The sequence below is a fragment of the Condylostylus longicornis genome, unplaced genomic scaffold, assembly GCF_029603195.1.
Source record: "Condylostylus longicornis isolate FDR11 unplaced genomic scaffold, ASM2960319v2 ptg000013l, whole genome shotgun sequence".
NCBI classification, from domain to species: Eukaryota; Metazoa; Arthropoda; class Insecta; order Diptera; family Dolichopodidae; genus Condylostylus; species Condylostylus longicornis.
Window position 1 is genome coordinate 12939356 of NW_026577982.1, and position 65212 is coordinate 13004567.

Sequence of the window (65212 nt, forward strand, 5' to 3'; positions counted from 1 at the left end):
ATGGGATATAAACTTAAAACCTTTAGTGTTGGAGCAAATTTAAATTTATGTAAAGAAAATATTAAATTGAATAAATATTTTTGTTGGTCCGTCCTACAGTATTTGTCATAACTCCTTTATATTCAAATTAGCATTCCATAAATTGTACGAAATTCAATTACTCTGCACCTCATTTAAGCTTGTAACCATTGAAATATCATAAGTGCTTGCTAATTGAGTGCTACCAAGACAATTTTCAATTTTTATTCACAAAACTTCCCCAATATTACCCAATATCTACAAAACGAAAGGCCATTCACTGCAACTCATTTCTAAATCTGTAAGCTTTTATACTACCGTATTGTAGATTGATAGAATTCAATATTCTTCGGTTGAAGAGCTCGAAATTTTATAGTATTTTCAATTTAACAATAAATTTGTTACCATTCAGTACCACTTAAATTATTTACACCTACAACAACATACAACAATTTTTTAATGTAATATTTTTCTGCATAAATTTGTTTTTTTCTCTGGTTTTTTTTTAAAATAACTTGTACTTAATAATTTAAGAATTTAAAGTCAATAATATGCAAAATAAATTCACTTAAAGTCTTAACTTACAAATTTATACATACATATACTCGTACATATAAATAATGTAAAAGAAGATTTTGTCCCTGTTTAACAATAAAACTTTTCTTCTTTAACATCTAAACACAACATAAAATATCCTTTTTTTCTTTCCTTTATCTAGAAACAAATTAAAAGATGAAAATTCCAATCTTTATCTCTCAATATTGCTATAAGAAACGAAATAATGAAAAACTAATAATATGTATTAAACTGTCAAACATATACAATGTAAAAACCAAAAAAAAAAACATTATACTTTATAGGAAAAAGAAAAAAGGATACTCGGATTTGGTAATGGTTAAAATAAAATAAAGAATGAAATAAAATAAAAATTCGCATTAAATCCTTTTATTTCTGTGATTTCTTTTAATATTCACCATAAACTTCAATTCAAAAAAAAAAAGAAAAAAATACAAATTTAAAATCCTTTTTAGATATAAAAGAAAAACAAATTCGAAAAAGGAATATGTGGTAAAATAAACCAAAAAAAAAAAGGGAAACCAAGGAAGAAAGTTAATACGTATTTTGTCTATATCCGTGGCATTTACTCCCATTATATTTAAACCTAATAGTATTGAAAAAAATTTTAAAAGATGGAATAAACCAAACCATTGATTGAAAATTTCAAAGGATATATGCGGTTTTGGATTAAAATAAAAAACACTCAATATAAAGCCCGAATTAATATTGTAAAATTGTGCTTATGTGTGATTAAAGCCTATTATTGTTATACAATTAAATATTTATGTATGAATAAATCTGTTTTTTTAATACAAAAATTGGTGTACAGTAGGAAAATTGTGTTTCAATTAAAAATTCAAATCCCTACAGAATACAGCAAGCCAGTGGGTTATAATGAAACCAAAAAAATCAATACATGTTTCTATACTTAGTGATTCAGCAACAGATTAGGATTCATACACCATCGGGTAAAGAGTTCAAAATGAATAAAAATTTTTTTCGGAACTTGTCATATCACAAATCACAAACGGTTCAGAGGTACAGGGATTTTAAGCGAATTTGGCGAAATTTTAACATTCCTAACCTTATGTTGCTTATAAATTCCGCTCCAAAAAAAGATAGAACCTTCAAATAAACAATTTTTTAAAGGGCTATTAGATAAAATACAGGATTTAAAAAGAGAATAGTGCACAATTTGATTTTACATGTTTTTTTTAGAAATACAAGCATTCGACCTTTTGGAAAATTTTAGTTTTCCTTATGTTTTAGTTTTTTGCTTTTTTCCGTCCCGAAAATTTCTCATAAAACATTTTGAAATTTCTAAAATTCTCAATTTAGAACAATAAAATAGAATCATGATACAGGAGATATAGCAAAATTACTTAAAATCCCTGTAGCCCCGAAACGTACTTGATTTGATTCTATTTGTTCCGAACAAAAATTTTACTCACTTTTGCCTGTCTACCCAATGGTGTATGAATCCTAAGTTGTTACTTAATCACTCTGTATATTTTGACATTTCGACATATGACATTCTGGTCAAAATATTTTAAAATTTAATTACATTGTAAGAAAAATCAAGTTTTTCTTTTATATTTACTGAGAAATAAGGATGATAAATAATGTTAAAAAATCTTTAAAAATAACGGTAAATGTCTTATTTCCAAAAATTATATTTTAACTAAGCTGACCAGTCGAATAATTCGGTTTATTTACTTTCATTTTAAGTTAAACTTAAAAATAATAATAAATTATCAACACAATAACTACACAATGTAATCACGGCACCTTAAAGCACGGCATTTAACATTTTGATATTCGGGAATCTAAAATTTTACAACAAGAATTCCAAAAAGAGAAAAATACCTACATTATAAGAGAAACAAAGATCAAACACATATTTTATAAAAGACTAGGACAACACAATTCTAAAATTCCAGAAGAATGAAAACAAAACAAGAAAAAAGGAAGAGAAGAAGAAAAAGAAAATAAAAACCAGTTCAAAGGATAATACAAAACTTACAAAACTTTTGATTTATCCTCTCTTGTAATGCATACTTTTCACCAAAAAATTTTCCATTTAAGGATATTATATAAATAGTATAATAAATACAAGGATAATGTTGAAGAAAAGATAAAATATTAAAATACAAAAGCACAAAAAAATTTTTGTATATTTACGACGAACATTTAAGACGCTTAAGAAAACTGCCCTTAAGAAAACGCTTACATTAATCCAAAAATAAAAAGAAAATATCTAACACTATGAGAATATAGAGAACATAACCTAAAAGAATTTATAAGGGGAGTATAGTGTAACTTAGTGTAAATGAGAAGAACAAAACGTGATACAACAATAATAAAAATATTCAAGGTTAGAATACCGTTATACCTATGAGGTTAACATCATATTCTTTTTTATATACCAGTAAGAATCTAGGTTTATGCTTCGACTAGTGTGTGAAATTTAATTTTCCATCTATAGTGTAGAAAATCACACCTCAAAGTGTTCGTCTGCAATGTAATACTGAAAAATTAAATTAATTTTGAAAAATTTTATAATATGCTTAGATCATACCCAATATCCTCCCAAATTCGGATGTCTGTATAGCAAAATATTTGATTTCTGAAACCGTAATGTCCAAGAAGTCGATAATCTTGAAATATTAATTAATCCTATACAGTTGGCTCTTTTAATTATAAATTTTTCCATCTTTTGCTTCAAAATTTTCAATGAAAGTCATTGAAAAAAAAAAAACAAAATGAGTTTAGTCTTAATTGAAAAATAAGAAAAAAAAAATTCTGGGTAAAATTTTTTAGGTTTCACTTTTGATCTGATTTTTGAGTTCTAGACAAAGAAAATAGAATTTCTATTTTTTTATTCTGGTTCAGAAAATTAAACAAAAAGATTGAAATTCTTAAAATTTCTCAAAATGAGTTGATAGTTTTCTAAAGAATTTCTTATATATGTGATTAAAGAAATTAAAAACAGAAAAAAAAAATTTTTATGTAAGTATTTTGTATAACAATGCCCATGAACTCAATTCTTCTAATAAAATATCCTTTTAATCTCAGAATACCAACTGAGTAAATTAAAGATTAGGGAATTTTTTGCTTTCCTTTTTGTTGAATGTCAACACCTTGAGATATTTTTACAAGATGAGAAATTTAGATTAAAAACCATTCATTTTTTAAAAATAAAAGTCAAAAAATTTTAATATAAATTAAAAAAATAATTTTAAGGGGCTCTATAGCACTATGGTACTAGAAAATGAAGTAAGAGAGAAAGCGTGTGCAAAACACATCTATGAAATGCAAAATCTTAAATGAAAAATAATTACAAAAAATTTAATTAACGCAACTTGTAGAGAGAAAGGAGCTCAATCATTAAAATAAAATGAATTATCAAAATCTCAAGGATTACTATGTAAATTAAAAATAAATTCGTAAAATTCAAAAATCCCGAAAATCAATTATTAATCTTTGTAAATTAAAAGTCACCTCCAGCCGAAATATTAAAAAAAACCTATATTAAAAAACTTATAATTAGTCAAAAGGACCAAAAAAATTTTATAATTGAAAGCTTATTTCATTCACCCGCTGTGTTATTCAATTAATTTTTAAAAAAAACCTTTCCGAATGCCAAATTTATTCACAATTAAATCAAATATTTTGTTCACAACTCCCGGTATTCACAATTAAATCAAAGATTTCTTTTCTATACAAATGAAAATTAGAGAAAAACTTAAGATGTAATTAACTTTAAACTTCGTTATTATACTTATAAGATTAATAACAAACGAGGGCACAAATCCCAAATTTCAAAATTACCTTAAAATTCAAAAATATGTTAATAATTCCAAAATACCCTTATATTGTCAAAAATATTTCAATTTTCTCCACAAATCAAATTATTTCAAATTTATTTTTTTCTTATCCCAAAACTTCAAATTTTTATCAAATTAAATTTATTAAGATCCCATTTCAAATCAAGGTATGTACCTACATATTTTATGTACATAGATTTTATATTGGGTCCTTTTAACCACTGTCACCACCTGTCTAAACCAGATAATTCCACAAAATTTTTAAGTTTTTAATAATGCCAATTTAATTTTCAAAACTTTTTTAATTCTTTTTAGATTTTTTAACCTTCAAAAAAAAAAAATTTCCTTCTATATTCGTAAATCAAAATAAAAATTAAAAAAGTTTACAAAAAAATTTTCCAAAAATTGAATTTCTAAAAGGAAATCTCATTTTTTTTCTCAAAACAAATTTTTATTTCTAAATCAAGAAAATTTTCACTTTTCCTTTCACCTTATGTAACACCTTTGAACTTACATGCATCGTTCTTCTTTTTCTTCTTCTTCTTCTTCTTCAAAAAAAAAATGGTAGCTCTCTTGCAATAGAAAATAATAATTTTCTTATTTTATTTTTCCTATATTATTCTTGTAAACCGCACAAACAAAAGAAAATTTAAAGAAAATTTTCAATTATTTTGAATAAAAATAGAATTGCAAAAAAAGCGAACCAAGAAACAAAATTAAAATTTAGTGCTCAGCGAGATATGCCCAATAGGTCATTGACTAATAAGAAAGAAAAAATTGCCGTAAGCAGAATATTCTTGCATTTTATTTTTAGTTGTTCGCCTCAAATTTTAAAAACTATAAACTGAAAATGAATTTCGTTTTTCATTGTAAAGTCTGTGTATGTGTATGTAATAAATGTTAAGAAAATTCTGGTTATTTCATACAATCTCTATTTAAAAAATTTAAACATAAAATAAAAAGAAAACATTTTTTTCTTTATAATATGTGGTTGTAGTAAGTACAAAGATAAATGCCAAAAACTTGTTTATTTTCATTAACTTTTCTTTTACATTTCCCAAAGGGCATTTGTTATAGAAAATTCATATTTTTTTATACTAAAAATTTGAATTGTATGAAATTTATTTTAAATTTTGGTCAAGAATTGTTCTGCTCCCTTCTTTTCATCCTTAATTCTCTTTAACAAGTTTTCTACAGCTTTACACAGTTAAAATTTTATGGTTTTCATTCCTTTTAAGTTTGAAAATCAACTGTCCTATTACGGTGTCTTTATAAACTACAAAAAAAATCTGCAAATTTGAAATTATTAATAATTAATAACATGTGGGTTTAAAATAATTTTTTGTATGCTTAAATAACTTTCAATAATTCGACGATACCCTGTACCATTCTTCCACTTTATTTAAAACTAGAAATCGTAAGAAAATTTCGAATACAAAAATTCAAGGAATTTTTCTCTAATCTCAGTACAAATTGCTTATAAATTTTCACATTTCATTTGAAGATTTGAAATTCCTAATTGAAAAAATTTCCCAAAATTATCAAAAATTCGAACTCCTTCTTTTTCCCTCTAAAAGAATTCAATTCGTTCCTCCAATGTGAAATGAAATTTTTCCATTTATTTTAATAATTTCAAAATTCATAAAAAATTTTTATTTTTATTCTGAAAATTTATTAATATTTTTTCGCCAGGTATCTTTAAATTTGTTCTCCTAGAGTCAACATTGCAAAATTAAAAATAAATTAAAACCGAAATAATTTTTATTCTATTTTTATCCATTCATAATTTTGAAAAAATTTTAAAAAAGTAAAGAAATGCAAAATAGTTGTACATACACGGTACATTTAAATTTCACCACTTCACCGTTTTCACTTTCCACAAAAACAACAATAGAACAAAAAACAAATCATGCACATTTTCTTTCTTTCTAATGGTTAAAGGCTATTATCGCACTTCAAAGAATGGTAAAAATAAGAACGAATTGTGGAAAAATATTCTTATTTTTTTTTCTCTTTAATAAAACATTTATGAATTTTTAAAATTCCTGTAGCTATTTTACGAGTACACCCTCTAAATATGAAATTCGTATAAATTGCATATGAAATTTATATGAAGCGTTCTTTTAGTTTTGTTTTAGTTGGTTAAATGAATTGTCCAGAAATTATGGAATTCTTGACAATATTCGCAATTTCAAGGAATTTTAATTTTAAATTTAATATTGAGGATTTTCTATTTTTCTTCTTATATAAAAAATCAGCCCGTAAATGAAGCCACAAGTTTGGTAACTAAAATCAGAAATAGTCTAAAATATTTTAATATCAAGGGTTTTAGCATGTGCCATCCATTGGAAGAAATATTTATATTTACCTGTTTTGCATCGCACAACACAGCTTATAATATTGAACTTCGGAATTTATAGGGCTAGTCTTATACACATCTAAACATAAACGCGAGGTATTTAAATATCCATCGCTCGCTTATATGAGGCAGACCGTGCACTGCCACATATGGAAAGTCGAATGAATGAAAATGTAAGACTTATACAATTAACTACTTTTGTAGTTGCTTTAATTTAATAATACCAGCATTTTAAAATGGGCACAAGGATATTAATATTATCCTTTAAATTTTCTATTTCCCTTTTAAATATCAATTTATTTTTTACTCAATAAAATTTGATTTCACTAAATTATCCAAAAAAAAAAAAATAAAAATAAGCACAGGAACAAATTTTATTTTTTTATTTAAGGACGAAGAAAACCCGCAATTTAAAAATAAAAAAAATCTCATGTAATTAAAAATGTTTGTTGAATTCTTCAAATTGCTTCGTAAAATTCATATAGCGACTTTTTTTTTTTTTTGTTTTAGGAAACTTGAAATTGAAAAAATGAAAAGGAATGAAAAGGATAAAAATATTAACATTTTTTATTTTATTATCCTTGCTTATCAAAACTTATCCTCAGTATTTTAAGGTTATTGTTTTTAAAAATCCTGATTAAATTTTGAAAAGTTCCTTCTCACAGGAAAATTTTTTCATTACTCAAAAATAATTTTTTAGATTAATTTTTAAAAATTTTCAAAGTTTTTTTCAATTAACTTTCATTTAATTTAATTAATAAGATTTTTACATTAAATAGCATTATTTTAAATTAATTAAAAAAATTTTAGCAATACTGAATTCCAAAAAGAGAAAATCTCTTACCCATCATAAGGATATGGCAACAATAATTCATTTTTCAGTCATAAGTGGAAAAAGAGCATTTTAGAACACAATTATATCGGTATAAAATGCATAAATTTACAATTTAAGCGCCGCTTTACTCTACCAAGCTTTTACATACGAAATTTCTATACAACTCAAAACTAGAGCCACCAGGATAACTGAAACTATTTTTTTATAAAAAAAAAATACAATACGATCAAAAAAGGAAGCTCCTCATTTAACATCCTCTTTTCTATCCAATATTTAAGCAGGTTGCTCAAATATTCAGCAGAATCACAAAATTCAAATATTTCCAAAAAAAAATTTTTTTATAAAATATTTTCATTACTCCACTTAACTAAACAACTTTCAAATTTCCCTTTTATTTTTTCCCCCTCTTTTGTTCACCTTACACAATATTATCCTGAATTCTATATTGAAATCGATTACCCTTTTCACATTTTAACTGTCCAAAAATGAATATTCAAAAAAAATGTTTTTTATACACTTGCTATGGCATAGTTACCTGAGATTTTCCTTCAACAGTTAACTGTTAAAAATTAAATTAAATTTTTTTTTTCGTTTTTCTCTTTTTTTTGTTTTGTTGTTTTTGTACCTGTACCACGTACCATTTAATAAAATTCCAAAAATTCATTCAACCATTTTATTATCAATATTTCTTTTTAAATGCCCAGTTATATAAACTTTAATATTACAACCCCTTTGTAATCTAATATTATCGTTTTACATAAAAAAAAGAGAGAACAGAAAAAAAGGACAAGGAAATCCTTTTTATGAATACTTTTGCTTTTCTTTAATCCTTTCAATTTTCTTGTAACAAACAAATAAGAAAAAAAAAATTTGTTTTCATTTTTTTTATTAATCATTAAATATACATACATATTAAAGGATATCTAACTGTACATTTACCGTAATTTAAATACAAGTATCGTACAGGTGTAAATTTTTTTTTATTTTTTTGCATTTAAGCTCCTCTAAACACCTCGACGACATATTTTACATATCCTCATTTTTTGAATTTATTTTTTTTTTATACTTATCAACTTAATCCCCTTTTCGTTTTTTATTTTATTTTGATATTATAAATATCCTTTTTGTAATATAAAGAAAAAAAAATTTTCTTGTTTAGATGGTGCAAGTTCTATATAGGAGTATATGGAGGGGGGTTGACAGGTTTAAAATTTAAATTTTTAACACATAGAAATACAATTTTTTTTCTTCCGTTTCTCCCCTGAGTTGTATAACTTCATAAATATTTTACATGTGCGGTAAATACAAAAAAATTCCTCTTATACTTTAAATTATGTTTATCCTTTAAATTCTTTTGCTATGTAAGAAATGAGGAAAAGAATATATTTTAACCAAAATCATTTAAGAAAATAAATAACAAGATACACGCGCGCCTGATCATACGATTTCATAAAGATTTATTCATTTTAGTATACCACTTGTCTTCTTGCGGAAGAATAAGAATAAAGTAACCCGCTGATCTTATACAAACTACCATATTAAAGGACTTATATTAAATAATAATTTTTATTTCATATTTTGTCCATTTTAAAATAATTTATGGGACGTGAATATCATTTTGATATTATAAACAAAAAAAAAATATCGTAAAGATTTCAATTATTTTGAATTTTTTCAAAAGTATGACTAAATAATTTTTCTATACAATTAATGAAAATTATATGGCTTCATTAAATTCAAATTAAAATATTTTCAATGAATATCCGAATATTTTAATTTCTATATATCCTAGACTATGCTTTAAATATCATTGGAAATATAATCAAGGCATAATATTAAATATTTCACATAAAAATAAATAAGTTTTCTCTATTACAAATATAAATAAAAGAATTGTTTTTTCTTTCATCTATACATACACATTCATGCACAATAATAAAATCTACTCCTTTTCTTTGGAAAAATCATTCGCGTTTTCATACTACATACGAAATCATCGTCACACAAAGAAAAAGAACAAAAGAATATTTTAGCATTTTGTTTAAAGGCAACGCCTTTAGATATGCAAATTTTTTGTTTTTTTAAATAAACAAAGTTCGTCATAAAAGAAAAAATATTCTTAAAAACAAAGCATTTCTAATTACAAATGAATCAAAAAAATTCAAGTAGAAAGCATTGTAAGAGATTTCTTTTTTAATTAATTAAAAATCCAATACACGTAAAATTCAAATCCAATATAGCTAGCTACTCAATTTATGGATTTCTCTTATTTCTTAATTTGAAATTTAAATTCTTTTCTGAATAGTTAAAATCAATATTTATCAAAATTTCTTAAGGTTATAAAAAACAAATCAACTATATCAAGACTAAATCTATACATACATGCACATACTTCAATAACTTATATTTTGGTATTTGAAATAAATTTCTTTCAAGGACACTCTCAGCAAAAAAATCTTCTCAACAATTTATTCATAGAAAAATATAAAAACTAACAATTTATTAAGATAAAAGCACTTATACATTATACATACACTACATATATATATGGTATACTTATATGCAAACATGAGAAAACTATACGAGTATACCTTACCACTTATTTGCATATAAAATATAAATCTGTAAATTTGTCTGTGCAAATATCCTTTACTATGTAAATACTATATTATGTATATAATGTAGATATATAAGCATGAGTAAATTTATATACATAGAAGTCAATTTCCTTAAATGCAATCAAAAATTCTTTTTAACATTAAAATAGAAAAAAAAATAATTTTATATGTAAAATTCTTTGATCCTTTTTCAATGCCAAAGAATTAAAAATTTGGAAAAAAAAATCTCAACTTTTTCTTTTTTTTTCTTTTTATGGAAATATATGTATATAATTCCACAAATTCTTGAACTTTTATGATATAACAGGTATTTTAACTGAATAAATTATACCAGGACGAATATGAGCGGTATTAAAAATTTTCCATTCTGTTTATATTGCTCAAAAAAAATAATCTGACTAACAGAAATTTTTTTACACAATTTTGATATTTTAGTAACTTTTTTCATTTCTGACCCTCTGACCATCTTATCCGAGTTAAAATTATTTAAGCTAAATTCAACAAAATTACAAAAAGAATTTATAATTGTAATTTTCCTCTAATTCCATTGAATAGAATTAGGGGAAAATTACAATTATTTCGAAATATAAGAGATACGAGTTGCCGCAAAACTTTTAGTTCAATTAACTATATTATAGGATCTACTGTGGCTATGTAATTTTATTTGCTCGTACAAAGAAAATTAATAATGTTGCCACCATATTGTCATATGAAATAGTTAAAATTGTACAGAATGGTAACATTATCTGCCACACACCTTCTGGGATAATTTTATGCCCTCGTTCCTAAAAGAAAGTAAACACTAAGAAGTCTTATTCTCACGGCACAGGAGTCGCAATCTTCTGAGTCTCAAAGTGTCCTCGAGCTACTTAGTAGGGTGGCCGTTTCTCAGATGAGGCTACAATAGATCTTTGTAAGCGGTGACGATGCCCTATTATTCTGGTTACACGTCAATAGTAAAGGAATTTTTTTCATGTTGCTGAATATATCTTACGTATTATGCATGTATACAATCAGTTGATATTAACAAGGAATTTTTGTCTGCCAGCTAAATGGAACAGATTTGGAAAACTTTTGTAATTCATTTTTTTGTTGTTCATTTTTCAATCAATAACTTATATTATACGCTATCACTTACAGATATGGACACAGACGCAATACTGTAGAGTATGTTATCAAAATTTGCATGTCATTTGCTAATTATGTAATGCTTATCAATCAGTATCTAGTTTCACATTACAATTCCGGTTCTGTAGTAAGCATCGAATCCTTATATTTCTAACAATATCATCATAATCCGCCATAAATCTATAAAATCAAAAAAAATATAATATAATCAACACAATTTTTTATAATGAATACTTTGTACTTCATCAAAATATAATTTATATTATTTTAAATCGATAACAATTACCCGATAATTTTCATATATTTCACATTATTAACATTTTATAAACATCACAGGAAAGAAAAAACCGAACACATTATTTCATTAATTAATATAATAATAAAATTAAATTATATTCAATTAAATTTTATTATTTAATAATTCATATTTTTTACTAAAATTTTTTTATATTTTATGTTCATTTTTCTTTTGTTTCTTTTTATATAATTTTATTATCTAAATTAATATTAAAAACAACCATTTATAATAATTTTATATATGTATGTAAATATACGCATACATACAATAGGAATATTATAATACAATTAATTTAATTCATTTGTGAATACGTAAATAATTAAAGTAGAATATAATATTATAATAATAAAATTTTATATTATAAAATTATACTAAGTAATTTATTTCCTTTGACATTAATATAAATATTAATATCAGTGTTGCCACAATGCTACTTTAATAGTAAAAGTACTACCTTTTTGGTTACGTAAATTGTGCTCCTTAATCAAGTGATACACTCCTTTTTTCCAATTATCCAATTAGATTTTCTCATGTCACACTTTTAAAACGCATAAATATAGGTCCCATACATGAACAACAGAGTCTTTTAATTGGTATAAATCTGTTCCTAATAAAATTTAATTGTTATACGGGAATAATTTTTATATTCCAAAATTATAGTATAATTGAATTAACTGTACTACTTTTATATTACTGCTTGCAGCTTAATTTTCTACTGTGCCATTTTACTATTATAAAAAAATTTTGTTACTTTTTCTAATTTTTTGTTAACTGGCAATTCTGATCAATATATTTACTTGTATATTTATATATAAGTTTTCTGCTGTAATTATTATATATAAACAATACGTGTTCATAGATAATATAACAATAAATGAATTCCCTATAGATATAACAAATAAATATTATATTCTGTATATACACATTTATATAATGTAAATAAATATTATAATGTAAATATAATTTTTATAATAATATAAAAAAAATATATATTTTTTCATAATTAATTAAATATTAAATAATATTGAATGAATAATTGAATTGAAATATACAAAAGAAATAAAAAACAATTTATAGTGTTAACAATATTATATTTTAATTCCCTATAGATTTTCCCTATGGAAAACAAAATAATAACAAGAATAATAGAAACAAAAAAAAAAAAATTGTTTTTTAATTAAATTTTTATTTTCTAAACATTTTTATTTGTTTTCATCTTTTGAAATTTTACCTATTATGTAGGTATGAATATATCAAATTATTATTGATAAGTATATGTATATATATAAATTTATAACATTAAATGAATATAATATAAATTAACCTTAAATATTCAATAATAATATGAGATAATTAAATAACAAAAATTTTTCTATTCCACTCACCTCTCTACCATCTAGCTTACATTAAACAATTCATTGGAAATCAAATAAATTCATCATCAACTTTTTATATGAATATTACAAATATCAGGTATGTTCTATGTACTAGTGTTAGTTTTGATATACATACATACACATATGTGGATGTGTGTACATACAATAAAAATGTCAATATAGATATTTAGTAAATATAATGAATTTGTGTTATCATTAAATGTGATTTATTACTAAAATTAATTTATTTTTTATATTATTCAAAATGAACATCAGTCACTGAACTGTAAAATAAAGTTTACATATTACAACCTATATCCATATGTATTATATAATTACATGATTTTATGTTATAAATTACTATAACCTATATGTATATATATGAGTGCGTTTGTTCACAGGTTTATTTATGTAAAATGCTCGTATTAAATCTAATATTTATCAAAATCCTGAAAAAAGAACTTACTATTTCGTATATTGACAATTTGCGTGTTATTTGTCAATAATTTTTTTTATACTAAAACGGGATGAAATAGAGTTGATCGTGTAAGCTCTCGGGTATCTATGAAAATGTTATCTAAGAGTTACTGTACATTATAAAGCATTGTAATTAAAATTATTCGTGTGAAGACTGAGCCATGAAGATTACAGCTTAAATATGTGCGGAATTGCATCATGCTTAATTTATTACTGTAGCCATTTTGAAAAATCATAATATCGACAATTTTTTTTTCTGAATACTGTTTTGTTATGAATAAAATATGCAAATTTTGAGCACTGAAACTTTAATAGTAATGATTATGATTAGATTTTTCTCAAAAATGTATGGTATAACCACAGAAAGATCATATGCAGCTAAAATAAAATTTATTTTGAAAATAGTGGGTACATTACAAAATTCATTTAAATGAAGAATTTATACATTGTGACCAACAAAATTCGGAATTTGTGACTTAATTATTTAACAAGTTCTGAAATAATAAACGGACGATCCGTGCAACAATATTAATCAAAACAATTTGTAAAATTTTGGTTTGCTGCCTGCGTTTTTGAGGCATAACTCTCTAGAATAGAAGTATGTACTGAGTATAAGTATTATTAAATTATACGAGTAAACTATAACAGACTATTATTTCTTATTGTGTAAATAAATAAAATGGTAATTTTATAATGCCTTTTGGTCATAAGTTCGTCCTATTACTATTAATATAATTTTTCTCCTCCAATATCATTATTTACACATATATATATATTTTGTTCTTTTTTTTCTAATAATTTGATTGCTAAATTAATTAATTTGTAAACATTATTGACATTAAAATGGCAAAATGTTTTATTAAAAACACATAACAATTTTTATTAATGATGAAACTTGAAATTATAAGAGAAAGGTGCCAATTTATTTTGGGTATATAAAAACTTAATTTATAAATTTTTTTTTTGTGGTATAATTCATAAAAATGTCTTCCAATTCGGAATATTACCTATAGCGTTTTTTTTTTAATAATTAAAGAAATATAATTAAGAAGAAATTTTATTGGCATGTAGGTACAATGTTAATTAAAGAAAGAATTTTTTAAACTTCGAATAATCTAATAAAAATACAAGGTAACCTGAAGGCTTTTGAGCATTTTTTGTGTTTAACATTAGATATATGTGATGCATCTATTATACCTGGAATATTTTGAATGATTGAGGGTTTTTTTTTTGCATCATATGGTTTAAGGAGCTCGGAGAGAATTTGTACAGTCTTTCTGCGAGAACGATATTTGAAGAATTATGTTTAGTCTAATAATACCAGTATTGTGATTTTTATTGTAAATTATATTTGTTAACAAAAACTGTATATAAAATTCTTACGGTATAAGAAGGTTGCGGTTATAGTTCCAACATAGTTCATGCATTGAAATATAATCAAGGAAAAATGTTTGATGTGTAATTACTGAATTAAACATTTAAAAGTGGATTTCATATAAAAAATTAACACAATTTTTTTTACAACGCTTCTAAGAAATAAGCGGCAGAAGCCGTATAGACTAAGATAATCCTAAATTGTTACTAAAATATTTTAAATTTTTACACAAGACGATAAATTTTTTGATTCCTTGCCATATCCAAAGTCAGCAATTTTAGACTAATTTATATTTAACAAGATAAACAAGACTAAACAAACTGATGTCCTTGCAATTTATGAAAAATTTTTTTCTATATGAACTTTTCTATTTTATCGTTTTTTTTAGTAATTATTCATTGTTTTATTTAAAAAGATAAATCAATTTTGACAATTTTATTAAATATTGCGGTAAGAAAACAAAAAAAAAAACATTAGTACAAATAGAAAATGAAAAAAAAAAACAAAACTATTTCTATTGATTCTATCTTTTGTATCAACAAAACAATACAATATAATTGTGGCCATGATCTAAAAAGTTGGCAAATTTACAAGGACAATTAAAATAAACAGGACAGAAACAAAAAGAAAAATAAAGATTGAAACGGTTTAGATAATTTTGTATCTCAGTTTTACAATTTTTACCTTTTATTATTAAACCAATAAATTAAAATAATTTTATTCATTTTGGTGACTAGCTATATACAAAATACATAAAACATTTTAAATGGTTTTAAATAAAAAGAAAAACTCATGTAAAAAAATTCTGAATAGTTACCACAATTGTAAACCAAATAAAAGTCAGGTTTCGCACATTGGTCGCGGTGTGGTATTGCGAGAAAAAATGTGATGTTGTTTAAAAAATTAAAAAAAAATTATGAAACTACAAAATATTGTAAAATAAAATGGTTCAGTTCAATTCAGAGGATTGTAATAAATTTTTATAGGTATAATTATAATGGATGGTACAAGAAACTCTCATGAACCTTTAAAATAAACTCTTCTTATAGCTGTACGGCAATTACCCGAACAGCGAACAGTTACATTGTTTGAGTTAGTTCAACTACAATTGCAGCCGTCCACTATAGAAAAGAAATAACTTTTGAAAGTTTGAATGTTTGCTGTAATTTTGAAAATTTCCTGTATGAAAGTTTGCTGTATCAATTTTCTAGACATGTGATATTCCGTGAGATCGGACGGAGGGATATACCGCGGACGAGTTCTTCAAATGGTTACAAATTTCATACTAAAGTTAAGGGGCAAGTTAAAAAAAAGCGAGTTTATTATCAGTTTCAGAAAGATATTCTGTATGGAAAGAAGAACGGGATTTTATGCGAATTATCTATAAAAATCAAGAAAAAATTAAATATTTAACTCTATGGTTTGACTCTATTCTTTTTTTTCAGAAGTAGCTCTTATAAAAATTTTGGGATTAATTCCAAAATTCGCCAAATGTAACTTATGCAGTTTCAATTTTATAACACAATAATTCACAGAATTTTATTATTTTTAATTCAATGTTAAGTTTTCATCAACACATTGCCGCTTTATTATTCATTATTATTTATATATTCCGGAAACTAGTGAAATTTGATTAATTAAAATTGTAATATAAAAATTATAAAGGATATCATTGTTCTTAATTAAATAGGAAAAAAAAATTTTATCTTATTTTTTGTTTTTTTTTTATTCATTTCCTTATTTTTATAGACCATATAAAACATTTAATTTTCGAAAACCATAGTAAAACAATATCCAATTCAGATAGCGAGAGTATAAAATTTATAAAGGATTTTTTAATTTATTTCTCTACATTAAACTTTTAAAAAATATTTTAATTTCGTTTGTAAAATTTCTCGAATTGCAGTATGATAAGGATTGCATAAATAATAAAACTTATTTCATCTTATTTTAAAACAGAAAAGCATAAATTCGGTAAGGATTAAAATTGCGTTAAAACAAAATAGTATTTTTTAAAGTTTGATTGTTTTAAAATTGACATTGAAAAATTAATTTTATAATATGAAATAGAGGAAACAAAAAAAGGACTTTATATACCCTTAAAATTGATAAATTTTTAACAAAAAAGTAAAAATTGTCGAAATTTTATAGCCGTGTGACAGTAATAGAAAGTTTAGAGTAAGAAATTCTAAATGTTTCAACTGCAAAATCAATCATCCTTAATATATTTTCAAGTAGACCATATAAGGTAAGTGAATCCTTTGTTTCATACGCTTATTTATCCCATAATATGTAACCTTAACCGTAATATGCCAACTCTATGACTGTTTTAAAAATGCCAACATTGTGATCTTTCTTTTTTTTCTGCTTTATTTTGTATAACTTAATTTTATTTCATTTAATTTTTTGTTTACTTTAATTTAGTTCTCAATTCATTCAAAATATTTATGCAGAAAAAAAATTAAATAAAAAAAATTATAACCATTAATATTTTGCAAATGAGCAAATAAAGTTTTTTAATAGCTTATTATTTTCAACATAAATTTCAGAATAATAAAAAACATTAAAAAACTAAATATTAAAAATGCAATTTCGCAGGGGCGAGTGAAACCATTAAAAATTCTTTATTATTTTTTTAAAAATATATAATAAAAATGCTTTTAATTAACAAATTGTTGAGGTTATTAATCAGTTTATGTCTAAATTTTGAACATGAACTCAAAGCATAAAATGCATAAAATAAAACTTTGATTTTGTAAAGTTGAAAAATTTTATGCACGCTTACTGCATTGTTATACTTTACTGTGAAAAATTATTATATCTGCAATTTCTACATAAAGAATATTATAAAAATTAAAATGGTGTTTATTGCCCTAGAGTAGTGACTTTCATGTTATAGAAATAATTTAGGGTTAATCAAAATTTTTTACACAATTTTATTCATAAGCTTTTATGTCAGTCAATAATTTTTAAAGCAATTTAAAAAAAAGTTGACCTTTCCTTTTAACTATAATAGCTAGTTTTTTATAGTTCGAAATCGGGATACAAACCATTGTTAATACAAATTAGTGATTTACAAGACTTGTGAAGTACACAATATATTTTCAAAACTACAATCTACAATCTACAATCTATAGTTATAGGTCGTTGAAAAATTTCGAATATTTTGTTCAACAATAATCATTGAATTTAACGAAAATCAAATGATTACTATTAATAGTTTAAAATATTGAAACATTTTTAAAATTTCATTGAAATATATGACGGCGTGATGTATTGTACTGTTACGATATAAAATAATGAATAAAATAAAAAAATTTTAAATATCTCCACTCTCTTCCAAGTTATCGCCTCATGAAATCCCAAAAATTTATAATATTTCTGGAACTGCTAACTAATCTTACTAGAAACTGTCGGTAACTGCTATGCCACCAAAAAATATAATTACTTATCTTAACTTCCTTACATTACGAGTGATAATTCGACAATAATTTATATTAACATTTCTTTCAATTTTTTTGCATCTGCAATTCTAAAAATATGCAAAGATTTGCAATATTTTTGTATTTTATGAACATTGCGTTTTAGAAAAAATATTTTCCCTTGTTCAAGAGTAAAATACTATTTTACAAAACAATGGCTTGATCCGAGGCTTTATTAACATCAAACTCCTTCTAGATTTCATAACTGAGACTTCACTGAGCACCTTGGCTTGTTTTTAAATCAGTTTTTTCATTTACATTTTATAATAGAAGTGAGAATATAAAATTTATATGAACTCTCTATACCAATATATTATTTACAAAAACAATGCATTTTAAACTTCAGGATGTCATAAATAGCACCATACACAGTTGTTAATTTGAATAATTATCAATGAAATTATAGTAGGTTCCTATGGTATAATAAGTACCTATAGTATAGTAGGTTCCTATATGTTATATAATAATTTTATTTTGTATTAAAAATATTTAAACGGGGCAAAAAAAAAATTAAGTACACAAAATAATCCGCTGATTTTGTTTTATTTTTTAATTTTTAATACATTTTTGAATTAAAATTTAATAAATGTGGATTTTATGGTAATTACAAATTGTTGTATTTTATTTCGTATAAACAAATAATTTTTTTTTTTTGAACACTATAAAAATTTTTCTATTTAATTTTCAACTATATAAAAATTTAATGAATCTCTCTCTATTGATGAATCGAACCGAGATTTAATAAATAAGTGAAATTTTAATTTAAATTCATTATTTTTGTTTTGTTTAATTATTTTTTTTTTCATTTTTTAAGTATAATTTATCCTATTGAACATAATTTTACTTTAAATTTACATATTATAAATTTTGTTTTACCTTTTTTAAAAGCAATGAATGCTTTAATAATAATATGAGCTCATCAGTAGCCTATTGAGGTTGAAATAATTTTCTTATATGAACAATTATGCGATTGTTTGTTATACGAGTACACAATAATTAAATTTTTTAACACTAATTTTGTTAAGAATTTCATGTGATTTAAGTTATTGTTCAAAACGAATTTATTTTCAAAGTTTTTACTAATTATTACGACTCACTATTAGCCATTATTATATTCATATATAAAACAGCAAGTATAAATGGTCCTAGTGTAATTTGTATTTCAGTTCTAATAATGAAAATCGGCCATATTTCCAGAATGTAATTCGCCAAGAAATTCGGAAAAATCATAAACGCCAATACTATTTGACACTACATATCGTCATGAATTCCTTTTTTAATTACTAGCGCATTCTTTTATGTCTTGTTTCATTTTGTAAGAACAATTTTTTGAAAAACAATTGTTCTAATTTCATATGAGACTTTCGTTGGCAATTGAAAATGATTAACGTGTTTGATATGCGCTTCAGATTCATTATAACATAGGAAGCGTGCTGACATTAGTTACAAAAAGTAATTCCACACTCCTTTTATCTAAGACAGGACTAGTGCTTCATATAGACACAAGAAGCTTTTGTTCAGTAAATAACCTTGTACATACTATTTTAATATATTTTCTGTAAGTATTAAGAATTTCATCGTCAATTTGAATAAATACAACATAAATTCTTTACTAGTCCTATGGTTATTAATGCTTAATTTAAGATAGAAAAATGAAATTTTTTGTGCAAATTGCAATTATGTAAGATTCATTAAGGAACAATATGTACATATATTATAAATTTAAGAAGTTTCTAGGTATACAACAACATTTGACATATTTGTAGCTGACATGAGAATTGGTTTTAGTAAATTATATTGTTGAGAAAATCTTATAATTACTGCGGTTTGTTGTAAAAATACACTAAAATTATTAAATTAAAAATTATCACTTTAATTTAATTGTGTAGACCATATAATAGAAGGAGGAAATATTGAAAAGAATAACATGATAAGGAACATGTGCACTTCCATAAAATTTTATTTTCTCTTATATAAAAGAAAACAATTCAAATGTCCTTCGCCTTCTTTTTAATATTGAATAAATAATAACCGCATGCATTTGTAATGTATGTACGTATATGTATGTAAAAAATGTTGAATGCAAAATCTTTTTGACCGCAAATGCACATTTTTTTAATAAAAAATATTTTGCTATCACTGGAATATGTTCTGTCTACATTCTACGTAATTTTGCATGGTAATTTAATTTTTAATTATGAATTTCGTTTAAAGAAATTACATCCTTATATATAATTTCTGTTATACATGCAGATATATATACAATATGAAACTTATATTTAATGAAGTAGAAAATTAAAGTAAAAAAATTGGCTTTTCTGACCGCAATAAAGTTTTTTATTAATTTTATTATTGTTGTTGTTTTATAATATATATGTATATATATATATAAAGTAGTTTTGTTGTGGTTTCATTTAAACTTTTAATGAAGCAATTAAGGTTATAACAATGAAAAGCAGTATAATTTGTTAATTATTTTTAATAAATTTCATTAAAAATTTTGTAAAATGTACTTTTATATATATATATATATATATATGTTGGCTTCATCATTTACAAACAATACAATTAGTAAATCTTCGGTTCTAAGGTTTTAAGTTTAAAAATATAAGAATATTCTTTTTGTTTTTTAATTATCCTTTATGACCTAATTTTATTCCAATTCATTGTACACAATTTGGGATTTTTATTTTATTATTAATTAAAATTTTCATTTATCCTCGAGCTATTATAAACAACTATAAAAAATGTCAATCTGAATTTTTATAATACTTTTTTTTTTTGCAAAAAAGGGACTGGTTCAGTTCAGGATTATTCAGTATTTCCCATAAGTATATTGTAGAATTGTAATAAATGGGCGAGATTAAAAGTTCAAACAATTAAACAATTTTTTACAAAACTGGGCAAAATTCTTAATTCATGTTCTTTGAAAATTCAAATTTCTCTAAATTGAAAATTGTGCTTGAAACTTTCAAAAACATTGAATTTTAAATTTTCAACATTTTCGGCTTCAACATTTTGTTTTAGATTTTGAAAATTTTTTAATATGCACAATGAATTCAATTAATTTGCCGATAATGTGTACGGTTTTAACCAGTTTTTTTAAAAAAAAAAAAACTTATTAAGTTCTAATTGAGCTTTAGTTTTTAGATTTTGTTTTCGTACATATACACATACATATATTCATTAATAAAAGGCATCACTGGAAGTTCGATAGTATATTAATCTAAAATTAATATGAAATATATTTTGAAATTTAAGGTTGTGTCCTAGAAAATATGAGCAATATTCAGCTAAGTTTCCTTATTGAGAACTATTTAAACAGTCTGCATTTTTGGTTTTCTCAATAATTTTTAAAATAAATTTAACAATTTTCAAAACAAACTTCTATTATTAATTAATTACTTTCCAAAAATTTTTAATAAAGCAGCCAACTAAAATTTAAAACTCAAAACAGAACATTTTATCTAAGCAATTTCTTTTATAATTCAAAAAAAAAATTCTATTATTAAAACTTAAGTGTTAAACTAGAATTTGTCTTTTGTTTTTTGAAAACATAGTCAAATTTTATTTCATAACTTTTTTCTTGTATTTGCGCTTATTAAAATAGTTTGTATTTTAAATGGGTGACACCGCGACAATTGCAAAAGAATAAAATATTCACAAAAAGATGAAAAGTCGGGAAAAAAAAATGGAAAGTATTTGAAGAAAAGCAAAAGTTTTTTCAAGTTTTTTATTTTTTTTTTTTAAATTTATAATGCAAATTCTCAAATATATTTTGTGTTTATATAAGAATAGAATTATTATGTAAGCGTATGTATGTATGTATATGTACTTACTATATTTCTTTGCAGTCTAAGAATATTATGGAGTTCTTTTCTCGTTCATGAAACTAAAATGTTTTCAAAAATACTCATTCAAAAATATTCCCCCCGAATTTTTAAAATCTAATTATTTACACAAATGTGAATGACTGACTACAGAATGGGCAGAATTACAACCTTAAACAAAGCTAGATAGTTAAATAATTTTAAAAAGCCATAATGGTTATAAAATTAAGGAAATTCATCCGATTTTTAGTATTATCACGATCAACATAAATTTTACAAACAAAAAGATTTAACTTAGTTCCAAAGACGATTTGACTCTGCATCTTAGTATTTTATAAAAACCAATTTTTTTGCAGTGCATCAATGCGCTCACAGAGATTTAATAAGTATTTACACAGTACTATTAAAAATAAGTAAAAATTGTTCCCGAAATATTGTCAATGGCTTGAGTTTTTGAAAATTTTCTCTTTTAATTTTTAACTTTTCTCTCAATAACTTGTCAGGAAACCATCGTAATATCATGAGGTGCAATCTTAATATGGTGCTATATGTTAAGCCGAATACACTCTTGAAATTGGAATACATATTCTTGTAAACCCTATATGACTATATACAGTCAACGTGAAATGTAAATTTTTTTTCTTTTTCTCAATTTTTCAATAAAAAGTTTAAATTTGAAACTGCGAGATAAACTAAGAATTTTTCTTCTATTTTCAGTTTCTATTTTTTTATTATTTGATATGACCTTCTAAATTTCTAAGAAACGTGCAATACACAGACTGATAAAACTTTAAAAAAATAAAAACTTTTATTTCACTTGACTTAAAGTTTTTTGTGTTTCTATATTTTTCCTTTTTTTTTGTCTTATAATTTTAAAGTGAATTGCAAATAATTTAAAGTTACTCAAAAAAAAAATATGAAAAAAAAAAAACATTTTTTAAATTAATAATCTAGAATCTAGATGAAAGAATTTTAATTTTATTTTTATAATACTTTTTTTTATATTTCAACGAAAGTGGAACGAATTGAGCTGCAATAAATTAGATATAAAAATTTAAGATAAAAAATTGAAAAAACAATAGCAAAAATGTTCAATTTTAATAAACTAATTCAAAAATCCCGATGAAAAAGGATACAGTATCTACGAATTGTATTAGATAAGTTTGTATACGTTAAACCTTGCACAATTCTCCACATCATCTATAGTACCAATAATATATTATAGAACGAATTTATTTTAAGTGGCCTAAGTTCATTCATGCAATTTCAAAACACTTAATTTCAAAGCAATGGACAATGTCAATAGTTGGAATTGAATTGAGTTCAATATAAAAATAAATTGTACTAATACAACAAAAGACCACTCTTTTAGATATTTTAAACCGAAACGTTGTAATATTTCATTTAATTTAAAATTGACTTGGGTCACTTTTAAAATGAACTACATATTCTTAATTCTTATAACGTTTATCAATTTATCTAACTTCATCTTTATTACAAGGTATTATAATCTCGTTTTTTTTCCATTTACATCTTCATTTTCTAAAGCCTTCTAAACTCTTAATTCCTCACTTTTTTCAATTTCAATTGTTCATTTTTTTTTGGTTTTTCTTCTCACCTTCTTTTGTTGTTTATTTGCACCTTTATATTTGCTTTGTTTTGTTTTTTTATTCACAAAAACTCTTTAATTTTTGCCATTTTCATTTTTTATTTACTGTTATAATTTTTATCCAATTGTTCTCTGTAAGAAACTCGGAAATATTTTTGCTTCTTTTGTTTCAAGCTCCTTTGTATCCTTCTTTTTTATTGTTATCTAAGACATTATTCAAAATTATTTATCTTTTATGTAAAGTGTTTACCTGTTTAATAATACTTAATATTACAATATTACACAGAATACTATAACTTACATTTGTACAAACACAAAATTATTTGAATTATGATTATTACATAACAAATATAATTTTTATATAAATGTAATTTGTTGATTATCTAGCTAGAGTTTATCCTATTTGTTGATTATCTAGCTAGTAAATGGGATCCATAACAAAGTAAATTCAATAAAGTTCCAAGTTTTAAACAAAATTTAAATTATTGCAATTTCCAAATCAAAAATTTTGTTTTTAAAATTGGAAATTGCAATAATATTGTAATTACTATAGTTATACAATGAGTTGATTAGTCATTCATAGGCTATGGTATCACGGAAATTTTAAAATAAACGGTACAATCAAAGTTTATTGGTGTTTGAAGCCAGCTATTTACTATCTAAGTAAGTTTTTTCATATAGAACCGAATCTTTGGTTAGTCTCCTTCAAAAATGATATATTTCTCAATTTTTTATTCACATATTATTTCAATTCTGTAAACCTTTTGAACTAGTACAACATTATAAGTAATGCTTATTTGTATAGTAATAGCAATACATATATTGGTTAGCCTTACTTTCAAATCGCGAATATTAAAACAAATCCTTACTACTTTATTCCTGGTTTTTGTTTTGTTTACAAAATTTTTAAATTTACTTTTATTCTTTTAAAACACAAAAAAAAATATTTTAAATTTTTTATTTTATTCCAAAATCATCATCATCCACACAAATATAGACTGTTACATGAGTAGAAGTACTTTTTTGTTTTTGTGCGGCTACACAAATAATCCTCATTATTTCAACAAAAACGTAAAACAAATTTTTATTTCTGGCATTTTTTTCTTCTAATAATTTTTTATCATCATAAAGAATAACAAGAAAAAATTTTCAGTTCAAAATGACTACACACATGTTCGTACATAATACTATTTTTAAATAAATAATGCAAAAAAATAAATTCAATGCTGTTTTTTGCGATATTCTGGTAAATAAAAATAAGAAAAACAAAAAAATGATCCTAACGCTTCAAGAAAAACGAAGCTTACATTTAAATATAAAAGTGTACAAAAAAATCTTCGTTTCTAAATGGGATTATTCATAAGTTTAAATAACGAGTACGGTAGCTGTTATATTTTTGTTCATGCTATTTTAAATAATTTATAGCAACCCCATTTGGACTCGATGAAGAGTAGATAAAATTTTTTACATAAATAATATATAAGTATACACAAAATTTTTAGAAATACTGAAAAAACTTGAACGGTCCTGCAATTTTTATATGAATACAAAAATTATGAATGAATGTAACCATAAATGGTACGTTTTAAATGTAATTGAAGGCTTATACCCCCAAAATCATTTTGGTTTTTTTTCTCTTTTAGTTTCTAATGATACTTTAGTTTTATATGTATTCATTTCCTTTCTTTTTTTTCACAAACAGTTAATGTAAAATGGGGCGATAATACTAATACCTAAGGATAAGAAAAATATCATCAGTTTTACGAAAATATCTTAAAAGAATTTGTTATTTTTAAATTAAAATATTAGGAGTTAATTTTTGTTGTTGCATCCACCCACTAGCAGTTAAATTTCGAAGGCAAAGCTAAATTTCAAATTTTTACTATTCCGAGTTAATTATATCTATTTGACGACATTAATAGCAAGTCTTCTCTCCATTGTTTGACCAGTCAGATAAATGTTCTCTCCTTTTTTTGTGATTTTGGTAATATGTGCTAAAAATGGAAATTTTTTAAAACGCAGTATTTCACTTATTCAGAAAGCTTTTAACTAAAATTGTTTTTTGAAATTTTCTTTTTTTCTTAATTAAAATTAATAAAAATTTTATTCCTCTATTTGTTTCTATGTATAAATTTCTCGTATTACTTTCCTCTACCAAAATGATTTTGTTTCAGAGATTTAAAGTTAACATTTAGAATAGTAGTTGTTTTTATCAAAATAATCCTTTTTGTTTAACTCAAATTTTAATCTTTTAAAAACATTTAATACATAAAATAAACCTTTCTTTATCAACCATTTAACACTTAAATATCCGGACTTATATTAAATAAAAATAATGAAATTTATCTGAACACTTATTTTAGTATGGTAACATTTAAACCCTCAAAGATCTTAATGTTACAAGCATGAGTAAATTTATCACATCATTTACTTTACTTGTTCATTAACAATTTGTATTTTCTAAGGTTTCAGGTAAAACGAAAAAAAAAAACTTTAATTTTTTTAAAAAAAAACTAAATTTTATTCGACATTTTAGAAGTTAAAATATTAATTTTCTTAAAATGACAAAAAATTGTATTCCGAAGTATAGAAAATAAAAATTGAAAACTCTACAAAATCTATACAATATTATATGTACACATGTATACGTACCATCAAAGCAATGTAAAACTGTGCATTAGACGAAATCAGAAAATATGCTATTTTTACAAAAAAAATTAGAATGTACTTATAAAATTTAATTAAAATTTAAATAAAAACAATTTCACTAATAATTATTTGTAATGTACTTACTATGTACAATATTGAAACAATGTAGAAACTACGATTTTTAATACAGGATCAGAATTGTAAATCTTGAATATTCAATATCTTTGAATTTATTTTGCAAATCAACAAATTAAAGTCATAAATTAAGTCATTTCAATTTACAGATGTATTATCTTATTCAAAATATTGCATAAATTTGTTTTAATTCATAAGAAAAAATACATGCACGACTCTCAATGCGAATTGTGCATTAAAATTTGTCTATAAACAAGCCATAACACAAAGTAATTTTTACTTTAATCATCGAAATTGTTTATCTTTTAGTTAATCATTTAAAATTTAAAATAAAAAAATATTTTTTGTAGGAATTGACTTTTAATATCAATTTTTGTAAGTTATATTATAAAATTTCTTTCAAATGCAAAAGGATATGGACGTATAGTGTATATTCTATTTATGTATTTTTAATAATAGATAACTCTTGTATTGCTTTAAGACTTGTTTTTTCCGATTTTACTGCATTCAAATAAAAATTCGCTAATTTTTTTATAAAAAATAAGAAAATTAATTTAAAACAATTTACAAGATTTTGATACCCTACAAAACTTATTAAAATATTTTTATCAAAAGATTTCTTTTAACTTTGATCCTGTTTAGCATATAAATAAAATTACACTTGTTTTACATAGTACATAATTTTTTTTTGATTTGTCTTTCTTAACATTAAACCATGTTTGAATTTTAAAAATTTTAAAAATTAATGAAAAAATAGAACTAAAAAGCAACTTAATTTGACATAATTAAAAAAATACATTATACAAAAGAAAATTATATTTAAATTAACTTCTAAATTAATCTATAAAAAAAATGTGCTGCTTATTCTTTTGCATTGTTGTAATTTCTAGAACAGAGATGTGAAAAAAATGCTATGGGATAATGAATTTAGTTTAACTCAAAAATAGATTAGGAAAGTAACTATTTTTTTATTATTTTATTTGAAAACTGCTAATCATTAGCACAGTAAAATCTAAAAGCAGCAGCAAAAAAAATCTTAATTGTATGTATATTATTACATTTCAAATATTGTACAAAATTTTTAAACTGAAAAAAAAATATACTTATACAAGTCCTATTTAGGCTGCTTCTTGTTAGATGATATAGTATGTGCAAAGATTTTCGAGATGTTATATTTAACAAGTGAACTGAAATATATAATTTTTTTGATGTTTGACTGGTTGATGAATCTTTAATACTAAAATTATTTAACCAAATAAATAAATTCACTTTTTAATTTATATTAAAATTGTTATAATTCTATTCCAAAAATGGTAAAATTTTTGTTAAATTTCCATGATTGTGTTATTTAATTCATTTTACTGTTTTGTTTTTTAACTTTTATAGTAAAAGTTTTCCTTTAACGATTTCCAGTATCATTTTATGTCTAAAGTATTGCATATGTTGTTGTGAAAATGTTATGCTCTTGTTACGTGTCACATATTCGGCAAACATACAACTGAATACACCACAATCACTACCATTCATTTGTCGTGGACAATCTGCTACACACTCTTTGACAAAATCGTTTGTTTCAAATACAACATTTTTTTTATCTAAAGATTCATCCCTTAAATATTGTTCAAGGGCTTGTAATACTCTTAAATTTGGCGTACCCATCGAATCATAGTATTTTATAGTCTTATTTTTCAAATGTATAATTGCCATACACCAATGGACACCTCCAACATGAACAGGGACCGGTATTATATCATATGAAAACAAATCAACTTTTCTAGTCCAACGCCGTACGGCTGAGTATCCGCTTGACATTAAACGTGGAATAAAAAATGTATTCATTGCATATACTTTCGGATAATTTTCTGATGCACGTATTTCTCCACGTTCCATCAATAAATTCATATAAAAATTAATAACTTCATCATTGAGCCAGGTATCCCCCACTAAAGTTTGTATATCACGTCTTCGTATGCTCATGTTGAATTTTTGAATCAAAACCTTGAAATATTTAAACATTAATGTTATTGCAATGCATAAAACGTTAAATTCTTACTTCGTCAGCAGTTCCACGATATATAGATTTTTTGATTAAAGCATCATCTTCATCAGAAAACTCTGGGAATTCCACCTCCTCTTCTTCCTCTTCTTCGTCTATGATTATGATATCCGCTGTTATATGGAAATTTTTAAATTTTTCATTAACAAGACGTTGGGCACGTTCAGTCTCTTCGCTTGATTTCCTAGCTCTATTCAATTGGATGGAAGTAGTGCTTTTGGTTAATCGCAGAAAAAAAGTATAACAAAGAAAAAATAGTAATGTTCCTATAAATTTTTTCGTACTTACTCTTCAGTTGCTTCAGAAATTTGCTGTTGTCTAAGCTTTTGTTTTAAAGCGAATTTTTCTTGGAACTGTGTCAGCCATTGAGGTTGTAGTACTGGACTTAACTCGTTCTTTTCTTTAAGAGTATTAACTGGTTCGACATAAGGTCTAAATATCACAAAATAAATTCATTTTATATAATAATAAATTATAATATTGCGGACTTACAATTCATCTTTTTTATCTTTGACATTTTTTTTATTTGGTTCATCAAATTTAGTATGAGTTCCCAATTTCCGATATTGTGATAGTATTGTAGTTTCCTCTGCATCCAAATCTATGACTCCCTTATCATTATTGTCATCATCCTCGTCCAAATTAATAACAGGCATGATTAATTTGGATGAAGCTGGTTGTTTTACACCTTTACTAGTGAGATCAATGCGATCGACAATTGGATGATTAAAATCGTGAATTGGCTTCCTCCCTCTAATTCCCTTTCGAACTTTCTTATTTTCAGCTATTGTTAATGAATTATTTTCTGGATTTAAGCACCAACGTTTATCGGAATTATATAACGATGGTACCAATTTTTTTAGGAGCTCTTCATATGATTCCTTTTCCTGAATATTATAAACCTGATTTACTACTGTATTTGGCGTATTAATCATATATGAACTGTGAGCAACATTTTTGGCGTCTTGTTTCCTAAAAGCAGGTATTTTAGGAACTAAGCCTAAACTTCCGTTCATGCAATTTATTGAAGTACTCCTTGATAAATTGGTTTGTTGATTTTGCGCTTGAGAAATTACATTATTTACTACTATCGCATTTCCATTCAATAAATTACTTGTAGTTGGTGTATTATTGCTAACACTATTACCTAGCGTATTTATAATATTCGAAAAAAATGATTTACGGATTGGTTTTAAATCAGGAACATTTAATGGTAATGAAGTAATAATATTTCCCGTTCGAGGTTCTATTAGTGGCGGGACTTGTGACCTAGCAACTGCTTCAACACGAACAGGAATGTTTTGAGTAAATGGACCAAGAGTTTTTTGATTTGCCTTATATTGAGAACTAATCTCATTGAATTTTGAAGCCGGTTCCAAATTATATTTTGAAATATCAACTACTTCAGGACCTCGTTGTAATAACCCTAAAATGTAAACCAATATAAGCAACCTCAAAAAGTATACATACTTACAGCTAAAAACAAACAAATTTAAAAAAGATATTTATATTGAGTGTTTTAAAATATTTTGATTACTTAATCTTTTCTTTTTTTTTAAAACCAATCTTTTTATTGGAACTAAGTTATATTTAACCTGACAGATCATTTTCCTATAACAATTTTAGATAGAAATTTATTTTAACCTGTTTTAAAACGCATGATTATATACAACGTAAGTAGATTTATTCCGAAAATACTTATGTAGCATGTATGTATACCTTATCATTCTTAAAAAAGAACTTATTGGTATACTTACATGAAAATATTTTTAAAATAAGTATTTCGGTAGTCTTCTGCCATTTGAATACTAATTTTAAAAACTGTTTGCTATAATTAATTTTTTAATAATAATGTTTGAAAATATGAAAATTTTCGGCATAAGTATAAATATACGATAAAAAAAGCCGGCAATTTCATAAACAAACTAATACATCAATGAAATGCAGTTTAATTAGAAGAGCCATATGATTTTCCAACATATAATCTCTCTAAAATTAATCATGTCCAACGGCATGATAAAGAACGAGGGGAGATAACTTAAAAGTTAAATTTTATTTTATACATAATTTTAAAATTTTAAGAAAAAAAAAAAATCATACCACCTGAATCAAAGGAATTTTTATTTAATGGTCGACGCGGCTGTAAAATTTCATCTTCATCGTCAGAATATTCTAATTCTGCAAAATTATTACTTTTGCTCATTGGGAATAATATAGATGATCGCTCATTTAATTTACGTTTCTGTTGTGACATAAGAGGAACACTCACGTTAGGAGGTGCATTCACAGTTTGGATGTCATCTAAATAAAAAAAAAAGAAATTGAAGAAAAAAACAAGCAATCATGAATAAAAAAAAATTTTTATAATTTTAGATTATGCATTTCGAACAAGTAGATAAAAAATAAAATTCTCACCTTCAAATGGTCTCTCAATAATTTTTGGAAATTCGTTAGTTACTCTGCGATATTTTGTCAACTGGGAATAATCAGGTTTCTCTTCTGACCTAATAATTAAATGATCACAATATTTTAATTTAAATATAATTATTATAATATATAGCTGTTTATTAAGCACAGAAATAGTAAGTGTATAAAAATATTCGTCATTGCTAAATGATCACAGGTAATCAATCTGTCTGTATACGTTCTGTTACATACAAAAATTAATATAACTGCATATTAAAATGAGTACTTTATTTATAAATAAATTCTTGTTTGTTTTACAAAGCAATATTTCATATTTCGGAAAATAATAATCAAAACTCTCAATATCACCTTCGTTTTAATGAATTCGGTTCGGTGTTGCCTCTGATTAGTTTAAATATCCGACTGATAAAATCCATTTCACCATGAACATTTTCTTTTTGTCTATTCAATATATCTAACTTCATTTGGCTTTCTTACAATCCATTCAATAAAATGTAAGCAAATTTTAGTAAATATCACAAATTATATTTATTTTTTAGTAAAAGAAACAGTACTGAAAAAAAACGCGGCGCGACTTATTTTTTTAACACACACACATTTATGAATAGAAAATTTTTAATCCATCATCTTTTGACATTTAAATTTGCAACTTATCAAATTTTAGGTTGGTACCATTTATTTCTCTACTGTTTTGGGCGACCTCTACAGTTCAACACTATAATAATGTATTTTCTTAACAATAATTCTTATCGCTACATTTTCAAATCAAATAAAAATTAAATAAAAATGAACAATTTATAAACATAAATATGTATATGTACATGATTTTACACTAAAAATTTGCTTGCAAGACATTTTTTATCATATATTTTTCCTTAAATTTTAAGTTAGACGCAAAAGTAACGTTAACATATGTTTTGGCTGAGTATAATTTTTACAGTCTTAAAAATCTTTTTTGCAATTCTTTTTTTGCTGAGAAGGGAATAGAAACAAAATTAGATGTTGGTCGTAGTTAATTAGCCCCAACGTACAAATTTCATACAAGGTGTTGATGAATGAATGAAAAATGTTCAAAACTCACTTTTCTCATTCAGTTCCCAATTAACAAGTTCAAACACAGAGTAACGCCAATATACCCCAAGAATAGCGCCAAGAGTTATTTTAATGTCAGACTATCTATCATCAAGTATATTTTTAAATCCAGCTTTTTTTTTCTATCTCCAAAAATTGAATCATATCGCGAATGACGGAATCAAATTTAACTTTACCACCAAATGTTTTAAATGTCAATTTTATTATTACACTACGTGCACTACGCGCACTACGTACTCAACTTATCAATTGCATATTTTAGCACACTATTAATTTCTACTTACTGACAATGCGATATATGCGTCAAGTTTTTGAACTAAATATGCATATAGTTTTTTAGTACATATGTCATTTAAATTCACAATTTTTTCTTGTTTTTTTCTCATTGTGATAAGAGTTGTGTATAAATTTAGGACTAAGGAATTTGTCGGACATTTAAAAAATTAGAAGAAAGAAAGTACCTTAAAAGTGAAAAATAATAAAAATATTCATATTTAAGAATAAAATTATAATTTTAAGTGTTCAATTTCAAAAATAGGTAAGTAATTTAATATTGTTGATATTAATTCAAATCTTAAGTCAATTTCATTCTATTAGTTTCTAAGTGAATAAAAGAATAATTGTAGTTTGTGTGTGTACGTACATATCTAAAAGTTCATACGCATTTATAATAACCCTACATACATATATCCCAATATAAATTATACAATGTGCATAATATTAAATGTAAAAATTATTAATTTCAATTAAAATAATCTTGAAGTGTAGATTTATGACTTAAATTTATAAAAAAAAAATCTCAAATAGTTTGCCGTGCTTACTGAAAAAATCAATAAAATTATTATTTTTCTATTTTTTTTTTTTTAGTTTATGAGTCATTCAACTGAATGTTTACTTTAATTAATTGTGTTTTTTAGATGTAAGTTGCGAAATTTTTTTTTTATAAAGAATAAATACTAAAATGATAAGATTGAATTGGTAGAGTAAAAAATTAACAAACTCACACAAACACATTTTAGTTGTTGATTTAACTTTAGTTATTTATGATGAGTTGCTTTCAAATCGCAATGTATTCTTTTTCTGTATACAGAAATCTTTGGGGAACCATTATATATGTATAACATATTATTTATGTATGTATGTACCTATGTATTTATCTAAATATTTATGTAGATATTTACCTATGTATACCAATATAATAACGCTTTTGAACTCAATAAAATCAAAAAGATTTTATAATTTGTTGGAATACTTTTCTAAGTTTTAAAATAGTAAAATAATTAGGTGGGTGTGTAGGTAAATTAAGGTAGATTCGCAAATACAGCATCCTTAAAATTTACTTCAATTTGTTTATTCAAATTCTTCAAAAATACGTACATCGTATATGAGACGGCAGATTTCACTTTTTGATATTAATGTTAAGTTCTTTGTTCTCAAAATGACTGTTCTTTTGTCTCTTAGTTCTTTTATTATCTATTTAAAGTCTGACATTAGATTCAATTAGGAAGGTAGTTAGGTAGGTTAGTACCTACCCAACCTACCTTACCTACCCTACATACATACAATGTAAATTTAAAAGGATTTATATGAAAATAATTTTTCAGATTATCTAACTAAAAATTTTCCTCAAACGATGTCAGACAACAATGAAGATCCCTTGGAAACTATGCTGAAAAAGACAGGATGTATAGAACTTCATTATAAAGTTCAAGAATGTATTGCAGAAACAAATGATTGGAGAAAATGCCAAACACAAGTTCATGATTTTAGGGATTGTATGAAAAAATATAATTCTAAAAATCGTGACATACCTAATAATAGAACAACAGCATAAAAGTTAGATATGAACTTCGTACCTACCTACCGAAATTAAACATTTTTAAATTATGATTAAATGAATTTGTAATTTTGAATTTCAAAAGGATTTTTAAAAATCTTTTGTATTTAAGCATCAAAGATCTTGTATCTTAATTAGAAATAAAAATATGTAGTTGCTAAATAAATCAAGGTTTTCATTATTTTCAAATATATAATTATGTAGAGGAATAGATCGGTACATGGATGTCTATTATAAAAAATAGAAGATGTATGTGCCTAAATATATATTAGTACAAGATTATATCATATTTAATAAAATTTTCGACAAACTAATAGAATTATCACTTTTTTAATTGGAATACAAACTTATATCAAAAACTAGAATTCTTTTTTATATTACGTATAGAAATTCAAAACCCACACCGGGTAAATTTCAAAATTCGTCATGACTATGTAAAATTATGTCTCTAAAAATGTATACTTATTAATGATTAATAAAAAAAATTTTTTAGTGTGACGTATTAATTAAGTCTTTACCATTTTATAATTCTCTATATCAAATACTTAGCAAAAAGCTTTATGTACCGTATTGCATAATTTATTTGGGTTTTACCAATCAACTGGTTGATTAATCATATGAAATTTTATTTAGAGTATCATTTAGTTTTGATTTCTGCTATTGTTTAGTTTTAGTTCAACAAGTGTATTGAAAACAATATAAAGATTTTAAAATTGAAATTAATATTTTGTGCGTATCAAATTTGATAAAGTAGGTAATGATGCATAAAATTATTTTTTAATAATTTATATTTTAATTTTGTTTTAAAAATACGGAATACCTTATAGAATAATTAAGTTTATTTAAAAAAAATGTAATTGCTCATCAATTACTTTCGGAAAAATCAATTACTTTGTATGATTTCTCCAGAAATGTTGACCATATTGAATACGGTGAAATTTATTTATTTAAAAAAAAAGTTTTGGTAAATTTTTGTTATGTGCTACTTTAGTTGTGGTTTTTCAATTAACATTTTCTGTCGGGAAATAATAAAAATGAGTTTGTTAACACCTTTTTTTAATGTTACACAGAAGTGCGTTTTATTTAAAAAATATTTTTAAACAATAATACTTCCTTGATTTAATTTTATTTAAAAATTGCCACTATTAATAGGGAAAATATAAACGAGTGACACTTTGTACAGAATGTGTGGTGGAGATTTCATGAATCAACTAATAGTTCAAATTGCAATAATTTTTATAGTATTTAGAGTTGTACGAGAAAATTACTATTATTGGAACGAGCTTGTACTAGAAGTTTGTCTATTCTACTTCGTTTTATATAAAGTAGAGTAATTGTTTTAAAATACAAAATTCTTTTTGTGTCAAGATATCTCTTTGATATAATAATGAACCATAGTTAGATGAATATTGTATATTTCATGAAAAATGAATGGGGTAAAATGATCTCATTATATTGAGTGGAACAACAAAAATAAATCTCTTCGATTACAATCTTAATTTCTATTTGGCTTAATTTCAAAAATAAAAAAACCATGTCCCATGTTCCTACCATTATCACCACAAAATATCCTAAGTATAAAAAAACATTAATGTCGTTTCTACTTCTAATCTTTTCTTGCTTTGTATATTTTTTCCTCGCTTCCTTTTTTTTATTTTGTTTTTTTTTTTTGTAAAAGCCTTTTTTAAGGTCATAAAATTTCTCATACTTCATTTGAAAAACTCCATGTTTATATCATTGTTGTTTAGAAAATTGTGTGGTTAATGAAGGGAGACCGGCAAAATAAAATGCTTAGGCACTTAATATTCATAATATAGGATGAGGTGTGCAGACATTTCTTTTGTGTTTTTAAAACCAAAAGCAAAATGAGAAAATAATAAATAAATAAATAATGTTACAGATTTTGTTAAAAAAACACTTATAAATTTATTATAATTTTTTTTTTTTGGTAATTTCAGCCAATTGTTGAACAAAAGCCAGAAAAAATAAAGAGTTTTTTTTATATAATATAAAACTTTATTTGTATATAATTATATTGAAGAAATTTAAAGTGACAAACACGTATAGAAAGAAACGATAATTACCATGTCTTTGTATCCAACATTAGAAGATATGCAAATCGATAAAATGGTTCAAGCACAACGAACCATTTTAAATGAAATTGTACAACAAAATGCACAACAGCAGCAATCAGTATCTAATTTGCCGTCACCAGACAACAATCAGCCAGCAAAAAATAATATCAATAACACTACTACTTCTAAAGAATTATATCCTGCTTTGGGTAACTTTTTAGGATTAGAATTATCAGAGGATATGATACGCCAAAATATGCCAGAGTAATACTAAAATTATTAATTAATAAAAAAAAGCAAAAATAACTAAATCTTTAATTTTCTATTTTGTTAATTTTAGATATATTCTTCAAGAAAATGTAATTCAATCATCAGGAAATGGTTATCCAGTTGTACCAAGAGAAAATGTTGATGGTGCTTCTCATAGTGGTGTTATTGCACCATTAACTGGAACTGCAGCTATATCGTCACGTGCACAAGTTAATCATAATATACGAGAATTAATTTTATGTAAAGATGCTAATGGAAAAGCTGGTTTAAGAGTTCAGGCAATTGATAATGGGATTTTTGTTAGCATTGTTGTCAAAAATAGTCCAGCAGCTTTAGCTGGCTTACGTTTTGGTGATCAAATTTTACAATTAAATGGAACATTGGTAGCAGGTTATGCTGCTGATAAAATTCATAAAATATTAAAGAAAGCAGATCAAAATAATATTTCACTTGTTGTTCGGGATAGGTAAGAGTAATTAATATTGATAATATTTTTAGATACCTAAATATTCTAAAATTGAAAATCATAATTTTTGTTTACATTACTTTTAAACTTTTAATTAAAATTTAGTGTGTATTGCATTAATCAAGTAATAAAACTAAAAATACGTGCGAATAAAAAAAATTAAAGCTTGTTTAGATGTAAATAAAAAGAAGATAAGATAAGATAAAATAGTAAATAATTATTTAAGACGGAATACAGGAAAAAACAGTGATTTTTGTAATGCAATATCGTAAAATAGACCTTTCGTATTTGTTAAAATTATAGTATTCAAAATAACAAATTATGAATTTTAAATTATTTTAAGGTTAAAGCATTTTACTTATGCTTATAATTTTTAAAAAACTTAACACAATTTAAAAAGGTCAATTTTTTTTTTTAAATATATTTTTATTTTAGACCGTTCGAAAGGACTGTTACTTTACTTAAAGATTCAAGTGGTGGACTTGGATTCCAATTTAAAAGTGGAAAAATTACCACAATTGTTAAAGATTCATCTGCAGCACGTAATGGTATATTAACAAACCACAATATTCTTGAAATTAATGGGCAAACTGTTGTCGCTATGAAAGATAAAGAGATAACAAAAATTCTTAATGAGGCTGACAGGATTGTAAAAATCACAATTATACCAACTTTTATTTATGAGCATCTTGTTAAAAAGTAAGAAAATTTATTTATTTTACAAATATTGATTTTTTTTAAATAAATTTTTATATTTTAATTTTAGATTGGATACATCATTTTTACGTGGAATTATGGACCATAGTATTCCAGATTTTTAAGCGTGCCAAATTTACATAAAAAACAAAATCAAGTCAGTAAGATGAGTCATACGATAGCGGGATAGAAATTTGTAGAAACGGTTTTATTATATTACAAGACAGAAATTATTATTTTAAAATCGGAGTTAATAATTTTATTTTTTTATGTATAAAAATGGGTAACTATAGTTTAAACCTGTATGAAGTCCAATAATATATGCAACAGTATGGAATTCCAAATATACATATAGGTTTTAATTTTACTTTAATTTTTGAAATATAAGATTACATTTTTAAAAGAATAATATAAAATGTGATAAACATAACAATATTGATTTAAAACGTATAAGTTATTATATGAAAAATAGTACCATATAAAAGTTTTTGTATTAAGCCATTTAAACAATTCGAAAGCGCCTTTGTGTCATATGTGAAATTATCAAATAAAATATCGGATAGAAATATTTACGTATATAATAAAAATTTTATATATTTACTATGTAAAATTATAAGAAACAGATAATTTTTTTAAATCGGTGTAAAATTACATTATATATAAAATTTTTCAACATTAAACGTGGATTTAAAATATTGTGATTAAATTGCATATTTCAATATTATACCATTAATAAATTAATCAATATTGTGAAATTTTCTTTTTTTTGAAAAATTATTATGCAAAAAATGTTATTAAAATGGCATTTTTTTTTGTTTACAACATTTAACAAGAACTTAGTTCTGGTTCATTCCTAAGGGTTTCAAATTTTCATAATTATTCATATTATATTAGATAATCAGTATTCTTTACTTAAAAACCTATTTTTCAAATAATTTGATTTTTTGTGAATAAATTCTATAATTAAATTTTAGTTTTTAATGTCACAATGTTTATTTTTATGTTATTTGAAAAATAAATATCAAAAAACAAAAATGAAATCATAGTAGTTACCAATATTCTAATGTAGAGTAGTTATAAGTCGATATTAAAATTTTTGTATTAGAATATGTAACGAAAATTAAAAGGCCCCGTTTTCTTTTCACTGCAATACGCTCTGTAGTTAATGAAATTACAACGATCATTAGCAAAAGCAGTATGTATTTAATTTATAAAAAATAAAGTGTTAGTGCATGCAATTTTCTTGTTTGACACAATTGCAATAATTTATAATTTTGATAATTACAATAACTGAAATTTACGAATTATATAAAAAATATTTTTCAAAAAGGAAACGAAAATAATTTTAATTCATAAGGGCTGAATATCAAATAAATAAATGTAATTAATTAAAGAAAATTTTGTAGTCGTACAAAAGTGCTATATTATTTTTGGTAGAATCATAGTTATAACTTGACTGGCGTTTACATTTAAATATTTGCACTATAATACTATTATTATTATTTTGATTATTACTATTATTATTATTACTATTTTTAATGTATTGTAGTTTTTTTACTGTTTTTGTTTGAATTTTTTGAAATAATGAAAGAAACAAATTATTTTTCTAATGTACTGAAAGAAGTTTAAATCTAAAAAAACGAATTATTTTTTTTAATAAATAAGTTTTTGTGCGAAAAAAAATAATATATATATATATATATAAATATATGTTAATTGATTATACATGTGGATATATTGTATAACTTTTATTAAATAAAAACGAAATATTTTGAGAAATAGTAAAATAATTGTTTTTTACTGAATAATTTTTATATAAAAAATTGTGTACTTTCCCGATAATTTCAGTATTTCTCATTAGGCACGGAAAAATTTTTGAAGTTAATTAAAAAAGTATAGTTTTTTTTAATTTTATTAATTAACAAAATTATTAAATTATAAAAAAAGAAAAAAGTAATTAATTGAATGAGATGCATTTATAAATAAAAATCAAAAGACAAATAATAAAAAAAAAACAGAAATAACTTATTCAGAAATTAGATTTTAAACATTACAACTCTAAACTTGTGCAGCGGCTATGCTGAACGCAAAACTTTTGGATAAGTATTTATACAGCTAAGTACTTTAACATCAATAAGAACTTTTATCAAAAAGTAAAATCAAAAACCATAAAAGTACACTAGTTGTATATAATCCGGCCGCTAAGCCAACGCTTGCTTGAAAACCAAAATTCGCAACAATAAGATGTGCTAATCCACCATAAATTAATATTAAAATACCATTCGTTATACACATTGGATATTTGACGTCCAACCATTCTGAGTGTCTCATACTGGCTTTGAATACGAAATCCTGCAAAAACAATGATATGGCTTGTCCAAATCCAAGAAAAACGGATGAAACGCTCAATAATAGTTTCGATTGTGAAAAGCTAATAGCTATAATGGAAAATTACTTTGATTACATATGTTTTTTATTGAGATTCTCTAACCAATCTTACAAATCAAAGCTAAAGATTTAGCAATACATCCTAAAACATGCCATTCAATTTTCTTTTTTACCAATGAATGACCAAATCTTGGAGTCATTAATGAAAAACACATCCACGGAAATGCTATTAAAGAATATAAAAATGGAATTTCAGCAAATTTCAAATTGTGCAAACGAATTGCAATTCCTGGTAATACAGTTAAACACATAACGTAAGAAAATATATCTGTTGAATTCAAAAATGTTGTAGGATAAAGCTTTGATACACCTAGAGCTCTGTGCATGGGTTTTAAACAGTAATCAAGAATTTTTCCACAAAATGATTGTTTTACTGCTTTCATTACACCAAGAAAACGTTGAAAGCGTGAAATTCTTTCTTGTTGTAAATTATCAACTTTTATATCTTCAATTTGATTACTTTCGTTTATTGTAATGCCATTTAAAGATTTTGATGAATGCAAAACTTCAAAACTAATTCGACGATCAATAGTAACTGTACTAGAACGAACTGTTGATGAAACATTTTCATCTTCTTCCGGTATAATTTCCATTATTTCAACTCCATTTGGATTAATATAACCCATAAAATTATCTTCCTGATCTAAATTCATAAAATTATAATGAAGCTCTTGTAAATTTGACATAGTTCGTGCCATTGGACTTCTCCAAAAATGTTGTAATTCAATATTATCTAAATTATCTAAAATATTGGGGTTTGATTTACTAATATGTTGTGTAAATGGTTGTAAAGTATCAAATCTAGGTTCTGATAATGGTGTTGGAATTAATGATTGAGCTATTGGTGCTACTGGTGCAATTTTTCTTGCTAAAATATCTTCTCTTTGTTGTTTTAAAATATCTTCAGTAGTTCTTGTTACTAATAACGCTAATGGTATCATATTTATTAATAATGAAGCCATTAAAAATATAGCTTGAGCAATCCCATATAAAGTTCGTACACTACAAAAAACAAACGACAAAAATAATTGACAAAATGCTTCTCCGCATACATGTATTGTTTTTCGTACATATTTATCGTCACGTGGTCGTACCGCTTCAAGAACTCGATGCGTTCTGGCCATCACTAAGCTAGAACCAATTCCTACAAAAAAAAAAAAAAACAAATTATAAATTTTGTTAAATTTCGTTTTTTGGTAAATTTTGATAATCTAATGAGCTACATAATTTCTCATTAATATGAAAGAAATTACACATTTTTTTCATTAAATAGTGAAATATTTGAAAAATGCTAAATATAAATTTTATCTGTACATTATTCTATTTACATTAGAGCATTTCATAAAATTTTATGTACCTATGTCATATACTACTTATGAATTTATAAATTTCCTTAATAGCTCATAATTTCCATGCTGCATATACAACATATACCTTATTTTCATTTGTACAGTATTGCATATATTTGATCGTATGTACATATATACATATATTCACAATTTCTGCCAGTAAAAACATTTCTTAAAGATTTTAATTAAGTTCAATTAAAGGTCGTTAAACTAACAACGGAACTGAATTTATAATCGCTTGTAAATAAAATTATTTTTAAACTACATTGTCCAGAATACGGTTCATCTTGTGCAGTACGTAACTACATATTCTATTGGAATTACTTCTACTAAACGGAATAAAGTACAATAAAAAAAAGAATAAATTTAGTAAGCTATGTACATAATATTATACTTATGTATGTATGGATGTGTAGTTACATTTTGTAGACCCCCGCAATTCGTAAAATAATTTCCTTTAATATCATAAATACAATTTAAGATGACCAGATCTTTTTTTGTCTGTTGTCTCTGCATCAGAATATTTTCAACGAAACAGAAATATTCGGTCAATATATAGATTTTTGTATTTTATAATGTACATACATATAGATAATTACGTAGTACGTATTTTTAAATGGTAATTTTCTATACTACAATTGTATTAAAATGTGAATTGAAAATTGCAATAAAATTGTATATTTATATAATTCAAGAATTGCAACTCATAAGCTGAATCGTGTATTAAGACTGTATTACAATTTTGTAAGCAAGAAACATTTTAATGGCAAAAGCTTTGTGTTCTGCATTTCTAACATAGATACATACATTTAGTGTAATTATTTTAGCGCTATTAATATTCATAATTTTCATATTTACATAATTTATTTTTCCTCTAAATTAGTTCAGATTAATTGACTTCAAAATTGCAATAATACGGACTTAATACAAAATTCAGCTTATCAGTTGTTATTGCTGAATTGTGTACCAATGCAGTATTACTACAATTTTGAAGTCACGGATTATTGAACAACATTATGAGTCTAAATAAAGTATATATTTTTGAATTCGATCTTATTTGCTTATCATATTCATTCAAATATACTATATTTTTTTTGATATCAATATTTCATATGGTTCTAATACATTTAAACAGACATATGTTCATTATGTAAATACATCATATTAGTCATAAGATAACAAAGTCTTAAAAAATAACAAAAGTATAGCTGGCTACTAAGTAAATTATTAATTTTTAGTTTTTTAATATTTGTTTTTTTGTTTATTTCATAAAATTTGTCTACAAACGATAATAAGATAAAAATATGAAAACTGAAAATAGATTATAATTATAAAGAAACCAAAGTTTATACATACATACATACATTCGTTGTGTAGGAAAATTTAACCAATTAATAATCAAGATAGATACATATGTTGATTATTTATTGTTCTAGGTTCTAATTTTGACTAACTTGTAAAGGGGAATTGCTTACGTATGTTACAATAGTAGTTTGATTGGGTATCTATTAAAATGCAAATTTAACATGAATTTGAATATTCAGCAATTGAATTTGTATTGCTGAATAATTGCCGTTAGATCTGCATTTTGATAAATGCCCATTGTGTTTTCAAAAAATTTAACAAAATAAATTTAAAATGAATTTAAGACAAAATTTTCTCTATCTTATTATTTATTACAAACGGAGCAAGAAAACTATGATATACTAGTTTTGTACTATATTTATTTTGTTAGAAAAAGAAGACGCAAGTAAAAATAAAAACGAATAAAAAAAAATTTGAGAATATTTTAAATTTCATTTACCTCCAAATAAACCGTAGACAATGACAGCAATTACTTGTGTTGTTGTTGTTATTGTTAACCAAGCTGATGAATATAAACAACCACATATAGTTAATGCTATAAAAACAATAACAGTAGCACATATAATAACTTTACGATGTTCATTCTCCGGTTGTATAATACCATTACAATTTTCAACTGGACTCATTAAAATTGATTGACAAATTTGACCAATTGCTTGATAAATAATTGGCGGCCATATTCTCATTACAAATTCATAATTACTATCAACAATAATACCATAAAGATAGGCTGGAGTTGCGATAAATGCCTAAAAGTATGCAATTAAGACTATCACTATTATATTTTGTTTTGAATAATAATTATTTTGTTTAAATTATACATACTACAATTTTAAAAAATTACTAAATAACTTATTTTGACGTTAGAGTTATGTTTTTATTTTATGGCCACTCAAATTAAGAAAGAATTAGTTTTGATCTACATAAATGAGCAAATTTATTTAATGTTTGGTTGAACAAACATGTAACTGTATGTTGCTTTTAGTAAGAGTATAAAAACTGCAAAGAACATAATAATATTCGTACAAACATTTGATTTATTCCATTAATAGATTAACTTACTAAGCAAGGTAAATTAATAAATAGTATAGTAAAAATTTTTATTTTTATGATCTGAGTATGGAAGAAAAGGTTAAATTTTTATATAAAGGTCTAAATTCTTAGATATGAGTTTTTGCGATTTATTCAAAAATAAAATTCTTATTGCTGAACAAGTCATATTCAATGTTAGATTAATATTTTAGTAAATGGCTTTTTTTTATTATATTCAATTCTCTTTGCGTTGCAGTAATTAAAACAAGCCGTATTTCGAGATAATTAAGAACTTTCAAACAATTACGATAATAACATTTTATGTTTTTAATTCTTTTTCTTTTTGTTTTTAATAAATAATTCAAGTTACGTGTATTGCAAACCCACATAACAGGTACTTTTGTTGAATATGCTTTTTAATTATTTGTGGACGTATTCGTCGTCTTGGCGCACCAATTACTGGCCCGGTATCCTTTACTTTAACAGCAACAGTAACAGCTTCCATATTATTCTAATTTATTGTTAAAAATTATTGTGAACTTTAATTTCTTATTTCTATTTAATTATTTCTTTTACAGACTATTAACCTATATATTTTTTGTTTTGTTTTTGTACTGTGATTAAACTTTATATCCAAGAAACACATCCGCGCACGCATACACTAAAATTATAATTTTATATTTCGTATTTTGTTTATTAATTTTTTTACTTTTTAGAAATTTTATACGTATTTCTTTTATAATTATTTCTAAATAGAATAAAAACAAAGAAAAAAAAATATAAATGTAAAATTTCATAAATTAAAATTAATTTTTTTAATTCTAATTAAATTTTTACAATTTAAGTATGAAATGTAAAAATTTTTTAATATCATCCTTTTCTAGACCACGATTCCGATAATACTAAGATGTATAGATGTACATAAATTCTTTGAGTGATAAAATAAAAAAAAAACAGAAAAGAGAAACGTAGAGGGCTTAAAACCAATTTTGCTTTTCTGTTAATTTTTCACTTTTTTTCTCGTTAGTTGTCACTTTTCTTCTCATTTTTATTACTCTTGTTTTGTCTTAAAATAAAATGTTGTTGTTGCTATTTTTTGTTCTCTTCATTTAATTTTTGATAATAAAGTTTTGTTTACGATGATGTGTGCGGTGGTGACAACAATGATAAAGCGATGTTTTCTTTTGTATATTTGCACATACATGCGGTACATACTCGTATATTTAAAAACATACAAATAAGTCGTATATATATACGTATTTATGAAAATCATATTCTTTATGTAGTTTTAACAAGTTGATCTGTTTTTCTTGTTGATCAATCATCGCTACTAACTATCATCATTTTGATATACCATTCTTCATAAATCTTTGATAACAATATTTACTATAATTTATTTGCATAGACAACACAACTATATAATATAATAAGACGTATTCAGAAATGTGTACTCTAGAAAAAATTTAATATATGCATGTATAATAATAAAATATATTGCTAATTATATTCATATATATATGTTGTATATACATACGTACAAAAATTAGATAAACGTCTTAAATTCTTTAAGTGTACATACATTAAGTGTATATTATGCATACCTATCTGGCTATGTCGTTACACATCTGATACATACATAATGTGTACAAGTATATATGTATATAAAAAATATCGGTACGAAAGCTTTCATTGTTTACTTTTGTTTTTAATATAGTTTAATTTGAAAAATATGAAATTTACTCTCAACTTTAGATTTAGGTTTGCAATATACTTCCGAAAAGAGTTACAAAAACTGGAACTAAAACTAATTGTACAATAATTATGTTACACAGTTGATTAATCAGTATATTAATTATAAAATAATTATATAGTTAATTATGTAACTCTACTATATAGCAGGGCGTATAGTATTCCTACCATTTTATTAGTTTTAAAGATTAGCAAAATTTAATTTTTATGACAGTTCAAAACTCCAAATATATTTTAATAAGAATAACTAAGTAAGCGTTTTACAATATTTATAATTTAAATATGTAATTAAAAATTTTAATGCCTCCTTTAATTCTTTGTAGAATTTTTAATTAAGCGTATAATTTCATTCTAATTTTAATGGTTTTTTTATTCTTCTCTTCCTAAAAGTATGCAATGAGCGATAAATTAATAAATTAAAAGAATAATAATAACTTTATGTAGTAAGACATCGTTTAAAAATAAAACAATTGTAAGCAATTAAGAGAAATTTTCACAAAAATCTGATAAGAACTTGTAATTAAGTTCAAATGAAAAAAAGTTTGGCTATTTTTGAAATTACATGCATGCATACTATTTTGCATTGATATTCAAAAGAATGAAGTTATTAAAAATTTTGAGAAAATCTTGTAATTTTTTTTGTTCTTCTCTCAGAACCTTGAGCTTTCAAAAGGAGATATTTTTCGTGCTTAGTATTCACAAATCTATTGCAGTAAAATAATGACGTATTACAATACAAAGAATGAGTGGTGCAAAACAATAAGTATAAGTTTTAGCAATACAATCGATAAAAGATTTGTTTTTAGATAAAAAATTTTGATGATAGTAATTTCTTATTGTAATTATTAATATGAATAGTATAACTATTAAGTTAGTTATAATTATTAATATTAAATTTTATAATTAATTTTTAAATTATTTGTTTTAAAATCGTTTACCATAAATCAAAATTAATACAAATAAATAAAATTGTTGATTAATAAGAATAAAAAATACCTTATGCTAACAATGATAATATAGTAAAAAAAAAGATTACTGTATACAAGTACATATACATATTCTTTGACTGATCAAGAAATTCTGTTACTAGATTTTAAAGACAATATACTCCATAATTTATTTTTGTAAGTGCAAACCATTTCAATTACATATTTGTCGAAAAACTTATATAGTTATTTTTTTTTATACATGCATTTATTCTAAAATAATTTTATATAATCTTCAAATTACAAAATACACATTTCAAATGAATGGTTTAAGTTAAAATAACATAATAAATGATTTTAAAAGATTTCAGCCCCAACATTTTCTAAAATTAAAAGATCATTTGAAGCGATGTCAATTGATTCAGTGTTAGTGTTAGATTCTGGTGAAATCGTCGTAACAATTAAATTTATATTGTTATCATCACCTTTTGTCACATTTGAATTAAGATTATCATCAGAATTGGTGACTTTTATATTTGCAATTGTAGTAACAATTTCTTCACTACTCTCTTTTGATTCAATACTTTCTTTTGATTCACTAGATTTATTTGTATTTGTTACAGTTTTTATGGTCGTTTCCGTTAATTGATTACTAATTGTACTTTCATTAATTGAACCCTGTGTTGTTTCTGAATTTCTTTCACTATTTTCAGTCGGATTTTCTTGCACTGTAATAGTTGTTGAAACGATTTCTTCACTGCTATTATCTGATTCATTACTTTCATTTGATTCACTAGAATGTTTACGTGATTTTATTGGATTTTCATTAGTTTTTGTTATTTCATCTGTATGATTCTCAACAGTAGATTCTATAATTGATTCCTGTGTTGTAGTATCTGAATTATTATCGATTACTTCACTTGAATTTAAATGAATTGGTCTTTCTGTTGTTGCAGTTGTTGTTGTTGATATTTTTTCATTACTGTTACTTAAAGATTCATTACTTTCAATTGATTTACTATTTGAAGAATCCGATTCATTCTTTTTTATTTCAGAATTACTTGACAGAATATCATTTTTTTCATCATTATTTATTGGAATAACATTTTTTGATTCTATTTTATTCTTGGATTCATCTGAACTACTACTCGATTCACTAGATTGACTTGTTTTTTTGTTTTCAATTTCAGTAATACGATTTTCAATACTCTCTGAAGATTTTGAATCAGGATCATGAAGACTTTTTAAATGTTTTGAAAATTTATTTGGTCTTGCATCGGATTCATGTAGAATCTGTAATTTTAATTTAAAAAAATAAGATAATTAAATATATGTATAATAAAAAAAATTATAATAAAATAAAATATTTTAATAAAAATTAAGTACCGAAATTATTAAAATTAATGAAAATACGAAAAAAATCTTCATTTTTCGTTTTTAAAATTTAATAATTCAAAAATATTTTTAAAATTAGAGAATTTCACGATATTTAATGTGCAAAACTCATTTAATAACTGAATTAAAATGGGAATTCATTCATTATTATTAAGGCTATTTGGTGAAATGGTGTTAAAATGATTACAAAAATTTTCTTATACAAATAAATTTATACAAATATAAAAATAAATATTATATTTTTAGTATTAATGTAAATGCCCATTTAAATATTTGTTTGAAAAAATATTTGATTGATAAGAAAGGATGCTTTTGCCTTTTTTAAAATTATAAAATTATTCACTAAGCACTAAGAAAATATTGAATTTTTTTCTTTAATTTTGAAGATCTTTTATAAATATTCAATTCTTAATAACGCCCACCGAAAATTTTCAAATCAATAATTAATTTTATATATTTTTCTTTTCATTAGAAAAATATTATCAGAATTATCAATTATTTTTAAAATTTTTATTAATAGCCAAATGTAAATATAAAATTATCAAAATATTTTATTTTTCCAAAATATTTTATTTTTTGATTTTTAAAATAATTACAACGTAAATTTCTTACCAAAAGATGTATAATATGAGATTCTAATTACAAATTGAAATCATTTCTAAACACTAGCTATATCTGAAGTGTCTCAAAGAATAAGAATAAGAATTTCACCTAAAGAATAAGAATTTAATTTCTTCAAAATTTAATACTGCTTTATGGTGACATAATGTTTACTGCAGTAATTGTTATAATGAAGTCGGAATATGGTATTTTTCAAATATGATGATCAAATGGAAAATTTATTACGATGGTTAAGAAAAATAAAACAGTAAAAACAATACGAAGAGAAAGTTTTCAGTTTTAAAGAAGATAATTCTTTAAATTATATACGTATACCTAACGCAGTAAATCTTATCACAATCATAGTAAGATAAGAATATTTTTTGAGCAAGAATAAATCTACAATTTATTTGCGTATATAAATATTGCTATTTATGATAAGGTTATAATAAGTTTATGTTGTTTTTATTTTATATCTTATGATTCATGAGATATAAAATATATGTATATGAAATCTGTAACTATTTCAAATATTAAAAATACTTAATTAATTTACTTGTGTAATGCAAGTAAATAAATATTATGACTTCATAATTTACATTACGAGTACTAACGCTTATTTTTATAGGAAATACAGATGCGAAATGACTTAAATTTTTGGTAGGAACATGATGTGAATATATTTCTATATGTATATAGGTAGTAAATGAATTCCAATATTTATCACAAAAATTAATAAAATTTAAATTTTAAATATGTTATTAAAAAATTAAAATTAAAACTGCTATGCCGTCTATAAACTGTAAAATTTTGTTATTGAATTTCGTTCATTAGAAAACCCGTTTATGATCTAAAATAGAAATCACATAAATTTCATATTTTCTTAAAAAACACATACCGCTATAATGTTCTAGTACGTTATGATATTTAATACTTATATGGTATTGAATTAAACAGATTTATTTGAAATCTTAAAACAGATAAACGAATTTTCTTAAGATTTTGATTTTAGATCATAAATTTAGGTTCTTGAGATCAAAAATAAGCAAAATCTAATGTATATAAAATAATCAATATCCAACGTTAATAATTTGCTCAAATATAATAAGATATATAGGAAAAAATAATAAAAAAAAAAAATTTCATATTGAAAATTTTTGTAAGTTAACGCTATTTTATACGCTTTTCTGACTAAATATGAGGTGTGAAATCACTTGTCTTATAGGATGAGTTCAATACAGTTCAATAAAGTTCTTAAAAAGTTTAACAACATTTGACCTAATACTAATAATCACACACAGTAAAATTCTTGTATATGAAAGTAATTTATTCCAGTTTGAATAATTATAAAAATGTACTTCACAAATATATATATATGAATAAATGTATGTATTTATGTATATGTTATTGTACAATTTTTAAATATTCTTGTATTATTTTGGAAATTGAATGAAAACTTATTAACTCTTTTAGAATTGAAATAATTCGTACATCTTTGTATTCGAATACACAATAAAAGAAGGAAATAAATTCGTATCTGCCTGCATAATTTCTATCTGTCGCTAACGAAACTATTACAAAAGGGTTAATCAAAATTTTAATAACATATAATTTTTGAAAATTGTGACACAGCATTATAAGTACAATTAATTTTCACCCGCTATCGGATAATATTATACATTTTTACATTGATAACAATTACTTAAAATATCTTAGTTTATTAATTGCTTGAAATATCGCAGTAATAATATTGGCAGTAAAATAGAATGGGATTGATGTTAGATAATCGTATACAACTTTTATTATATAATTTGTAAATCAAGTTTACTCGGAAGTATTAAAGGGTTAAAGTAAAAATATTTCTCCTAAAATAAATTCGCGTAAAATTTCAAAAAAAAAAAAATAATTATACATTCAATGTAAATACATACATAACATTCTTTTTGCTAAACATTTTTTTGTTTTTTATTTAGCATTCATTTTTCTTATACACAATCATATTATTGTAGAAATGATTAAATAATATTGTATCCTGTAAAATATTTAAATAACCTTGTTACTTACAGACCAATAAGTTACTCAAAATAACAACACAATGTATTTAGAATTAAAATTTTAAAAAAGTAAGAGTTGAGTAAATATATATATATATTTATATGTAGGGATTTATTAAGAAAATCATTCATCTCCGTTATCACCACCCATGTTCGTCATAGTTTCAAGATGAAAAAATATTCAACCTCTTTCTAAATCGTTTTTTTTGTTCTTGTTACTGTATAGTCACAATATTACAGATCTATGCAAACACATTTTCATTCATAACACTTTAAAATTGTTGTACCTAAAAGAAAAATACATTTAAATTTAGAATGAATGTGGTGTTATCTAGACGATATCTATGAAATTTACTGCAAAATCATAAATTAGTGTAAGAATGTCATTTAAAAAACGATGATAATGATTATGATGATCGTTAGCTAATTGCTACAGAACTATATATAAGATTTTTTTTATCGTATTTACATTATCTTGAACGTAAGAGAAATTTAAATAATAAAATGTTCAAAAATTCTTTATATTTTTTCTTTTTTTTTTTTTTGACATCTAAACATACATAGGAGTAAGTATGTATGTGTTTATATGAAGAAGATGGTATCCATAAATGATAATTTTTTTTTTAGAATATTAAGCATAAATAATTTTTTCTTGCTATAAATTAGACTAGCAAAATTTTAAATTATCCAGTATACGAATCGAATTCGAAAAACGAACTAAAAATGAAACAATTTGCATTTTACAGTGCTGTCCTTGTGATAGCGGTAAATATAGAATTTTTTAATAAATAATTAATTGTGTTTTAATACAATAATATGAATTTTTTATTTGGAAGAAATTTATATAATAAAATATTAAAGGATTACATAAAAAGGATATCAAAGTGATTAAAAAAAATCCATAGAAAGATTTTGTGAAATTTTGTAATTTTTGACTTTTCTATTTGGTTTTTGTGTAATGGTGTAAATTAAATCTTTACAAAATTGTTTTAACACAATTGCAAAATATGAAATATTGCTATGTAAATGATAAAATTATAAAAAATAACATATAGTGTTGATACCGATTGATATCGCAAAATTTTCTGTAATAATTTCAGTTTTACTTATAATTGTTCTAACGAATTGTTCTATTGAATATTATTTATTTATTCATATAATTTGTTTAAATTTCTATAGAATTTTATAATTCAACCATTAAAATCATAATTTACTCAAGTAGTGACAAAGTAGTGATTTAGAATGTCTTCATTGAAATTTTTGTTAAAAAGTTTTCTAGACTGCTTTTTATTTTAATAAAATTAAATTGAAATCAAATTAAGAAAATTTACAATTTAAAATTATAATTTGCTATCCTTTTTATTTAATATTTTGCTAAAGTTTTTAATATATACATGCATCCTTAATTTTTTTCCAATTTTACAGTACTCGACTTTAGCATCTACTCAAAATCAGATTGATTGCAATGGTAGGTCATCAATATGTTTGGGACCATTAAGTTATAAAAATTGTGCTGATAATGGAAACGGTGTTATGACAGCAAATGATGAACCAGCTCAATTATGTCCAACCGGATATAGATGTGCAAGTGTTGGTCGTGACGCATGTATGCCAATAAATCCAACCAGAGCTAGTAGATCTTCTGCTGTTGAAAATGTTACTCAAACTGCCGAACAAGCTGTAACTGATATAAATAATGATAATTTAAATATTGATGCAGCTGAACCAGTAAATAGTGCCAGTTTAGTAGATGAACCTGTTATTTCAGTCAGCCCAGATGAATCAGTAGCAAATCAAACTGAAGGAAATAATGTAGAACTTATTGAACAAACTAGTGAAACTCAAATCACTCCAGATAATGTAACAGAAATAGTAATCGTATCTGTAACAGAAGTACCTTCTGAGGCACCAACAAATTCGAACATAGTAGTAACAACAACTGTATTGCCAACAGAAACCAGTGAACAACCTATTTTTTCTTCAATTGATTTAGAAAACTCGACTGTTGTTGATCAACCCAATGAAAATGCAAATGGAAACCTAGAAGGAATAGCAGGAGAACAACCATCCATGGGAAATCCAGGTGAATTAAATCATGGAGATATTGCATCAAATGCTACCGAGGCTGGAGAAGTATTTTCACCTGCTACTGAATTAGTAAATCAAGCTACTGAAGCCTCGGTTCCCCCAACAGAGGTTTCTGTTAAAGAAACAAGTCCATCTACAGGCACCACAATAATTGAAGTTTCAACAAACTCACCTCAAAATGAAGTGGTAGATACACTTTCCACAAATCCTTTAGAACCAGTTTCCCAAGACCCAATAGATCCAGCCCAAACTGAAGTTGCTCCTATAAATCAATCAGAAGTTTCTCTTCAAAGCCAACAACCAAACATCGCTCCAGATGAAAACGTTGTAGGAGCAGTTCAAGTGGACCAAAGCACTGCTCAAAGTGCACCAGAAACTCAAAACGTCGCATCTAATGATGCTCAAGCTAATCAAGATGCAACAATTCAAGATACCGTTGCTGGACAAAATGATTTAAGTGTGCCAGCACCTGTCGAAGCTGTCAATGTAAACCAGGTTGAAGAAACAATTCCACATGAACAACCTCTTTCGATTCCAGAATCACAAAGTAATATAAATGAAGAAAATCAGTCTCCTAGCGTACAACAAGCAAATATTGCTCAAAGTGGACAACCAGATCCGATTGAAGGACAAACAGCTAATATTCCACAAAGTGAACAATCGTCCATTGGTGAAAATACAACATCTCAAGGTGAACAAGTCAATTTAAGTCAAAATTCCGATCCGTCCTCTCCAAATGAACCTACTGTTCAAAGCCAAACTGAACTAAGTGAACAAACTCAAAGCACAGCTGTTATTGGAACCATTCTAGACAGCTCCACAACAAATGAACAAGGTAGTGTAATAGCAAACTCAAATAGTATTACAAATGATCCTTTAGTAAATTCAGTTCAAGCTGAATCGGCTAGCACCGGTGTTGTAAGTGAACAGGAAACACCAATTCAAGAACAAACAGATACCCCCACACAAGCAGAGGGAAACAATGTAGAGCAAGGAAGTCCAAGTGGCTCAACCCAAAATGAAGTAGGAACTTCAAATCAAGCTGGATCAACAAATCCGGTTATAGATTCACAAAATAGTGCAAACCAAAGGCCCGTAAGCAGTCCGACACAAGGTTCGCAAACCGACTCAATTAGCACTTCCCAAGGAGAACAAATCAATCCAACACAACTACAAACGAATGTGCCTCCACAAGCTCCCTCAAGCGATGCAGATCAAAATGTATTAACCAGCCCAGTTCAAAATGAAACCGTGATTGAAGATAATGGAGTAATTCAGGGATCACCAAATAATTCAGATCAAGAACAAGTGAATGTAAATCAAAGCGGTTCTAATAACCAAAACAAACCAACTGCAGCTCAAGGTGAACCAATTAATCCCACTCAAGAGCAAGTAAATACCCCCTCGGAATCCTCAAATAATGCTGCAAATCAAGGCCAAGGAATTTCAAACGAATTCGCAAATCAAGGTTTAAATGAATCAGCTGGCGCAGTTGAATCGACACAAAATAATTCTATTCAAGGACAAACCGGAAATTCTATGCAAAATGAGCTATCAAACGTTAATCAAGGAGAATTAGGTAGCACTTCCCAAAGCGCACAGGGAGTTTCGAATAACGTAGAACCAACTAAGCCCATTCAAGGAGAGCAAACATATCCTGTTCAAGAGCAGACAAATGTTCAATCACAAGGTTCTCAACATGGTTTACAAAATCAAGGCCAAGCAGGATCTTCCACACAAGGGCAACAAACGAGTGTAGCTACAGATGGGTTAAGTGGCTCTGCTCAGAGCGCATCAGCAAATCCAATCAGTAATGAGTCCGCTAATACAGCACAAAGTCAATCAGACAGTTCCGTTCAACAGCAGACAGGTGTCAATAACCACGACTTGCAAGGTGTAGCAAATCAAAACGGACCAGGTAACACAGTGCAAAATGAGCCTGAAAACCAAATTTTAGGCGGCTCATCTAATACAGTCGAAATTGCACAAGATAGACCAATAGAAGGACAAATTGGTACTTCCGCTCAAGGTGAAGCAGGTAATGTCAACGGACTTAGTGGTTCTACTCAAAATGTACCACCAACCACAAGTAACGTTGAATCTATTAACACAGTTGCAGATCAACAAACCCATCCAGTTCAACCAGCCTCTTCTCAAGACAACTTAAATCAGTCCGGATTGGAGAATCCCGCTCAAAATGCAAGTCCAGATTTAGGAGCGACAGCCACCATTGCTGGAAGTCCGTCAATTAATTCAGCCCAAGGAATTCCAGAGGTCCCTGCACAAAACGGACAAGAATATGTGCCGGACGCAGGACCAACTGGTTACCCAGCTGCCACAGTAAATGGTGAATCAACCAGCACAGCACAAAACAAGCCTAATGATTCAACACAAAATCAATCTGGTATTTCTAATCAGAATTCACAAGGCGGCATTGATCAAAATGGTTTAATAAGTCCGGTTCAAGGTGGAAATGCTAGCCCAAGCGAAAGTGGTACAACTAATGCAGGTTCGCAAGGAAGTTCAATCCAGGATCCATCAAACCAGTCACCATCAAATCAGCAAATCGGTACACAAGTCGGTTCAAGTGCTTTACTTCCCAGTGCTCCTAACAGTTCAACAAGCCAAATTCAAGAACAGCAACATAATCCTATTCAAGGTGGACAAATCAATCCAGTTCAAAGTGGTTTAACCGGTTCGAATCAAATTGGATCAACAGGTACTTCTCAAGGCAGCGGTATTCAATCTCAGGTAGGCGGTACCGCACAAAATGGACAGACTACCGGTGTAGATGAACAACCAACAGTTTCCAATCAAAACAGTTTGAGTGGATCAGTTGGACCAAACCAAGGCCAAGATATTAGTCCAGTTCAAGGGCAATCAACCACTTCAGTACAAAATCAACATGGAACTGTTGGCGGAAATGGAATTGGAAGTCCAATTTCAGGTATATCAACAACTAATCCTGAAAGTCAATCTGAAAGCGCTTCTACTGGAGAACATATCCAAGGGCAATCAACCACTTCAGTACAAAATCAACATGGAACTGTTGGCGGAAATGGAATTGGAAGTCCGATTTCAGGTGTATTAACAACTAATCCTGAAAGTCAATCTGAAAGCGCGTCTAGTGGAGGACATGTCCAAGGCCAATCAACCACTTCAGTACAAAATCAACATGGAACTGTTGGCGGAAGTGGAATTGGAAGTCCAATTTCAGGTGTATCAACAACTAATCCTGAAAGTCAATCTGAAAGCGCTTCTACTGGAGAACATATCCAAGGACAATCAACCACTTCAGTACAAAATCAACATGGAACTGTTGGCGGAAGTGGAATTGGAAGTCCAATTTCAGGTGTATTAACAACTAATTCTGAAAGTCAATCTGAAAGTGCTTCTACAGGAGGACATGTTTCATCAGTACAATCTCAGTCAGGAGCTCCAACTCAAGCTGCAGAAGGACATGTAGTACAAGGCAATCAAGGGGATCTTGGCATTAACGGACACAATAATCCAACTCAAGGTGGTTCCACTAGTAACACAATCAATAACGGAGTACAACAACAAAGTTCTTCGCAATCATCTGAGTCAGATCAATCAGTAGAATCAATTGAAAGTAACGAAACTGTTGAAAAAATAAATAATAATGTTGCAGAAAATGCGAAAAGCCCAGAATCTGTAGAATCTGATGAAGAATCAAGCGAAAGCAAAACAAATGAAACAAAAAATTCTTCTGAAACTGTTGAGTCTAAAGAATCTAATGAAACCTCTGAAGAAACTAATGAAGCTAGTAAAGTTTCTATATCTAAACAATCTAAAGAAACTTCAGAAGAAACTAAAGAAACCAGTGAAACTGATGAATCAGATGATAATTCAAGGAATAATTTTGGACTCCATCCTGCCCTACGTAATAATAAAAATTTAAGAGAACAAATTTTAAAAAAATTGAAAAAATTTGAATGCAACGAAGAAGGTGTATTTGCCGATCCAAAAAGTTCTCATAAATACTACATTTGTAACTTGAAAGATACTAAATTAATTAAAAATCACATGAAATGCAATAAAGATCAAATATTTGATACTACGAATTTAACTTGCATACAGTCAACACATTAGAATTAAATAAAATTATAATCGCATTGTAAAAATATTGTAGAAAATTTGTACAGCATAATAAAAATAATACGAGCATATTATTTGAGTTTTTTATTTGAAATTCGATATTATAAAATCATAAATAAAAGGTTACTTTGAAATATTCATCTAAAGAGGTCCTTGTTATCATAATACACTTTTCTGGTTCTTAATATACGATAAATCAAACGGTTTATTTATTATTCTTTCACTATATTGGGGATTCTATCTGTTGGCATACAGTAGAATTTTTCATATAAAAAGTTTTTGAAATAAATCGTTTAGATCGAATGAAATTTAGACATTTTGTAACTATTATTCATAATTATTATTTCATACGCTTCCATAAACAAATTACTGTGTGCATGATAGATTCATAACGGAAAATGTTCATTTACATTACTTTTGCAAAATTCAATTATATAACTATCACATTATTTGACCTAAATTTAAACTCATTTAAAAAAATTCATTTTATTAACAAATTTACTGGAATTTCCTTTTTATATTCCAAAGATTGTTAGATTTCATTAAAATTTATGATTAATTTTTTAAAAATTTACCTTAGGAAGCATAGCCACATTTAAAGAGCACATTCTGTATATACATGCAATTTTGACCATCCTCTGCATTATAATAATTTTAATTATTATAAAAATTTATTTTACTATTCTTTTTATAATTTTCTTTCGTTATTATGCAAGTGTTGATTATCTTCAATACCGCGTAATCGTACCTAAAATAATTTCAATTTTCAATATTATTTTTTTTTAATGCAGTTCAACCAACTTATGCAATAATAATTTTAACGAATATTGTAATTAATCAAAGTTAAATTCAAAGCACGTTTATAGAATATTTTACTAAAATAAAAAAAAAGAGTTACTTATGGTATAATAATAATAACAATAGTAAATTTATTTGCGTAAGAATTAAAAAACAGAAATAAGTGGAGTATTTTTCTGTTTGACCTCTACACTCTTTTTATATATGGACGGGATAGTCTTTTGTTTTAAAACAATAATTTCACAAATGAAAAAAACAGAAAATTGAGCACATACAGAAAAAAAAATTAAAAAAAACTAAAATCAAAATATTAATTTCAACAATCGTTTTAAAAAAAGTAAATTTAAAATTATTAATAACAATTTCCAAAAATTTTAATAATTTTTTGAGTTGCCATACGAATTATAAATGAAAATTCAAAAAAAAAAACCAAAATTATTATCAAACAACAAATTTCGAGTTGTTTTTATCTTCTAGATTAAGAAGAAAACAATTAATATATTAAAAATGGCAGTGTTAATTGAGGAAAATGCACGTTTTCAAAGTTAACTTAATTTGAATTGAATTTGTGTTAAGCGTATTAGAACCCAATAAGAATTTGGACTCTAGTATAGCAACATTATAATTGGTAACGTACTTATTTATTACTTTAACAGGAAGAGCCCCCACTGCTGTATAATTACAACACCGTAAAAATTACTATTACTGTAAAATTAACTAAGTTTTCTAAAACAATAAAATACTTAAAGTCAACTATAACACCAGGTAACCCTTTCAATAGTTGATACCCTCATATAATATATTTTAAATTCTTTCTGTAATTTAAAACAATGGATAATAATAATTTATTTACGTTATGTAATATTTAAAATTACATAGTACTTATGAAAAATTCGCAGCAGAATTGTAATTTCTATAGTTGGTGCTCGCTATGAATTCAAAAGACTAAAAAACAAATAAACTATTTAAATACAACACACTTCAAATTATAACGCTCGTCTATTACATTATAGCATGTAATCTGTAATCAAAAAAAAAATTGTTTTTTAGTGAATGTGTATAAATTCAATTTATTAAAAATAATAACTTCATCGTTATATTTTAATCACATCCGGACACCAATTATTTCTTACAGTACTCACACATATATTTTTTTAAGAAAAAAAAAAACAAAAAAAAAGCAAATTTCTTTTGTAAGATCAATCCAAAATTTTGACTATTTTCTCTATTCTAAGGTATTATAAGTAAAATTTGAAGATTTGAGATATTACGACAGTTTTCTATAAAACCTCGACTTTAATTGTACATTATTTGTACTTGCAACATTGCTACGTTTAAAATCTACCTAGACATATTATTCTTGTAATATGCATTGCATTTGTTGACATTGCATATAAGGCTTGTGAAATGCGGACACAACAACAAAATGACGTTTTGACATTTGCCGCCAACCCTGAATTTGACTTTGAAAATACAAAACATAAAAAACGAGTAAAATTCGGTTTTGTATTGACTTCGGCTTTTATACTGGTAAATAAAAATTAAGTTGGGTACATCAACTGGGACCAAACAAAAATTAGGTATACGACACATAAATTTTTCTATGTTCGAAATACTCATTATCTACACACTTTATACACATAACAATTCGCATTTTGGAATTTTCATGTTTTTGTGCATGTAAAATGTTAAACTCTAGATTTTGTATAGTATTTTGCATAATACTTATAATAAATAGCTGCACAATTTGTTAGAGTTACTAGTAAAGAAATAATCATACAATTGTACTAGTTAATTATGTTTTCGTAGCGTATGTCCCCTAAAGATCGAATTTTCATTAAAATATACTAGGTTTTCGTATATTCCTTTGACCCATTATTGATGCACTTGCTTCTTTAACATTGTCTTGGACATTACAAACTGGGTACTATGTAATTGACATTCTTTTTTATTAAGAAAAACTATTTTGGGTTTTTTTTTTGTAAAAAGTACGTCAAATAATTTTTCTTGTTAATTCAAAACAGGTACACAAATTATCTTTATAAAGATTACTTTAGTTATAAATACTTAATTTTTTTTCCTTTGCTTGTTTAATTATAATTTTTCATTTATTAAAAAACTAACTGTAAGTATATCAGCATAATAATATTTGCGAACATAAAAAACAATGACACATATTATCTGGGTAAGGTATAAGATAATAACGGAATAATTTAGACTAATTTTAAATATAATAATAATAACAAAAACGGAAAAAAAATGTTACGTAAATCGGTTAAAGTTTAAAATACATATTATGTTACCACTCACCCACCCACCGTTGGGTTATTTATATAGAAAGCCGCCTAAAATTTTACTAAAATGAAGCAAATTTATATTTTGTATGCATAATTCTTCCTTACTTTAAGATATTTATTTATGAAAAATTATAATAACTAATACTACATGCCTTATATTGCATCTTACATTTGCAAGAGCAATCTGTTTTAGTCACCTTAAAACCGGAAATCTCATTTTCATCTTGAAGGAACAATTGGAAAATGCTGACTGAATTTTGTGTATTCTTTAACACTTTTAAAATTACATACTTTATCACCCATCTTTTTTCTTCTCACCCAAAGAGAAAAATTTAGATTCTCTTGATTTCTAAACTTTCTTAGAATTCGAAAAATCAATTAAACTATCAATTTAAAATATATCTGGGATAGAAAATACGCTTCCTTTAACCATTAAGAATTTATAGATCTAGCCATCTACTCGCCTCTTGGAAATAATTTATTCGTTTTTTTAATCTTATTAAGTTTTCGAATTATTTTAATTAACGCAATGCACTATCATTTTATATTTATTTGATTAACGCTTAACTTCACTGATGTTATAAACGTCCGACGTGTTATATTCAAATGTAGAGCAACATTGACAAAACATCAGAATTAATAATAACAAGTAATCTTACTGTTTAAAATTCCAAATTATTGTAAATGAAATTTTTTTGGTTGTTTCCTTTTTAATACACAATCAGTATGAGGAGACACAAAATGAGTTTGTTATCTTTTTGACTTTTAAAAAAAAAAAATGTTGAATAAATAAAAATGAAAGTGAAATTTTCTACCTGTTTCTTTTGCATATTCAAAAAAAAAAAATTGTGTGTATATGAATTGTCGTGTTATAATTTAAATAATAACATAAAAAAACATAAAAATGATAAAATTTTAATTTACAATTGCAATTTTTGGTCTGTAATTTTAATTTTGTCTCCTGGTACTCCGCTAAGCATAATTTTTTAAAATGATTATCATACACCAACTCTAAATAAATAGGCACCTATACCCTAAGTGTATGAATGTTTACCTACATAACAATGGTCATCATTCACAATTTTTCTTTATTGTCTCACTGTTTTATTTGATTTAACAACTAAAAAAAAAAGAGCAAAAATAAAGTGAAGTTATGCTGGGAATTGAAAATTTTATTAGTTTTTCATTTTGCTATTTACAAAAATATTATCAAATTTCTGTGGGACTAAAATACCTACATGCATACTTAAGTACATAAACACAATATTATACAAGGCACAAGATAATGAACCAAGAAAATTATCATACTAGTAAAATTAACAGTTTTTTTTTAAACGTTACTTTTTTTTACTGTTATTACACTCAATTTATGTTATTTACAATAATTTTTGTAATGTAAATTAATTTTTGCATATATGACAGAAATTCATATTATTTAGATTTACAAAATATAAAAAGGAAAAGTGAAAAACATAGCAATTATAACTAATTAAGCACGCGTGTATGGGTTTTTACATGAATGAGTCTATAAAATGAAGATGATACAAATATATGATTGTTCTGATAATTAATTCATATACCTATGCCAAAGTATGTATGTAAATAATATGTAATTACTGAAATGTGCAATGGTTAATATATTGGAATTTGCAGCAATCATTTTTCAATTTATTTTATGTTAGAAATTTAAGTGTTAAGTAATAAAAAGAAATTTTTAATAATGATTGGTTAAAGGATTACATACATAAGTAGTTTAATAAATATATAAAAATTATGTATTTCAAAAATTGTCGCACTCTAGTATTTGGAGTGTAGTGAATTCCTATTAGAATACTTAATTTATACCGTAACATAATTAATATTATAACTATAATAGAAAATAAGAAACAGAAATTACGTATAAGTAGGCATATACATATGTATATGTCGTTTTTTTATTTATAAAATAGTCGCCTCTTTCTTCTTAAATTGCACCTTAAAAGGAATTTAGCAGTTATTCACTTTTAAAATCATTGATATACTTAGGAGGATCTTACTAAGGATATGCTTAGAATTTGGTTCTTGGTTCAAACACCCCGCCACTATCCCGCACTAATCATTGAACGATCAGTATACCACATAATGGTTTGTGATTCCACTGTGTTATCCGAAAAATTGCGCTCCCAATCGCTTCTGTTGCCCAGCTACGATTTTAAATTTCCAAAATAATAAAAATTTAATAGATATTAGTATATATTATTATTGCATAACTAAAACACTGTTCAAAGTCAATTTCAAATTCTATTTTTCGTTAAACATTCTGTTTGCAATTCTGCTCATATAAATGCAAATTTATTTACCGCATTTATAAATATATAAGAGCTTCTGAATTGAAAAGGTTTTAATAAATATCTAAATGTACGAATACAGAAACCCATAATATTATGTAATTACAACACCGACTATAAAAGGTGCTGTAAAATTAGTCTTATGTTTCTTTTTAATTATCAAAAGAATATAAAAACGTTTTTTTTTATTTTATAAGGTTTATTCTTTAGCTATTACTTTCAAAGGCATAAGAGAAACCAAAAAAAACAAATTAAGTTAAATGTTATATTTTATTGCTGTAAATTTGTTTTTATGTTAGTTAACGGGGAATATGCGGTATACGCGTTGAGAATTTCTTTAATAATTTTGCATACACAAATATGCTCTTTTTATTTTTATTTTTTATATTCATTTTACTTTAAACTAGTGAAAGTTATGAAATTTACGTGTAAAATTTTTTAAATTATTTTAAAATTTTTTTAATTTGCTTTTTTAAGAGTGTTAAACGCGCAATATTCAACAAACAGACGATAATTATGTACAAATATTTTAGTATGATATGAATGACAATTAATTTGTATATAATATAAATGTTGCATATTGCAATGCAATGCCAAAAATATAAAGATGTACTTATTACTTGTATACATAAGTTACAAAAAAAAATAATAAAGAAAATAATAAAGTTTAAAGGTTAGTTGACCTTAACTACAACATAATACACACAATATGTCAATGATAATTGTGGATAATAACAAATCGTATAGTGGTGGAAGATAATTGGTCAGCTAATACCCGCACATATCCAAATTAGCATAGCTAAATAATAGATATGCACATGAAATTGCATTGAAAGATACAAAAATTAATGAGCAAATCCATTTAATTAAAAATTGTTTAATCATTGCCATTTTAATTAATTGAATTTCTAATTTTAAGGTTGAATCAGTCAGTTGCAATACTATAATGTTCAATTAACTTTAATTTACATTTTATAAAAATTTTATTGTACTTTAGCTATTACCATTCACTATTCGATTAATTATTATTCTGTTAATAACAAAATGATGACAGCTAACTCAAAAAATATTTACTTTTTTTATGGATTTTACTTTTTAGCACTAGAATTTTTCATTCGGTTGATAGGTTGATCGCTATTTATATTGACACTATTCATACCTCTGCATTGTATACAATAGGGAAAGTCATATGATGGCACACTATTTCGCATACCTAAAATTAAAAAGAAGTTTTTAAAAATTATTTTACTAATCTTGTGGAACACTTTTGACAAATTAGACAACAAATTTTGCGGCCGGTATGCCACATCAAATTTTTTTCGAATGTAAGTATAACAAATTTGTTATCAGTTATAATTTACTTGGATTATTTGGACATGAGGACCATATTATTCATATCATATCGAAATAAGAAATAGTCATAGCAAAAAATTGGAAAAAATTAATTTATTTTAATAAACAGAAATGCCTGCCAAATGAAATTTTCGGTAACTAAAAAAATTTAACACGTCTTGTAATTTCTGACTATTATACGAGTATACTACTGACCTAAATAATTTTTACAAAAATAATAAAATTTACAATATTATTAAATTATGCCAATATCACTTTTTCACGTGTAAAAATACAATAAAATAATATGCAAAAAATGAAAGTTTTATGAAAAGTCAAGATAATAAAAATAGTTTCATGTGCAAATATAACTAAATATAACTTTATAATATTGTAAGATTCATCTTTATTTAAAAAAAAATCCAATATTCTGCATACATGCTCATATAAAAAAATGAATAAATTTGGAATTTCCCTTTTCATATTTCAAAAATGAAAAATTCAAAGAGAAACAAAAAATTATTTATTTCATTACCGTGAAAACATCTGTACTTGTTGCATACCTCTAAAATTTAAACAATTGATTTAACAATCGAAAGACTAAAATCGCGCATCACAAAAATTACTTTTCAAATTCACAAGATCATTTATTTAGTAAATTATATTAAATTAAAATAGAGAAAAATGAATATTATAAAAAATCAAAAAAAAATCTAGTTAAACCTACCTATGTACCTATACCTAAAACATGAATATTATCAATGAATTTTTTATGATTATATACTGAGAATTTTTATAGTCGTCAGCTACAAGAAACATTGTTCCGATACCTCTACCATATATACCTACATATACGAGTAATATTAATACTGAAATACATATTTACATAAAACTATATGCACATTCAATAATATAATAGATTTCATTCATAAATTTAGAAAAAAAAAAATATTACAGCAATAAAATTAACACATCGTCAGAGTAACAAGCAAATATGCAGCTATACCTAGGTAAAATAAAGTTGGAATGATGTTGACTAAAAAAACAGAAAGAAAATTTTCTTATTCATAGCAAAAAAAAAAACTCATAACCTTTGAACGTTATTAGGAATAAAATATTTTTTGAAAAATTTTTCTTATTTCTCAAGAACACGACAATAAGTGAAAATATTATTGAAAATATTAAGTTTCCTTTTTTGATGAGTTTTTATCTATTCAACAAAATCTGTCGAATGAATGAAAATGCTAAAATTTAAAATAACACGATTATATAAATGTATGTGTATGTTTAACATCTAATTTTAATTGTAAAAAATATTTTGACTAAAAATTTCTAAATGTGTTTTGGTAAAAAAATTTAACAACTATTGAGAAAAATTTAGAAAAAGAAAGGCAAATGGTAAATACTTGAATGATAATCTTCATAACATTTTCCATATGTTAACGTTTTATGGAAAATTTATGAGAAAAGAACCGACTGGTTTCTATCGCTAAGAAACAGCTTTAAAATTTAAGCTGTGAAGTATGTCACCTACAATTTCAGAACAAAAAAGAAATTATAAAACCAAATCAATAACAAAAGTTTTTTAACATTTCTTATTATGAACAAAATATAAGGATTTAGGCGATTACTTATATGAAAGTTTTATTGTTTAAAAATTTAATTAATTTGTAAAAAGAATTCTAATCGCATACACTGTACTTTTCAGGACTCTTTTTCGTGCAAAAGTTACCCAATTTAATATTACATAAAACGTTATTCTTTCTATTGCCTTTCCTAACTCATTGCAAATTTTTCTTAAACAAAAACGAATTGTCTTTTGTTCACTTTTATAAATTGC

The 65212-nt window shown here is 24.9% G+C and overlaps 5 protein-coding genes across 9 annotated transcripts; 2 read left to right on the forward strand and 3 right to left on the reverse strand.

Annotated features, from left to right (window-relative positions):
* Positions 1-27439: 27439 nt before the first annotated feature.
* Positions 27440-31648, reverse strand: LOC129605253 (sentrin-specific protease 1). Of its 3 annotated transcripts, none has more exons than XM_055514895.1 (7): positions 31406-31648; positions 31046-31134; positions 30734-30931; positions 29123-30056; positions 28919-29062; positions 28628-28844; positions 27440-28572 (listed from the first exon to the last, which is right to left on the reverse strand). In XM_055514895.1, the coding sequence occupies exons 1-7, from the start codon at positions 31519-31521 to the stop codon at positions 27955-27957; spliced, it is 2316 nt and encodes a 771-aa protein (XP_055370870.1). In that variant the 5' UTR covers positions 31522-31648; the 3' UTR covers positions 27440-27954. The 3 variants fall into 3 exon arrangements, with proteins under 3 accessions (XP_055370870.1, XP_055370871.1, XP_055370869.1); XM_055514896.1 differs by having other exon boundaries at positions 28628-28820; positions 30731-30931; XM_055514894.1 differs by having other exon boundaries at positions 30731-30931.
* An 897-nt stretch (positions 31649-32545) lies between these two features.
* LOC129605276 (syntenin-1-like) lies at positions 32546-39246 on the forward strand. The gene is made up of 5 exons (XM_055514925.1): positions 32546-32687; positions 35945-36325; positions 36402-36797; positions 37233-37496; positions 37564-39246. Exons 2-5 carry the CDS (start codon positions 36072-36074, stop codon positions 37616-37618), a joined length of 969 nt encoding a protein of 322 aa, XP_055370900.1. The 5' UTR covers positions 32546-32687; positions 35945-36071; the 3' UTR covers positions 37619-39246.
* Positions 39247-39425: 179 nt separating this feature from the next.
* Positions 39426-44564, reverse strand: LOC129605522 (uncharacterized). Of its 3 annotated transcripts, none has more exons than XM_055515338.1 (4): positions 44275-44564; positions 43095-43404; positions 39994-41085; positions 39426-39931 (listed from the first exon to the last, which is right to left on the reverse strand). In XM_055515338.1, exons 2-4 carry the CDS (start codon positions 43339-43341, stop codon positions 39624-39626), a joined length of 1647 nt encoding a protein of 548 aa, XP_055371313.1. In that variant the 5' UTR covers positions 43342-43404; positions 44275-44564; the 3' UTR covers positions 39426-39623. The 3 variants fall into 3 exon arrangements, with proteins under 3 accessions (XP_055371313.1, XP_055371311.1, XP_055371312.1); XM_055515336.1 differs by having other exon boundaries at positions 44058-44564; XM_055515337.1 differs by lacking the exon at positions 44275-44564 and adding an exon at positions 44075-44204.
* A 2015-nt stretch (positions 44565-46579) lies between these two features.
* Positions 46580-47868, reverse strand: LOC129605584 (dentin sialophosphoprotein-like). Its single transcript, XM_055515445.1, has 2 exons — positions 47749-47868; positions 46580-47655 (listed from the first exon to the last, which is right to left on the reverse strand). The coding sequence occupies exons 1-2, from the start codon at positions 47788-47790 to the stop codon at positions 46720-46722; spliced, it is 978 nt and encodes a 325-aa protein (XP_055371420.1). The 5' UTR covers positions 47791-47868; the 3' UTR covers positions 46580-46719.
* Positions 47869-51078: 3210 nt separating this feature from the next.
* On the forward strand, positions 51079-56683 carry LOC129605166 (mucin-19-like). The gene is made up of 3 exons (XM_055514750.1): positions 51079-51176; positions 51837-55955; positions 55998-56683. The coding sequence occupies exons 1-3, from the start codon at positions 51135-51137 to the stop codon at positions 56610-56612; spliced, it is 4776 nt and encodes a 1591-aa protein (XP_055370725.1). The 5' UTR covers positions 51079-51134; the 3' UTR covers positions 56613-56683.
* Positions 56684-65212: the final 8529 nt, after the last annotated feature.

Coding starts and splice junctions, on each gene's coding strand:
- LOC129605253 (XM_055514894.1), bottom strand. CDS start 31,521: ATGAAGTTAGATATATTGAATAGACAAAAAGAAAATGTTCATGGTGAA. Junction 30,932..31,045: donor TATTGAGAGACCATTTGAAG/GTGAGAATTTTA, acceptor TTTTTTATTTAG/ATGACATCCAAACTGTGAAT. Junction 29,063..29,122: donor AAAGATAAAAAAGATGAATT/GTAAGTCCGCAA, acceptor TGTGATATTTAG/ACCTTATGTCGAACCAGTTA.
- LOC129605276 (XM_055514925.1), top strand. CDS start 36,072: ATGTCTTTGTATCCAACATTAGAAGATATGCAAATCGATAAAATGGTT. Junction 36,798..37,232: donor TCACTTGTTGTTCGGGATAG/GTAAGAGTAATT, acceptor TTTTTATTTTAG/ACCGTTCGAAAGGACTGTTA. Junction 37,497..37,563: donor TATGAGCATCTTGTTAAAAA/GTAAGAAAATTT, acceptor TTTTAATTTTAG/ATTGGATACATCATTTTTAC.
- LOC129605522 (XM_055515336.1), bottom strand. CDS start 44,192: ATGGAAGCTGTTACTGTTGCTGTTAAAGTAAAGGATACCGGGCCAGTA. Junction 41,086..43,094: donor TGTCTACGGTTTATTTGGAG/GTAAATGAAATT, acceptor TTTTTTTTGTAG/GAATTGGTTCTAGCTTAGTG. Junction 39,932..39,993: donor TAAATCTTTAGCTTTGATTT/GTAAGATTGGTT, acceptor TTTCCATTATAG/CTATTAGCTTTTCACAATCG.
- LOC129605584 (XM_055515445.1), bottom strand. CDS start 47,790: ATGAAGATTTTTTTCGTATTTTCATTAATTTTAATAATTTCG. Junction 47,656..47,748: donor CATTAATTTTAATAATTTCG/GTACTTAATTTT, acceptor TTAAAATTACAG/ATTCTACATGAATCCGATGC.
- LOC129605166 (XM_055514750.1), top strand. CDS start 51,135: ATGAAACAATTTGCATTTTACAGTGCTGTCCTTGTGATAGCG. Junction 51,177..51,836: donor GTGCTGTCCTTGTGATAGCG/GTAAATATAGAA, acceptor CCAATTTTACAG/TACTCGACTTTAGCATCTAC. Junction 55,956..55,997: donor CTCCAACTCAAGCTGCAGAA/GGACATGTAGTA, acceptor CTTGGCATTAAC/GGACACAATAATCCAACTCA.